General features: G+C 42.2%; 1 protein-coding gene across 3 annotated transcripts; it reads left to right on the plus strand.

Annotated features, from left to right (window-relative positions):
- The first annotated feature begins 2,169 nt into the window (after positions 1 to 2,169).
- Positions 2,170 to 52,953, plus strand: LOC124139810. Of its 3 annotated transcripts, none has more exons than XM_046507143.2 (2): positions 2,170 to 2,397; positions 49,582 to 52,953. In XM_046507143.2, the coding sequence occupies exons 1-2, from the start codon at positions 2,181 to 2,183 to the stop codon at positions 51,306 to 51,308; spliced, it is 1,944 nt and encodes a 647-aa protein (XP_046363099.1). In that variant the 5' UTR covers positions 2,170 to 2,180; the 3' UTR covers positions 51,309 to 52,953. The 3 variants fall into 3 exon arrangements, with proteins under 3 accessions (XP_046363099.1, XP_046363100.1, XP_046363101.1); XM_046507144.1 differs by lacking the exon at positions 2,170 to 2,397 and adding an exon at positions 31,947 to 32,101; XM_046507145.2 differs by lacking the exon at positions 2,170 to 2,397 and adding an exon at positions 36,745 to 36,984.
- The last annotated feature ends 19,136 nt before the right edge of the window (positions 52,954 to 72,089 follow it).

Here is a 72,089-nt window from a genome sequence, read left to right on the forward strand (position 1 = left end):
ATAATGTGGGAGGAATGCGCGAATTAATGCAGGTCTTAGACGTTTTATCTTTGGTGTAACCCACGAGCACGTGTGTCGTGCTGACAAACCTAGACACAGAATCGGGCTGAACAAGGACTCGAGCCCACGATCATAAATTTCTGGCGTTCTCAAGGGCCGTAACACCGCACAGCGAATTGCAGCCCACTAGACGACTGTGCCACCCGTGCCCCTAACCTACGTGAAGGTCACACTCCTATCTATATGTGCGTTCGATTATTACGATTTTGTCAACAGAGGATACCACATGTTCTGAAAACCAGGGTTCATTAGTTCACCAGACTATGAGTGCTAATCAAGGACAACTAAAAACCTTATAATACAACCTTAGATATATCACAAAATGGCTGACAGGAGAAGGAGACACACAACAGGCATGTGTATTGCTATGACGCAACTTTGTGTTTCTGTGATTGACAAAGGTGTCATTGTTCCTTGCCTATTCAGTTAACAGAAAACGAGCATCGAGCGGTGATGATGATGATCATCAAAGTTATTGATTTTGCATTATTGATTATTTATCTCCACGATCGAACGTTAAATTTCCCTTTCGCATATGAGAATACTATAACGGTACCCCACGCGTGGCCAAATGACGATCTCTCTTTAGAGAGAAGTGAGAAGTGGTTTGATTGCGAATATGTCATTAATCAGGTGCTATTTGCACATGTACGCTCTTTTATTCTAAGCGTGTAGGTAGTGCCAGTTCATAACACGACTAGCCTTTTAACAGGACATGCACACCAGGGGTGTATTGTACACATGTAGATATGTATTATTTTGCACATTATTTCCAGAGAGATATTCTGTTCTGTTTCTCCTGCCCCCATGAACTTCGTTCTGAGAAGATGGACAGATTCACTTCAACCATTCCAACCGGGTACCGGTGAATGGAATCATATAACTTCATGGTTTAAGTACAATCATATTTACAGATGTATCAGTGTACAGGCATGCGACACAATCATTTCACATTAACGAATGTTTCAACTCTTTTTGTCATTGTGTTATTTGGATGCAGCAATATTGTTTGTCTAAGGCGACTTTAGGTACAAAATTGTATACATATGTAGCTCACCTGAATATTTCTGGAAAGTTTGCAGCATCATATCGTAAATGTCCTCATAAATGGTAATCAAGAATAGGAAAATGATGGAAAAGAAGTTTCGATACACTAAAAGTGCTCTGTTGTGACTCTAAAACGTACCCATATAATTCCCAATTCTCAAATTATTTTCGCATTACTGTGCAAGTAATGCGAAAATAATTTGAGAATTGGGAATTATATGGGTACGTTTTAGAGTTACCATTCATGAGATCATACCCTCTGGTATTTTGAAAGGACTGGTCTGGACACATCATACCCTCAAGAACACAACAATTCACTTGATTTTCATTTGTTGGAGACATGTGCCAACAGTAAATGTCCAAATCGTTCTAACTTCGATAATATATAATCTTTCAATTAAATATAATTGGTTACTGGTTGGTAACCTTTTGGTGGAAGACAAGACGGTAGACGGAAAGCTATACTTTTAGATTTAATCTACATGCAAGAGTTTAGTGAGTTTGGTTTAACTCAGCTTTGTAAAGAACTTCAGTTTGTCACGGCGTAACGGCCTAACTTGGGGGAGGGTGGGGTGGTTGTGGCACATTATAGACGTTCAGCATTTAGATGAACTAAGGTATGACTTTATACTGTATACGATTATATATTATATACACTGTGGTCACAGTAAAGAAATTGTTCAGTAATATTTTACGACCAGTGTAGGTACAGAAAATATATTGGGCATCCTTAACATGTGAAGAGCTCTATTTTCATCTGGCAATTTATTTATTGTACATGTATCTTAAAAGTTGAGTGCGTATATACAATGTATTCGATAGTTTTTTACGGGTCAGATTATAAGAACGTTACCCCAGGCTATGCCACAGAAATATGACAGATTGCTAAGTATGCTCGAGAAAATTTACACATTTATGAGCAGGGTCAAGGTATGGATTTGATTCATTACTGGAAATATGGCTTTCGTGAGGAGAGTGTTAGAAAACAGACAAAACATTTGGAGAATAGGCCCACGTCTGTAGGCGACTCCCGCATAACTGTCCTCCCTTGGTCTATTCGAAGAGCGCCCTCAATGCGTTATTTAACGGTTAATTTCCTGATCCTCCTGGGTAGGGTAGTTGAGGTCTCTCTGACACTGAGTGTCTGGGTGAAGATGAGTGTCGTTACTGGACCTGTGGACAGGTCTGTTCGAGCTGGCAGACGCCTGTCATCTCTTAGTGAAGACGACAGAAGGCTTTCAACTGTGGACGAAGACAGTGTTGAGAGAGACTTGAAGCCACATACAAAGGGTAAGTTGTACTTTTACACTGGCTAACAGTACAATGTGACATTCTGTAAGGCGGGGGAAAAGGCTCATCTATGATTGGGGCACTCGTCTTGGTATGTCATGTATTTGTCTGTTAACCCGTCTGCAAATGTACCCATCTACGTAGGTCTATCTGTGAATCTATCAATACGTGTCTTTCAGTTTACCCACCCGTGTACACGTCTTCATCCGTGTACCCGTCTAAATGAATCAGTCACGACAGCTACCTGTCAGTACGTATATGTCAGTGTACCCATCTATTGTAAACCCATTGTGTACCCATCTAGAGTGTATATCAGCGTAACCATCTATATGTGTGTCAGCGTACCCATCTATACGTATGTGTCAGTGTACCCATCTATACGTATGTGTTAGTGTACCCATCTATAGTGTATGTCAGTGTACCCATCTATAGTGTATGTAAGTGTACCATCTAAATGTGTGTGTCAGCGTACCCATCTATTGTATATGTCAGTGTACCCATCTACACGTGTGTGTCAGTGTACCCATCTATACGTGTGTGTCAGGGTACCCACCTATACGTGTGTGTCACTGTACCCATCTATACGTGTGTGTCACTGTACCCATCAACGGAGTATGTCAGTGTATCCATCTATACGTGTGTGTCAGTGTACCCATCTATACGTGTGTGTCAGTGTACCCATCTATACGTGTGTGTCACTGTACCCATATATACGTGTATGTCAGTGTACACATCTGTAGTGTATGTCAGTGTGCCCATCTGTAGTGTATGTCAGTGTACTCATCTATAGTGTATGTCAGTGTACTATCAATATGTGTGTGACAGCGTACCAGCTATAGTGTATGTCAGTGTACCCATCTATTGTATATGTCAGTGTACCCACCTATAGTGTATATCAGCGTAACCATCTATATGTGTATGTCAGTGTACCCATCTACACGTGTGTGTCAGTGTACCAATCTACACGTGTGTGTCAGTGTACCCATCTACACGTGTGTGTCAGTGTACCAATCTACACGTGTGTGTAAGTGTACCCATCTACACGTGTGTGTCAGTGTACTCATCTACACGTGTGTGTCAGTGTGCCCATCTACACGTGTGTGTCAGTGTACCCATCTATAGTGTATGTAAGTGTACCATCTAAATGTGTGTGTCAGCGTACCCATCTATTGTATATGTCAGTGTACCCATCTATAGTGTATATCAGCGTAACCATCTATAGTGTATGTCAGTGTACTCATCTGTAGTGTATGTCAGTGTGCCCATCTATAGTGTATGTCAGTGTACACATCTGTAGTGTATGTCAGTGTACACATCTGTAGTGTATGTCAGTGTGCCCATCTGTAGTGTATGTCAGTTTACTCATCTATAGTGTGTGTCAGTGTGCCCATCTATAGTGTATGTCAGTGTACACATCTGTAGTGTATGTCAGTGTGCCCATCTGTAGTGTATGTCAGTGTACTCATCTGTAGTGTATGTCAGTGTGCCCATCTGTAGTGTATGTCAGTGTACTCATCTATAGTGTGTGTCAGTGTGCCCATCTTAAGTGTGTGTCAGTGTACACATCTATAGTGTATCTCAGTGTACTCATCTATAGTGTGTGTCAGTGTACCCATCTGTAGTGTATGTCAGTGTACTCATCTGTAGTGTATGTCAGTGTGCCCATCTAAAGTGTATGTCAGTGTACTCATCTATAGTGTATGTCAGTGTACACATCTATAGTGTATGTCAGTGTACACATCTATAGTGTATGTCAGTGTACACATCTATAGTGTGTGTCAGTGTGCCCATCTAAAGTGTATGTCAGTGATCCGAGTAGTACACTACTTACTGCAGTAAACAGTAAGCCAGATGCGCCACGGCGATCATGAGAAATGGAATTTGATGCTCGTGGTGTGTAAGAACCAGATTACTGCCCTCATGTCCGTCAGATACCATCTATCTTACAGCTATCTGACAGATCTGCTTATGTAGTAATCTCTATGTCAGTGTACTCACCTGTGTCTAACACTGTACACGTCTACCTGTGTCTAACACTGTACTCCTCTACCTGTGTCTATCACTGTGTTCGTCTACCTGTGTCTAACACTGTACACGTCTACCTGTCTCTAACACTGAACTCATCTACCTGTGCCTAAACACTGTACATGTCTACCTGTGTCGAACACTGTACTCGTCTACGTGTGTCGAACACTGTACTCGTCTACCTGTGTCGAACACTGTACTCCTCTATCTGTGTCTAACACTGTACACGTGTGCCTGTCTCTAACAGTGTACATGTCTACCTGTGTCGAACACTGTAGTCGTCTACCTGTGTCTAACACCGTACTCCTCTACCTGTCTCTAACACTGAACTCATCTACCTGTGTCTAAACACTGTACATGTCTACCTGTGTCGAACACTGTACTCGTCTACGTGTGTCGAACACTGTACTCGTCTACCTGTGTCTAACACTGTACTCCTCTATCTGTGTCTTACACTGTACACGTGTGCCTGTCTCTAACAGTGTACATGTCTACCTGTGTCTAACGCTGTATTCGTCTACCTGTGTCTAACACACTACTCGTCTACATGTGTCGAACACTGTACTCGTCTACATGTGTCTAACACTGTACAATATACCTGTCTCTAACACTGAACTCGTCTACATGTGTCGAAAACTGTACTCGTCTACCTGTGTCGAAAACTGTACTCGTCTACCTGTGTCTAACACTGTATTCGTCTACCTGTGTCTAACACTGTACTCCTCTACCTGTGTCTAACACTGTACTCCTCTACCTTTGTCTAACACTGTACTCCTCTACCTGTGTCTAACACTGTATTCGTCTACCTGTGTCTAATACTGTATTCGTCTACCTGTGTCTAACACTGTATTCGTCTACCTGTGTCTAACACTGTACTTGTCTACCTGTGTTTATCATTGCAACCGTCTATATGTGTATATCGCTGCAGCCGTCTATATGTGTCTATCGCTGCAGCCGTCTTTTGTGTCTATAGGTGTGCCCATCAACATGTCTACAACAGATTATTTGTATTTGTCAGTGTGTATATCCATATACCTGTCTACATGTAAATGTCACTGCATCTATGTGTACTGTTGTCGGTAGCGTCAAGCACAGGTGTTACGGGGAGACGTGAGTGCGTCCATTCAATGATCGCCGCACTGTACGGCTATTCACTAAATCCATATGTAGACGTCTCTAACATGCCTGTTACTTTTCGTTTTAGGGGTGATTTTGATTGTTTTAAGATATTCAAATAGTTATTAGTTTTTAGTTATTGTAAAGCACGATACGAGTACGTATTACAAAGACTAATCCGCTTCTTATGACGACTTGAATGCAGAATTTGTGATGACAGAGATACACTGTTTGTTTGTTTGTTTGTTTGTTTGTCCTCACCCACGGTGAGGTAACAAGGGCTGGTGTGTCTACTGTGCACAAAAATATATATCTGTGACAACACTTGATAGTCATCGACAATTCTAGAACCAAAGCCCATTATCTCATCCACCGACCACTGCCCATAACCTGCCACTCTCAGTTACCAACCACTTCCCATTACCCGCAACTCTCAGTTACCAACCACTGCCCGTTACCCGCTACTCTGTCACCAACCACTGCCCGTTACCCACCACTCTCAGTTACCAACCACTGCCCGTTACCCACCACTCTCAGTTACCAACCACTTCCCATTACCCGCAACTCTCAGTTACCAACCACTGCCCGTTACCCGCCACTATCAGTTACCAACCACTGCCCGTTACCCACCACTCTCAGTTACCAACCACTGCCCGTTACCCACCACTATCAGTTACCAACCACTGCCCGTTACCCGCCACTCTCGGTTACCAACCACTGCCCGTTACCCGCCACTCTCAGTTACCAACCACTTCCCATTACCCGCCACTCTCAGTTACCAACCACTGCCCGTTACCCGCCACTCTCAGTTACCAACCACTGCCCGTTACCTACCACTCTCAGTTACCAACCACTGCCCGTTACCCGCCGCTCTTAGTTACCAACCACTGCCCATTACCCGCCACTCTCAGTTACCAACCACTGCCCGTTACACGCCGCTCTTAGTTACCAACCACTGCCCGTTACCCGCCACTCTCAGTTACCAACCACTGCTCGTTACCCGCCGCTCTCAGTTACCAACCACTGCCCGTTACCCGCCACTCTCAGTTACCAACCACTGCCCGTTACCCGCCACTCTTAGTTACCAACCACTGCCCGTTACCCGCCACTCTCAGTTACCAACCACTGCCCGTTACCCGCCATCTTTAAGAATACATGAAGTTGGAGTCATGTGCATGTCGAAATGTGAATATACCCAAATTCAAATACGTCCAAGACTGAATGTGCTGTGCGGAAATACGATACTTTTGACTTCCTTGTACCTCGTCAACTACTATTTTCATGTCTAAAAAGCCCTTTGTGTCGTTTTACATAGGTAATCTACTGCTTGGTAACGTGGGAACTGTGTTGACGGAAGTGTATATGATTGAGTGGGTTTAAAATCATTGGTACTCTTTGCAACACGTGATGATAATATTCACAGCAAGCGATAAAGTATTAATACTTGTACAGTATTAATTGTGACATGTCTATTTCATCACCCCCTGTGTTTTTCAACGGAAGGTGCGTCGATACCTATATTTACCTTCCTATACGTGCACTATAAGTGTTGCTTGCTTTCAGAAGCATGTCCAGTGACCCGTGCCCATTCTATATTAAACCTACTGGTGGAATGTGCCCACACCCTGTTAGCTGACAAGTCAATGTTATCAAATGGCGTGTTTCGAGTGATTTCATGTCCTGCTTCACCTGCCATGTTTCTTTTGTGCATGAACGTTTTCGCCATACCCTGAATATCCGCATGGGCAAGCACAACAGTATCCACAAGAGAGGACCTAGTCGTGCGGTTTCCATAACGTTATTAACATGTCCCTGGACCAGGTGTTTTGATTACTGATTGACAGACAAAGTCGTCAAAGTCGCCGCTTTTCGCTGTGCAGAGTTGCGTTCCTCGGGCACGCCAGAAACCTATGATTGTGGGTTCGATTCCTGGTTCGCTGTGATTATGTTTGAGGTTTGTCAGAACCATACCCGAGGTAAACGCCTCAGACCTCCATAACTTCAGGCTTTCCTCCACATGAAGCTGACACGCCGTGTGTAACTGGAATACTGTTCAAAGCGGCGTTAAACTCAACTCACTCACTCAGACTTCCTGCATGTGTTTTTGCACTAAGTAAACAGCTCGATGTCCATAGTAATTCATTTGACACACCACGAACACATTGACGTGGGTAATAATCTGATTATTACAAAACTATCTTATTGATGACCGATGTGTTAGCTTCATTCAATGTTATATTGCGATTTTGATATGTTAGTTTAAGCATAAAACTGGCGACAGTATTTAGGGGGCATGTCTACTTCCATTTCTTGACTGAAGGTAACCACCTTATTCAAATACAGATGTGGTTGAGAGTATACGTTATATATGGGTAGTAAGTGTTTGGGTGAGTTGAGGTACTCCTACTTGGGCATGCATTCGCCAGATAAACAAACCTCGGCATGCAAGCTTTATGTCAAAGTCCCGGACGCAACATGTGCAGTTTAGATCAATAAACATCTCGATAAGAGTCGGTAAAACTCTTTCCTCTCTATTGGTATCAAGTTTTAGATGATATAAGATGTGTTTAATGTTCACTTCATGAGCTGTGGAATATTGTCTGTTATCAAATAAATTCCAGGAACGAATCGTCTACAAATTAAACTGGATATATTATAGTACAATAATAAATTATTAATGTGTTTGGGAACGTGTTCCATTCAGAGACCAGTCATCATGCTCTTGCGTAGGCAGTGTATGTTGGAAATCTTAAGTGGACACTTGACTCTCTATATTCCTGCTGCGATCCATTTGCAAATAACATTCGGCACACAACGTCCTATGCTAGTGAGCGTTTCCTGGCTGATACAACTCAGACAGGCACTTCATGTTATGTACTTCACTGAACCAAACTTTGCAAAATTAAGCATAAGTAGTAGTAGTAGTAGTAGTAGTAGTAGTAGTAGTAGTAGTAGCAGTAGTAGTAGTAGTAGTAGTAGTAGTAGTAGTAAAACTTTAAAATAGAGTTGCCATGGGTTTACTTCGAAGTCGAGTAGTGTGATTTCAATGCATGATTCATCACAGGTACAAAGACTTTGTCCTGATTACCCATGATGACCCTGAAATTGTGCATCCCCGTCATTGCGTGCTTACAAATAAGCGGCTGCGTGCAGTTGGAATGCGTGGACCCTTGTTGCTAGGTGTAACTCCATACAGTCACGGTGGGGTCAGTACCAACACACTAGCAACATCAGGGACCGACCACGTTCTGGACGTCCACGGATAACGTCAGCATAATCATATCCGGGTTCACCTGCGGAATCGGTTTCAGACTCAGGCCTGCCTATGAAACCTGACTGACTGCAACAAAAAATTGTCACATGTCCACAATACACAGCGATTCGGCAGCAGAAAACAATGAAAGCGTAACAAAATCTAAGAAACAGCATAATAAATCTGAGAGCACGCTGTCGAAAACATGGAAACGGCAGCACTAAAACACACAGACCGCAACTGTCTACCGTAGGCATGCGCAGAACAAGAGGGGAAGTTGACCGTCATGTCACGAGGATCAACAACGAGTAAATTTACATCTCACGGCGCTAATATAATGATACACATCTAGAATATTCTATTGGCGCTGTAAGATGTATTAAATGCCAATTCGCTAGGCCTGCCGTTTCACCAGAACTATCGCTCATCGAACATGTGTAGTATGAAATGAAACGTCGTTTACGCCGATCTTGTGTCTTCAATGTGGCGCAGCTGTTAACTCTGTGTCACTGCAAATGGTAGACATACCCGATACTGATTTGTGACCTGACAATCGACCCTACGCTACTTTCAGGCTGAGATGAATGTACACAGGATATGTGTTGAATTCATGCTTTATGGACATCAATGTATCGCTATGTTGCCAAATCGTCCTTTGTTTGTGTTTATTATTTCCCATGATAGTCAATGATGCACAGAAACGTTTCCCTGCTCATTTAGAAACGAAACATAGCTGATACATGTATGCATGTATGTTATAGTTACATTGTGTAGTTGACCAGTATACAGGCATAAGGAGGACGCTGCAGTTAGTAGCTTCAGTACATTGCTGTATGTGTGTTTGGTACTTGAATACTGCTAGATGTCCTGCGTGAGGCACATTCAGTATGTAGCCTGTTCCATGCTATAAGCACTGGTTTCATCGCCCTTCTACCCGTGACACAGAGGCAAAGTAGGCAAGCTACTCAGGCCAGCACGTGACGGCTGATGCAGTGTGCCATTGCAGATGCAGGGGACTCAGTACACAGGCTTTTGAAGTATTCCATGGATGCTTTCATTTCGACTTTAACCTTTATTCAACTGTGTTATGGGTGACATGCATTGTTCGTGTCACGAATAAAGAGATAAACATGTGAATAACAATTTATTATCTTCACATACCACGTGACATATTCCCCTGACGTATCTTCCTCTATGTCGCGAGGTATGCCCGGCCTCTATCAACAATGGGTATCCTTGTGAGCATGTTCGTCGCTCTTTGTGTTGTTATTGATTCGAATTTTTAACTTACTATCTTCCCAGCCACTTTTGTGAAAACGAGCATATATGGAAGCTCTTTACACTGTCGCATGTAGCAGTTATAGGAAATATGTCAGATGTTGAGATCTGAAACTGATGAGGGGAACTATACTGGTATAATCGTGAGGAGTTGACTGATGAGTTGTTCGCCCCAGTGTGCTGTTTTCTTCAAATTGACAGTACCTTGGACAACTTGACATGTTTGTACTAACAACTGCTGGAGGCATGTTATTTTCCAGTACTAAGATTGTGGATGGTGGACATAAATAAATTTTGATGTACACTGACGAACAAGAGAAACGTTACCAAACTGAAATTTGGACACGCTGGGTTTGAAAAAAAACACAGCTCCTAATTTTGCTTGCCTTCATTTGCTTGAAAAAAATAACTCAGCCTCAATAATAAGTCACGACCGCAATATGGCCTTTCTTATCAATACAGAGTATTTCGTGAGCAAAGCCAAAATCTTTGACAGAGACATCCCCATGCGAGACAATGTGTTTATGAATAATCATTCAAATCTTCCATTCCAAAAGGCCATATCTGGCAAGCCACTGAATGCACCGCTTACCCTTTCTTGGACAAAAAATACTAACAACATAAATGTATACTTAAATAAAAATAGTTTATTGCAGTAACCTAACCCGACGAGCAAAGAAATCCGTTATCAACCAACTTTGTTTGTTCCTAAAAACAGAACAGGACCAATGTCAAGCTAGATTCTTGTATTATCCAAGGACATGACTTATCAACATCATTACAAGTTATGCCCTTGCAATCAAGTTGGCCTATTGTGTACCATATTGTAGTTTATGATGCATCAATTGTGAGGTTGAAGGGTTTGTTTTGGGCAGGATATGCAAGGATGGGGTCTTCTTTAAAGGCTTGCTTTAGATTTTCGATTGCCTGTTGGCAATTGTTGGGCCATTCGAAAGACGCATCCTTTTCAGAAGGCTGTATAGATGGGAGGCGATGCCAGAAAAGTTTGCTACAAATTTGCGGTATAGGAGGCCAAACCTGAGGAATGACGAAATGAGGTAATTAAAATGTGAATCTATTCAAAATCATCATTGGGTGTAATGAAGGCCGACCTGTGTTTTGTATCTGGATAGAGTGGCATTTGCCAAACGCCACAAGCAGAATCAAGGACACACAAAAAATTGACATGACTGTCGCCTATATGGCATCAACGACATCTTCCACACTTGGTAGAGGGGAAAATACAGGCTAGGTAACCTTTCTGGAACATTCTTTCCTAATGGCTGCGTTTTGTTAATAAAAAAATAAAAAAGGGAGTCTAATGGGTCAGTAGTTGCCTGTTTCTATTTTGTGATGATGTAAGTGAGTGTGTCAAAAACTGATCTGTGTGATTGGAGAAATGCATTGTAACCATTTCTAAAAAGCCTTTGAGGACAAAAGCTCCACGACGTTCAGGGCCTTTGCTGTAGTGCAAACCACTTCAATAGGTTTCTTTAGAACTTCATTTATCCAAAATATCTATATTTTGATAATATGTTTCCAAAGTGCACAGAAATCTTCTTTTTGTGTTTTATGTATACAGCAAACATTAAGCGTATCCCCTCTGAGCATAGGACCCATCCGGGCAGGATACTTAAAGGGGCACTGATCTAACGCATTTCCCCGGACTGGTTGTTGCCTTTGTTATTGTTTTTCCCCCGTGAGTACCCGGATGATACGCAACGCAACTGAGCGTGACCAGAGACTGGGCTACCGTCTGCAAGGACAGCTAAATTAACTTGGAGGCTGGAGGCAATATTTGTTTTACGCATTTTTGCATAAACACTGATTGGTTAACTGTGATCTATAAAAATTTCGACAAAGGGCGCATGTTAATTAATTTCTCCAGCCTAAACAAACAGACAAAAAGAACGACGGAGCTCATCGGATGTCGTCATTTGGAAATACCCGAGATGGTTATAGTTTAATACTAACAAAAGTATCCTTGCAGTGAAAGCATTTTCGGATTTCCGATTGCGTCGATTATACGATTACTACTCCCTTGTTGTCATCAGAGACCATCCACGTTTTCTCGTATAACCCTACACTTGTGTATTTGTCGTCATTCACTTGATGCTCAGTTAATGAATTTATTACAGGTACAATTAGTGGCAGCACCACTTAGATTACCTGACAAAGGTTCCCATTTGGCATTTATTGTGTCTGGGGTAATTATTCAATCTAAATCCAGGTTTGAAGTGAGATGAAATGTGTGTTATGTAATATGCACGTGGCATCCCAGCAAGAGATGAATGATCAGTTGATTTACTTCTTTTTTTTGTAAATCAACGGATCGTTCCTAGCCATCAAAGGATTAACAGAAAATACGTTGATTGATTAATCACTGTTTTCTTGCACAGTGGATATGTCAAAAGTGAGTGTTTACATGTCTAGGTTTACTAAAACAAAGGGAATACACTCACATCATGGCGTGAAGTGCCGATGTAAAAACAACATACTTTGTTCAAAGGGTTAACTGATAATACGTTGATTGATTGCTCATTGTTATCTATCACTCAATGGATTTTTTAGGAACCGTGGACGTTATGAAAATAGTTGTCACGTGGGCTTTCTCAGCCGACCCTTGAGACTTGACACCTATGTGAAACACCTGAAACAATCTAAGTGATCAGTTGAGAAACGAACACGAAACGATATATATCTTTTAAAATATTTGATTGTTACAGAGACACGTGACATCGAATAAGTTTCTTTGTACAGCTGCAGACGAGTAGGATATTGTTCCTTTGTGTGCATGGATATTCACGGATACATTCCTCGAACAAGGAAGCTGCCTAAAATTTATACACATAAATTTGGTAGGTTGTAATTATGGTATTTGCATTTTGTTTTCATTCATTTGAACCGATTAGTTCTTGTTCCTCTACATCTTGGTTGGGAAATTCTTCAATGCGCGATAGACGTTGTTTTCACAAGTATCCTTTGTAAGCGTGTATATATTACCGTCAATTTGTAAAATCTGATTCTCTCAGGCAATTTATAAAATGTGTAAATATTTCAGGCATTTTGACTGAAAAATCTGTCCAGATTGACTAAAATTGATTAAGACGATCCAACGGTCCTAAAAACACCACAACAGATTATTATGTAGGATGAGAAGCCAAACAACATAGACATGTACTTTTCAACGTAACATTTTCAGTCTCTTGGTGATGACATTAAACATCAAAATGTTTGGAATTCGTTATCATAATAATACAGATGGAAATGTTTTTCAGTCACTTTGTAAAATAACTGAATATTTAGACGTTTAATAAATTTGTTACACATTTTGACAGTAAAAAAATATACACACTATAAAAAAGCAATGCTCAGGTGAAATATTTACTTTGTGTTGCAAGTCGAAATAGTGTAAACAAAAATCGCAAAATTACCAAGCAAGTGACTTATCAAAACTTCGTCACCATTACCGATGCTACCCACAAAGATACCTACATTTCCTTATTATCTCGAAAACTGTATTTAATTTTGTTGATCAATGTGACCATACGCCCTTATTAATACCCATTGATTAATGCGCTTACGAATAGCGCAGCAGAGGTCGCGAACAAGTCTAGATTTCAGCTATACATCCGGGTATTCACTGGGAAAAAACAATAACAAAGGCAACAACCAGTCCCGGGGAATTGCGTTAGATCAGTGCCCTTTTAATTAACTCCTCCTGACGTCGGCGGATCTTACGTATGGTCTTTTATTATATAAAAATGCTTTATTACACTGCTAATTTCATTGTTCTGTTTTAAAATCACCTACATCTGTACAGTTATTATATTTTAGTGAACAGTGAGAAAGTTTTAACATTCTTTCCATATGTTTAATTTGAAATGTGCTTTTAGAAAGCTGCACACGTAGCCTCCATCGGAGTTATTTATGTACACCTTATTTCAAACACTATGAAATTGTAGACATCAAATTTTCCACCCCTTAGATAGCTTGAAATAACACAATGTTTGGTAGTGTGAACAGCAGCTCAACTTACTGTTACCTCATGGTCATAATGGACTACTCCAATTAATGAAAATTAAAGCCGGGGCTGAAGAAAAAGAAAAAAGGTTATGTGTTTTGAAGGATTCTATTGGTATTTTTACCATGTGCTTGATGCATATTTATAAAAAGACATTAATCCATAAATACAACGTACAAGAAGCACAAAGTTTGTGATCAAGACAGTCACATGTAACAAGCTATTATTTAAAAGTGTACATATCTGAACACATAATCCAAGCATATTCACACATGAAGAAAGACTAAGATTAAGTTGTCGCCTGAAGTAGGTTGTTTCTTGAGAAAGGGAATTACATAATCTGGGATCATAGGTAACAAACTATCACTTACAAGTGCACACATCTGCACATAAACTGTGATCACAGTCCACCGCTCTGAATAGAGCGTTCTTATTAGGACTGTTCCATTACAGCTGTTGGTCTTGTCATTAATCCCCCACCTCACTGTCTGAGACCTGGGTGTCTAACTAATGGGTGTTTAACTAATGAGATATAACCGACCAAACTCAACAACAGATTCATCAACACAAAATACATAGCTGAAGATCTCTTCATCATCTCAGAGTTACAAGGCCTTAATAAGACTTTCAAAATGGTTATGGTACACGGGTGGACGACATTTTCCAAATTTGATGCGTCAGTGACCTAAATTATGTCTGATTTAATTCCCTATTTTGAATTGTACCATATTGCCTGTGAACAATTGACCTCCCTTTTGCTGTGTTTGTGGCAGGTGCCACCGGTGGGACAGGATACCTTTAGCGAACACCCGGTATCATCACTATTGATAATGATTCATATGCTTATGATTATGTAGTGGAAATCGTACTAAGGACTATGCTTTTAGCAGAGATTTCTTATGATTAAGGAAATGAAGAGGCACGTGTTATAGAATAAGCGTGAAGTATTTCGAGTTGCTAGCTTAGTGGAATAGTATTGTCATAAGACTGCATTACCTTGTACTGGGGGAATCTGTTTTGTTGTCTGAGAAGCTTTGTCTACGTGTTCATTATCCAAGAATATTACACGTTCAGCTCTACTAATGGTTCAAAAACCAAACTGAAGTTCGTCAGGGAAACGTCCGTTGTTAATAACAATGTGTATATTCAGTTCATAAATATTTATTCAAATATTATCCCCCGCGATCAACGCCCAATTAATTCCTCAATAGTTACTCTTAACATTCACCTTTATCATTATCTGTGGGAGAGAGTATTTCCTATTATAGAAAAAAGTATTTTCTTTTCATCCTGAATCCTACGATTTTTACAAATTTCAAGATGATATTTCATATTATTTTCCTCAGAGTTATAATGTTGTTATTGAGACATGGTCTGGTCTTGGGATTTCACATTGTCTCTTTGGAAACTGTAGGGAAAACTAGGCGCACGTGGTTTCGGATAACTGAAGTTCACATACTTCGTCCTACTGTGCATCTGTACATCTGTGCCAGGCAGCTGCACTTGTCGGCCTGGGTGCCTAGTGGGTACCAAAGGTTGCATCTGTTCATAATAAATCTTAATTATAAACACCCAATTTAGATTCCAGATGTTGTATTCTAATAAATCTGGTTATCACAGCTCATTGCTTCATTAACAGTTACGGGCGTTTCCATGACGCGTTTTCGTAAATGAAAACGTCTTGATAGATATCATGATACAATGTGCCTGTACTCCGCGTGGACATAAAGCGCCGTCTCTCAGCATGTTCAGCGTTGTTCCGCCTTCCACCCACAGGTAACAGAAGTGGCAGTGCATAATGACGGCCTTCTTACTAATTACATGCCAGACAGTGAACAACTCGTCGACTTTGTTGAAAGATCAAAATGTGAATCTTATTTATTCACAAGAATTGAACGGGACTTGGATACACGTTCTTCACACTTAGATTGCCCTCTCCCTGGTATTTACACATTTGTAAATTATATATATATAACGCTGTAGAAGCAATATATAATGTTTGATAGGAAGAGAGGGGGACAAGGGTTGTTTGAAGGAGGGCATAAATGCACTGGATGAACAGTTCTTTAGTCCTTTAGTGATGCAATGTAGTGTTGCACTGCATTAAACACAGCTTCAGTATCTGTAACAACGTGATCTGCATTGCTGTACGACACTACGTTTATATCAACAGGTATGTCACGAACAATATCTCATTAAGGTGTTAAACATAATTTCACGTTGCTGACTAAATTATGTACATTCCATGAGATAATGATTTGAACACGCTCAGTTTGGGTGTTCTGTTGTACCATTTCTATATAAATCATAATTCATTTGCCTGCAGATGTATCTCAGTCTTGTATGAAATATATAATAGTTCCTTTTTCCATATGCGAAGTACAACAGTGATGTGAGGTGGTGCTTTTGTATTGAATATTTAAAACGTGAAATCGTACAATTCCCAACGTATCGTGTTGTTGGTTAAGGGTTGTTATGTTATGTTATTCAATTCATCCTGCATTTGCCGGTAAACAGTTATGAGAGCATAATACGTGGATATATAGTTCAGTTGGTACAACCTTTCAAGCCTCAAGTAACTAAATGCGAGTTTTCTCTTCTGCTTCATTTGGTCAGAGTTTACTTGTAAAGTGCCTTCATGACGATTATATTATATATGTGTGGCGTTGTCACTCAACACAACTATATCTTTGCAAATCATTAGCGGAAACGAACATTTTAAATACCATTGTTATTCTGGTTTCGTGTTGCGCTTATTACAGTAATGCTCTCTTAAGCAAACTACCTGAGGCTACCTGAAACCAACTGACTATTCATTGAGTTGAATCGAAGGTGAACTGTCAAAATATTAACAGTTAATGTAACATTTTCTTTACGGAATTTTGAGGACATGTTATCACGTGATTCTAGTAAGAATGTACTATTTTACTAAAATATCTTCCAAAATAATTTATAAATCGGAACATACAGCCAACTAACTGTGCACGATAACATGACGCATACCCTCCTGCAAATACCTACATATGGTATATAATCAGCCTCTCTCTTCCATTGAAATACATGTAACATGTGCGAAAAGAGAATCTAATGGCTCGTGAATGCATCATGTCACGTGAAACAGTATGTGTGTTGATGTACCCATCATGTCACGTGAAACAGTATGTGTGTTGATGTACCATCATGTCACGTGAAACAGTATGTGTGTTGATGTACCCATCATGTCACGTGAAACAGTATGTGTGTTGATGTACCATCATGTCACGTGAAACAGTATGTGTGTTCATTTACCCATCATGTCACGTGAAACAGTATGTGCGTTCATGTACCATCATGTCACGTGAAACAGTATGTGTGTTGATGTACCATCATGTCACGTGAAACAGTATGTGTGTTGATGTACCCATCATGTCACGTGAAACAGTATGTGTGTTGATGTACCATCATGTCACGTGAAACAGTATGTGTGTTCATTTACCCATCATGTCACGTGAAACAGTATGTGCGTTCATGTACCATCATGTCACGTGAAACAGTATGTGTGTTGATGTACCATCATGTCACGTGAAACAGTATGTGTGTTGATGCACGTGAAACAGTATGTGTGTTCTTGTACCCATCATGTCACGTGAAACGGTATGTGTGTTGATGCACGTGAAACAGTATGTGTGTTCTTGTACCCATCATGTCACGTGAAACAGAATGTGTGTTGATGCACGTGAAACAGTATGTGTGTTCTTGTACCCATCATGTCACGTGAAACAGTATGTGTGTTGATGTACCATCATGTCACGTGAAACAGTATGTGTGTTCATGTACCATCATGTCACGTGAAACAGTATGTGTATAAATGCACGTGAAACAGTAAGTGTGTTGATGTACCCATCATGTCACGTGAAACAGTATATGTGTTCATGTACCATCATGTCACGTGAAACAGTATGTGTGTTGATGTTACTATCATGTCACGTGAAACAGTATGTGTGTTGATGTTACTATCATGTCACGTGAAACAGTATGTGTGTTGATGTACCATCATGTCACGTGAAACAGTATGTGTGTTGATGTTACTATCATGTCACGTGAAACAGTATGTGTGTTGATGTACCATCATGTCACGTGAAACAGTATGTGTGTCGATGTACGTGACAGCATGTTTGTTGATGTACCCAAATGTGAAACAAGCTATGTGGTAATGCTCCCAACCCACTGCAACCCCCAATCAGTATGTGCATCAATAAACCCATCTGATAATGTGGAACAGTTTATGTATAAATGAACCTACCAGTTAATGTGAAACATTACTTGCGCTAAAAAAAAGAAAAAAAAGAGAGAAATAATCTACGTGTTAATGAACCACCAGGTTACGTAAAACAGTCTATGTTTTAATGAAAGCATCATGTCACGTGAAACAGTATGTCTGTCAATAAACCTACCAAGTAATGTGAAACAGAATGTGTGTCAATGAACGCATCATGTCATATGTGGAACGTTATGCGGGTTGGTCGCGTGAAACTATGAAAGTGTCCTGGCTTATTTCTTGAGTACATTAAGATATGGCCTGGTACTTACTGAAATCTACCCTGTATTCTTTTATGTTGACTCGTTTTTCATTACCTAAATTCAAAACAGAAAGTTGGGCTTATTATATTTTGTATTATCTTTTGCATTTTGGTATGCATTTATTCATATAAGCTCGATCATTAATCGGATTTCCTTATTGTTGCGAGATGAGTCCCGATGTCTTTCAATACCAACTCCCGGTCTGTGTCCGCCGGGCGTCATTTGTTGTGCAGTCAGGGTACATACACAAAGAGTTTTCACTTTATTCATATTTTAGTAACATTTTTATAACGGATATAGTTTTCACATTGTTTTGGTTCGAAAATGAATTGAACCACACATTTCAACACAACAATAGGAAACTCATAAAACTGGAATTAAGCACGTAAAACTTGTGAGATGTCTGGCAGGTCATGTTAATCGCGACGGTGTCTGTTAAAGGATTTAGACTGGGTCACACGTTAGTAATTTTTTTAGGAAATTACGAATAGCGAAACTACTATATACACGTTGCAGTTATAAATCAAGAGCATAATAAAGACCTCTTGTTCGTAAATATGTATGCTACGTTATACAGAAGTCCCTGTTACGATATCTGTACAGGTAAAATTCACGTAGCGCTATTCGGCAGGTAAATGTCCCAGAAACGTTATCTGTTCAGGTAAATGTCCTTGCAACGTTATCTGTCCAGGTAAATGTCCCTGTAAAGCTATCAGAACAGGTAAATGTCCCTTTAACATTATCTGTCCAGGTAAATGTCCCTTTAACGTTATCTGTCCAGGTAAATGTCCCTGTAACGTTATCTGTCCAGGTAAATGTCCTCGAACGATTTCTGTACAGGTCAATGTCCATGTGCTGTTTTCTGTCCAGGTAAATGGCCCTGTAACGTTATCTGTCCAGGTAAATGTCCCTGTAACGTTATCTGTCCAGGTAAATGTCCCTGTAACGTTATCTGTCCAGGTAAATGTTCTTGTAACGTTATCTGTCCAGGTAAACGTCCCTGCAACGTTATCTGTCCAGGTAAATGTCCCTGCAATGATACATATCCACGCATGTTACCTGTTTTAAGCAAATGCATCTCTTCTGTTACCTATCCAGGTAAACATCTCTGTAGTGTATTCTGTTTAGCGACAGAAGCGGGTCACACGCATACATTTTTCATTAGAGATAATATTGTGCATATTTTCGCCTTTCTAATGACAATGTATTTCTGTTCATCCAACATTATAGCTTCAATGTACTTATCACTGATAATGAAAATTCTTATATATAAGGAAAGTATACCAATAACAGTTATCTGACAGTAAACAAGATATGGGTATACTCGCGCGTGAGTGTGTGTGCGCGCGCTCTAAAGTCGTCGATAACTTGACAGCCGTTGACAGGCTTGTCCAAAAGAGGGAATATAATAGTTGTTGGTATGGAAATTATCAGCCAGCAGAGAAAAGATAACTGTCTAGCATGTGGTTCATATTGCAAACCCATCTCTTTATTGCAACAATATTCAACGGCCGAGGTTCCAACCCACCGCACAATCTTTCAGTGACAGTGTGATCCTTATGTACTTCAATACAGCATTCACATACTCTATGAGTCGGATTATAGGTGAACTGTGAGGATCAAGTACATGTTTTGCATTATTTATCGATTTGAAGCCAAGGACCATTCGAGACTTGGGAGTATAGGAAGCCGCCCTTTGCATATAAAACAGCGTGGCATGTATTGTGAACTCTAACACTACATATAGAATTATCTGTGTGGTTAGGTGTCGGCTGAGTGAAACCGTGCTGGTTGGTGAATGTCGGTTGAGTGAGACAGTGTTGGTTGGTAGTGTCGGTTGAGTGAGACAGTGTTGGTTGGTAGTGTCGGTTGAGTGAGACAGTGTTGGTTGGTAGTGTCGGTTGAGTGAGACAGTGTTGGATGTTAGTGTCGGTTGAGTGAGACAGTGTTGGTTCGAAGTGTCGGTTGAGTGAGACAGTGTTGGTTTGAAGTGTCGATTTTGTGAGACAGTGTTTGTTTTGAAGTGTCGGTTGTTTGAGAAAGCGTTGGTTGGTGAATGTCGGTTGAGTGAGACAGTGTTGGTTGGTAGTGTCGGTTGAGTGAGACAGTGTTGGTTCGAAGTGTTGGTTGAGTGAGACAGTGTTGGTTTGAAGTGTCGGTTGTGTGAGACAGTGTTGGTTTGAATTGTCGGTTGAGTGAGACAGTGTTGGTTGGTAGTGTCGGTTGAGTGAGACAGTGTTGGTTCGAAGTGTTGGTTGAGTGAGACAGTGTTGGTTTGATGTGTCGGTTGTGTGAGACAGTGTTGGTTTGAAGTGTTTGTTGAGTGAGACAGTGTTAGTTGGTGAATGTCGGATGAGTGAGACAGTTTTGGTAGGTGAATGTCGGTTTTGTGAGACAGTGTTGGTTTGAAGTGTCGGTTGTGTGAGATAGCGTTGGTTGGTGAATGTCGGTTGTGTGAGACACTGTTGTTTAGGGAATGACGGTTGTGTGAGACAGTGTTGGTTGGTGAATGTCGGTTGTGTGAGACAGTGTTGGTTTGAAGTGTCGGTTGTGTGAGATAGCGTTGGTTGGTGAATGTCGGTTGTGTGAGACACTGTTGTTTAGGGAATGACGGTTGTGTGAGACAGTGTTGGTTGGTGAATGTCGGTTGTGTGAGACAGTGTTGGTTTGAAGTGTCGGTTGTGTGAGACAGTGTTGGTTGGTAGTGTCGGTTGAGTGAGACAGTGTTGGTTGGTAGTGTCGGCTGTGTGAGAGAGTGTTGGTTTGAAGTGTCGGTTGTGTGAGACAGTGTTGGTTGGTGAATGTCGGTTGAGTGAGACAGTGTTGGTTGGTAGTGTCGTTTGTGTGAGACAGTGTTGGTTGGTGAATGTCGGTTGAGTGACACAGTGTTGGTTTAAAGTGTCGGTTGCGTGAGAAAGTGTTGGTTGTTAAATGTCGATTGTGTGAGACAGTGTTGGTTGGTGAATGTCGGTTGAGTGAGACAGTGTTGGTGGGTAGTGTTTGTTGTGTGAGACAGTGTTGGTTTGAAGTGTCGGCTCTGTGAAACAGTGTTGGTTTGAAGTGTCGGTTGTGTGAGACAGTGTTGGTTGGTAGTGTCGGTTGAGTGAGACAGTGTTGGTTGGTAGTGTCGGCTGTGTGAAAGAGTGTTGGTTTGAAGTGTCGGTTGTGTGAGACAGAGTTGGTTTGAAGTGTCGGTTGAGTGAGACAGTGTTGGTTTGACGTCTCGGCTGTGTGAGACAGTGCTGGTTGGTGAATGTCGGTTGAGTGAGACAGTGTAGGTTTGAAGTGTCGGTTGAGTGAGAAAGTGTTGGTTTGAAGTGTCGGCTGTGTGAGACAGTGTTGGTTTGAAGTGTCGGCTGTGTGAGACAGTGTTGGTTTGAAGTGTCGGCAGTGTGAGACAGTGTTGGTTGGTAGTGTCGGTTGAGTGAGACAGTGTTGGTTGGTAGTTTCGGTTGAGTGAGACAGTGTTGGTTGGTAGTGTCGGTTGACTGAGACAGTGTTGGTTTGAAGTGTTTGTTTTGTGAGACAGTGTTGGTTGGTAGTGTCGGTTGAGTGAGACAGTGTTGGTTGGTAGTGTCGGCTGTGTGAGACAGTGTTGGTTTGAAGTGTCGGTTGAGTGAGACAGTGTTGGTTGGTAGTGTCGGTTGTGTGAGACAGTGTTGGTTTGAAGTGTCGGCTGTGTGAGACAGTGTTGGTTTGAAGTATTTTTGTGTGAGACAGTGTTGGTTCGAAGTGTCGGTTGAGTGAGACAGTGTGGGTTTGAAGTTTCGGTTGTGTGAGACCGTGTTGGTTGATAGTGTCGGTTGAGTGAGACAGTGTTGGTTGGTAGTGTCGGCAGTGTGAGACAGTGTTGGTTGGTAGTGTTGGTTGAGTGAGACAGTGTTGGTCTGAAGTGTCGGCTGTGTGAGACAGTGTTGGTTTGAAGTGTTTGTTGTGTGATACAGTGTTGGTTGGTAGTGTCGGTAAAGTGAGACAGTGTTGGTCTGAAGTGTCGGCTGTGTGAGACAGTGTTGGTTTGAAGTGTCGGTTGAGTGAGACAGTGTTGGTTTGAAGTGTCGGTTGAGTGAGAAAGTGTTGGTTTGAAGTGTCGGCTGTGTGAGACAGTGTTGGTTTGAAGTGTCGGTTGAGTGGGACAGTGTTGGTTTGAAGTGTTTGTTGTGTGAGAAAGTGTTGGTTTGAAGTGTCGGTTGAGTGAGACAGTGTTGGTTGGTAGTGTCGGTTGAGTGAGACAGTGTTGGTTTGGAGTGTCGGTTGTGTAAGTCAGTGTTGGTTGGTAGTGTCGGTTGAGTGAAACAGTGTTGGTTGGTAGTGTTGGTTGAGTGAGACAGTGTTGGTTTGAAGTGTCGGCTGTGTGAGACAGTGTTGGTTTGAAGTGTCGGTTAGGTGAGACAGTGTTGATTTGAAGTGTCGGCTGTGTGAGACAGTGTTGGTTGGTAGTGTCGGTTGAGTGAGACAGTGTTGGTTTGAAGTGTCGGCTGTGTGAGACAGTGTTGGTTTGAAGTGTTTGTTGTGTGAGACAGTGTTGGTTTGAATTGTCGGTTGAGTGAGACAGTATTGGTTTGAAGTGTCGGCTGTGTGAGACAGTGTTGGTTGGTAGTGTCGGTTGAGTGAGACAGTGTTGTTTTGAAGTGTCGGCTGTGTGAGAGAGCGTTGGTTTGAAGTGTTTGTTGTGTGAGAAAGTGTTGGTTGGTGAATGTTGGTTGAGTGAGACAGTGTTGGTTGGTAGTGTCGGTTTGTCAGACATCGTTGGTTTGAAGTATCAGCCAAGGGAGACAGTGTTGGTTGGTGAATGTCAGCAGCACATTCTCAGCACCATGGTACAGAGGGAGTCAGATCAGGATGCCTTGTGGTTCTAATCTTCACGCCCACTTGTATCAGTCAACAATGTAGTACCCAACATGTCCTCACACACAGGGCCACATCGAGTCCTGTCGAAACCTTATCAACTGAAACATGACTGAAAGAAAGGACTGTTGCACAGTTTCCACAAGAGGACGCCGCTGAAGCAACAATGCAGTCCGTGCTGTAATGACTAGACTAGTGTCATCTCCTCTTAGCTGTCTCGTGCACACGCGCACAATGGAATATACTGTACCTCCTCCAACACAGACGCAAACGTTTTATAAAAACAATTATATTGACATCAGCTAAACAGTAACTATTGTGTTGTTCCAACGTCTATTACAAAGGTTTACATTCCTATATGTTAGGCGTGTCTCCACATGTGACGTTGTTAGCAATGTGGTACTTTACTTTATGTTTCTGAAGTAAAAGATCCTGATGCAGTAATTAGGTTAGCAATACAATCGGTATTGATGGGGCGGGGGCATGACCCGGCACCTGACACTATTGACACGAAGCAAAATTATATTTATGTTATTCACATGGTTTTAGGTTAATAACATTACAACTTTTCTGTAATATGCAAATTATGCTGTGGAGTTCAAAATTGTTATTCTGAGACTGATACTTTTGAGGCCAGCTCCAATGTCGTAAAAGTCATGCGTGTGAACAAGTTCGAGTCGTTAATGTACTTTCAGTACTGCTGATTCTTGGCCCGAAGATTTTTTTATGGAATCGCGCCAATTTGTTTCATGATGGTCGGACATCTAAGAATGCATCCACACACCAAAGATTATATTCTGAGCCTCTTACTTTTGAGGCTAGCTCCCATTGCGTAAAAGCTGTGCATGTGAAAAAGTACAAGTTGTCTTCCTCTCTCTCTGAATGGTCTACATAAGTTTCAACATAGAAAGGGCGGGTACATACCTTAAGTGCGTCTTTTGAGGACATCACGAACAAATCAATTTGTCAGACAGTTTATGATTTCACGTCAGTGTATGGAAAATGAAAAAGTTCTTTATTCGAATATGTGGTCCCTTTCCAAGTGACGCCACTGTCAGAGAGCCTTTTGTCACACGATACCGGTCATTGTGCCACGCCGACAATGACAACGGGCTTCCGAGACCTTTTGTATTGGATGTGCAAGTGCCCTAAAGTATATTTCAGTACAACCATTAGCACCAATATAGATTACTTTCACAACAAATGAAAGCTGAAGGCGACAGAACTATCTTGTTTCTGGTGACGCCAATCACGCATGTCAGTTCCGGAAGACGGTAGGTCAAGGTACATAAAGTATATAAAAGTGTTTATAAACCTTGTGTTCAGCTGGATAATCTTTCCTGATTGATAACTAGCAAAAACTCCGTTCCATGTAGCATCCAGAACCGACTGTTTGTACCCTCCCCTGTGTGTATCATACCAACTGTATGTACCTTCTCCTATGTATCACACCGACTGTATGTACCCTCCTCTGTGTGTATCACACCCACTGTATATACCCTCCCCTGTGTGTATCACACCGACTGTATATACCCTCCCCTGTGTGTATCACACCGACTGTATATACCCTCCCCTGTGTGTATCACACCCACTGTATATACCCTCCCCTGTGTGTATCACACCCACTGTATATACCCTCCCCTGTGTGTATCACACCGACTGTATGTACCCTCCTCTGTGTGTATCACACCCACTGTATATACCCTCCCCTGTGTGTATCACACCGACTGTATATACCCTCCCCTGTGTGTATCACACCGACTGTATATACCCTCCCCTGTGTGTATCACACCGACTGTGTGTACCTTCCCCTGTGTGTATCACACCGACTGTGTGAACCCTCCCCTGTCTGTATCACACCGACTGTCTGTGCCATCCCCTGTGTGTATCACACCGACTGTATGTACCCTCCTCTGTGTGTATCACACCGACTGTATGTACCTTCCCCTGTGTGTATCACACAGACTGTATGTACCTTCACGTGTGTCTATCACACCGACTGTATGTACCTTCCCCTGTGTGTATCACACCGACTGTATGTACCCTCCCCTGTGTCTATCACATCGACTGTATGTTCCTTCTCCTATGTATCACACTGACTGTGTGTACATTCCCCTGTGTGTATCACACCGACTGTATGTACCTTTCCCTGTGTGTATCACACCGACTGTATGTACCTTCCCCTACGTGTATCACACCGACTGTATATACCTTCCCCTACGTGTATCACACCGACTGTATGTACCCTCCCCTGTGTGTATCACATCGACTGTATGTTCCTTCTCCTATGTATCACACCGACTGTATGTACCTTCCCCTGTGTGTATAACACCGACTGTATGAACCCTCCCCTGTGTGTATCACATCGACTGTATGTTCCTTCTCCTATGTATCACACCGACTGTATGTACCCTCCTCTGTGTGTATCACACCCACTGTATATACCCTCCCATGTGTGTATCACACCGACTGTATATACCCTCCCCTGTGTGTATCACACCGACTGTATATACCCTCCACTGTGTGTATCACACCCACTGTATATACCCTCCCCTGTGTATATCACACCGACTGTATATACCCTCCCCTGTGTGTATCACACCGACTGTATATACCCTCCCCTGTGTCTATCACACCGACTGTATATACCCTCCCCTGTGTCTATCACACCGACTGTGTGTACCCTCCCCTGTGTGTATCACACCGACTGTATGTACCTTCCCCTGTGTGTATAACACCGACTGTATGAACCCTCCCCTGTGTGTATCACATCGACTGTATGTTCCTTCTCCTATGTATCACACCGACTGTATGTACCCTCCTCTGTGTGTATCACACCCACTGTATATACCCTCCCCTGTGTGTATCACACCGACTGTATATACCCTCCCCTGTGTGTATCACACCGACTGTATATACCCTCCCCTGTGTGTATCACACCCACTGTATATACCCTCCCCTGTGTGTATCACACCGACTGTATATACCCTCCCCTGTGTGTATCACACCGACTGTATATACCCTCCCCTGTGTCTATCACACCGACTGTATATACCCTCCCCTGTGTCTATCACACCGACTGTATGTACCCTCCCCTGTGTGTATCACACCGACTGTGTGTACCTTTCTCTGTGTCTACACACCAACTGTGTGTACCTTCCCCTGTGTGTATCACACCGACTGTATGTACCCCCTCTGTGTGTATCACACCGGCTGTATGTACCTTCCCCTCTGCGTATCACACCGACTGTATGTATCCTCCTTTGTGTGTATCACACCGACTGTATGTACCTTCCCCTGTGTGTATCACGCCGACTGTATGTACCCCCCTCTGTGTGTATCACACCGGCTGTATGTACCTTCCCCTACGTGTATCACACCCACTGTATATACCTTCCCCTACGTGTATCACACCGACTGTATGTACCTTCCCCTGTGTATATCACACCGACCGTTGGGAACCTTCCCCTACGTGTATCACACCGACTGTATGTACATTCCCCTGTGTATATCACAACGACTGTATGTACCCTCCCCTGTGTGTATCACACCGACTGTATATACCCTCCCCTGTGTCTATCACACCGACTGTATATACCCTCCCCTGTGTCTATCACACCGACTGTGTGTACCCTCCCCTGTGTGTATCACACCGACTGTATGTACCTTCCCCTGTGTGTATAACACCGACTGTATGAACCCTCCCCTGTGTGTATCACATCGACTGTATGTTCCTTCTCCTATGTATCACACCGACTGTATGTACCCTCCTCTGTGTGTATCACACCCACTGTATATACCCTCCCCTGTGTGTATCACACCGACTGTATATACCCTCCCCTGTGTGTATCACACCCACTGTATATACCCTCCCCTGTGTGTATCACACCGACTGTATATACCCTCCACTGTGTGTATCACACCGACTGAATATACCCTCCCCTGTCTCTATCACACCGACTGTATATACCCTCCCTTGTGTCTATCACACCGACTGTGTGTACCCTCCCCTGTGTGTATCACACCGACTGTGTGTACCTTCCACTGTGTTCATCACACCAACTGTATGTACCTTCCCCTGTGTGTATCACACCGACTGTATGTACCCTCCTCTGTGTGTATCACACCGACTGTATGTACCCTCCTCTGTGTGTATCACACCGACTGTATGTACCTTCCTCTGTGTGTATCACACCGAATGTATGTACCTTCCCCTGTGTGTATCACACCGACTTTAAGTACCTTCACCTGTGTGTATCACACCGACTGTATGTACCTTCACCTGTGTGTATCACACCGACTGTATGTACCCTCCCCTGTGTCTATCACATTGACTGTATGTAACTTCCCCTGTGTATCACACTGACTGTGTGTACCCTCCCCTGTGTCTATTACATCGACTGTATGTACCTTCTCCTATGTATCACACCGACTGTATGTACCCTCCCCTGTGTGTATCACATCGACTGTATGTTCCTTCTCCTATGTATCACACTGACTGTGTGTACCTTCCCCTGTGTGTATCACACCGACTGTATGTACCTTCCCCTGTGTTTATCACACCGACTGTATGTACCTTCCCCTACGTGTATCACACCGACTGTATATACCTTCCCCTACGTGTATCACACCGACTGTATGTACCTTCCCCTGTGTGTATCACACCGACTGTATGTACCCTCCCCTCTGTGTATCACATCGACTGTATGTTCCTTCTCCTATGTATCACTCTGACTGTGTGTACCTTTCCCTGTGTGTATCCCACCGACTGTATGTACCTTCCCCTGTGCGTATCACACCGAATGTATGTACCTTCCCGTACGTGTATCACACCGACTGTATATACCCTCCCCTACGTGTATCACAGCGACTGTATGTACATTCGCCTGTGTGTATCACACCCACTGTATGTATCCTCCTCTGTGTGTATCACACCGACTGTATCTACATTCTCCTATGTATCACATCGACTGTATGTATCCTCCCCTGTGTGTATCATACCAACTGTATGTACCTTCTCCTATGTATCACACCAACTGTATGTACCCTACTCTGTGTGTATCACACCGATTGTATGCGCCTTCTCTTATGTATCACACCGACTGTATGTACCCTCCTCTGTGTGTATCACACCGACTGTATGTACCTTCTCCTGTGTGAATCACACCGACTGTATGAACCCTCCCCTGTGTGTATCATACCAACTGTATGTACCTTCTCCTATGTATCACACCGACTGTATGTACCCTCCTCTGTGTGTATCACACCGACTGTGTGTACCCTCCCCTGTGTGTATCACACCGAACGTATGTACCTTCCCCTGTGAGTATCACACCGACTGTATGTACCTTCCCCTATGTGTATCACACCGACTGTAAGTACCTTCACCTGTGTGTATCACACCGACTGTGTGTACCTTCCACTGTGTTCATCACACCAACTGTATGTACCTTCCCCTGTGTGTATCACACCGACTGTATGTACCCCCCTCTGTGTGTATCAAACGGCTGTATGTACCTTCCCCTACGTGTATCACACCCGCTGTATATACCTTCCCCTACGTGTATCACACCGACTGTATGTACCTTCCCCTGTGTATATCACACCGACCGTTGGGAACCTTCCCCTACGTGTATCACACCGACGGTATGTACCTTCCCCTGTGTATATCACAACGACTGTATGTACCCTCCCCTGTGTATATCACACCGACTGCATGTACCCTCCCCTGTGTATATCACACCGACTGTATGTACCTTCCCCTGTGTATATCACACCCACTGTATGTACCATCCCCATGTGTGTATCACACCGACTGTACGTACCCTCCCCTGTGAATATAACACCGACTGTATGTACTTTCCCCTACGTGTATCACACCGACTGTATGTACCCTCCCCTTTGTGTATAACACCGACTGTATGTACATGTACCCTCCCCTGTGTGTATCACACCGACTGTATGTACCCTCCCCTGTGTTTATCACACCAACTGTATGTACCTTCTCCTATGTATCACGCCGACTGTATGTACCCTCCCCTGTGTGTATCACACCGACTGTATGTACCCTCCCCTGTGTGTATCACACCGACTGTATGTACCCTCCTAGAGTCGGTGTGTTCTACACACAGTGCAGGGTAAATAGAGTCGATGTCTTCTACACACAGTGCAGGGTACATAGAGTTTGTGTGTTATACACACAGTGCAGGGTAAATAGAGTCGGTGTGTTATACACACAGTGCAGGGTACATAGAGTCGATGTGTTCTACACACAGTGCAGGGTACATAGAGTCGGTGTGTTCTACACACAGTGCAGGGTACATAGAGTCGGTGTGTTCTACACACAGTGCAGGGTACATAGAGTCGGTGTGTTATACACACAGTGCAGGGTACATAGAGTCGATGTGTTCTACACACAGTGCAGGGTACATAGAGTCGGTGTGTTCTACACACAGTGCAGGGTAAATAGAGTCGGTGTGTTCTACACACAGTGCAGGGTACATAGAGTCGGTGTGTTCTACACACAGTGCAGGGTACATAGAGTCGGTGTGTTATACACACAGTGCAGGGTACATAGAGTCGATGTGTTCTACACACAGTGCAGGGTACATAGAGTCGGTGTGTTCTACACACAGTGCAGGGTACATAGAGTCGGTGTGTTCTACACACAGTGCAGGGTACATAGAGTCGGTGTGTTCTACACACAGTGCAGGGTACATAGAGTCGGTGTGTTCTACACACAGTGCAGGGTACATAGAGTCGGTGTGTTCTACACACAGTGCAGGGTTAATAGAGTCGGTGTGTTATACACACAGTGCAGGGTACATAGAGTCGGTGTGTTCTACACACAGTGCAGGGTACATAGAGTCGGTGTGTTCTACACACAGTGCAGGGTTAATAGAGTCGGTGTGTTATACACACAGTGCAGGGTACATAGAGTCGGTGTATTCTACACACAGTGCAGGGTAAATAGAGTCGGTGTGTTCTACACACAGTGCAGGGTAAATAGAGTCGGTGTGTTCTACACACAGTGCAGGGTAAATAGAGTCGGTGTGTTCTACACACAGTGCTGGGTTAATAGAGTCGGTGTGTTCTACACACACTGCAGGGTACATAGAGTCGGTGTGTTATACACACAGTGCAGGGTAAATAGAGTCGGTGTGTTCTACACACAGTGCAGGGTAAATAGAGTCGGTGTGTTCTACACACAGTGCTGGGTTAATAGAGTCGGTGTGTTATACACACAGTGCAGGGTACATAGAGTCGGTGTGTTATACACACAGTGCAGGGTACATAGAGTCGGTGTGTTCTACACACAGTACAGGGTAAATAGAGTCGGTGTGTTATACACACAGTGCAGGGTACATAGAGTCGGTGTGTTCTACACACAGTGCAGGGTAAATAGAGTCGATGTCTTCTACAAACAGTGCAGGGTACATAGAGTCGATGTGTTCTACACACAGTGCAGGGTAAATAGAGTCGGTGTGTTATACAGACAATACAGGGTAAATAGAGTCAGTGTGTTATACACACAGTGCAGGGTACATAGAGTCGGTGTGTTCTACACACAGTGCAGGGTAAATAGAGTCGGTGTGTTATACACACAGTGCAGGGTACATAGAGTCGGTGTGTTCTACACACAGTACAGGGTAAATAGAGTCGGTGTGTTATACACACAGTGCAGGGTACATAGAGTCGGTGTGTTCTACACACAGTGCAGGGTAAATAGAGTCGATGTCTTCTACAAACAGTGCAGGGTACATAGAGTCGATGTGTTCTACACACAGTGCAGGGTACATAGAGTCGGTGTGTTATACACAGTGCAGGGTAAATAGAGTCGGTGTGTTATACACACAGTGCAGGGTACATAGAGTCGGTGTGTTATACACACAGTGCAGGGTACATAGAGTCGGTGTGTTCTACACACAGTGCAAGGTACATAGAGTCGGTGTGTTCTACACACAGTGCAGGGTAAATAGAGTCGGTGTGTTATACACACAGTGCAGGGTACATAGAGTCGGTGTGTTATACACACAGTGCAGGGTAAATAGAGTCGGTGTGTTCTACACACAGTGCAGGGTAAATAGAGTCGGTGTGTTATACACACAGTGCAGGGTACATAGAGTCGGTGTGTTCTACACACAGTGCAGGGTAAATAGAGTCGGTGTGTTATACACACAGTGCAGGGTAAATAGAGTCGGTGTGTTATACACACAGTGCAGGGTAAATAGAGTCGGTGTGTTATACAGACAATACAGGGTAAATAGAGTCAGTGTGCGTGTGTGGCATGACGTTGGGTTCATTCGCGGATTTTTTTTCCATCCTTAGACATCTAAGGGCCATTTCGATTACTGTTAGTGGTAATGATAGTTTATGTTCTTCTGCCAAGCTTGTCATTCGCAGCTCTAGTCATTCAACAAACTTTAGCACAGTTACACACATTTGTGATTGAAAAAAGGGAGGGGCACGACGGGTCGATTTGATGACTGTGTCGCTCTTAACAATCACAGCGGCTGCCGTTGGTAGGCAGGGTTGTAGTTGGCTCGGGAGATGTATTATCTCCTGCAGTGTTTGCTGTGGCTGCGGGGAAAATCTCTAAAGCGGTGAGTACTTCGCGTGACTATTCTCATCTTATAAAACGTCATTTAGACCTCGGATCTGTCTTCACGATATGATATCACCGTACGGCAATAGGTTCCAAGCAAGAAGTAACTGTAATATGCAATGATAACGGACAATCTCGAGCGTCAGGTGTCGACCCCATGCGAGTGTGCTGAATGTTTCTGCTTGCTCGTGGACGCACAGTGTGAGTAGATGTACAGACAATGGACAGAACTGTACAAACATTCTTACAATATCGACTAACAAATTAGCTTCATGAATGTTTCCCATGTGTTCACTACATTAGAGATAAGGCGTCGTTGTGGTCCGCGTCACTGTTCCGCGAGTCTCATCACTGTTCTCATCTTCATGTCATGTCACGAACGACTGCAAGTAAACGAGTTAGACCTAGAGATAAACATGGATTTCTTAGTGTCTTTATTCCAGAATATGGACGCTTATTTCGGTGTGATAATGAGACTGTCGATTCAAACCATTACCAACTAATAGTAACGTTTAAACGAATTTCGTATTAAAATCCTTTCAGTGATATGGTTATGTTGCTTCGTCTAAATTGCTGTGATGTTTGATGTTCAAAACAGAAAATCGTGTCAGAGATATTGAAGTCAACATCGATCAATATCCTCATTTACTAAGTGTGCACTCCCCGGGTGTATTGTTTGTGTAAGGCAGCCCCATACGACCATACGACGCTTGATACAGGTACATGGGACAGTCATTATCTACAGTCCTCTCTCTGCCTAGTCTCACGGTGTGTGCAGTCGTCTCGGCGACCACCCAGGCGTGTCCCTCACTGACACAAGGCGATATGGTCGGTTGAACACTATAATGGTCATCATAAGTTACGTTAAACAGGTTATGACCGAGAAAATCGACGAATATAAAACTTTCAAACAAATAAGATATTTGTTCCAATATTTTGATATGCTTCATGGTCTTCTCTCAGCACATCCGGGCATCACTTTACAAGCTAATGGGCATCACAGCTCCCCCTATCAGTGTATATGTAGATATTTTACACGAGGACAGAATATACAGAACTGGAGTGGCGATTTGTGAAACCATAAATCTATTTGTGACAGTTGTTTTATTGTAACATTTCGAGACATACTACAGCTGACGGTGTGTGAGTTTATATATTCATTAACCTGTTAAGCCACCTGTGTATTCGGCCTACACAGCCATGAGACACACTCATGAGACAGGGTGAATGTAGGTGCAAACTGAGTATAAGTGACCCGCATCTGGTGGCAGAGCTACCCGGCCGTTATCTGCCTTGGGACGGCTTCGTTCTCACTCAGTCAAGTGTGCAACATCCGAGCTATACACGTTAACTACTCTCAGCATTATTTGAGTGCGTTTCGACCCAGCTACCTGAAAGACATCCATCGTATCAACCCATCGCCACCGTTAGAACTACTGACACTTGTAACAGATGCTGTGAAGCATACGGATCACGTCCATAGCTGGGTAGCGCCGAGCACGACACCTCTCTTTGTCAGCGGGGGGAATTATGGTCTCCTTTTTCAAAATGATTAGTTTTCAGGGCAAAATAGTTACTCGACTCGTAAGTATGGCATTCATGACGGTCCTGGAATTTGGCACTATACCAGCATTAAAACTGACCCCTGCATAACGTCATGGGGGTTAAAGTAAGGGCAAGGTTCGCGGTTATACAATGCAAGACAACATGTGTTAGATTTAAACTGGTCACCATTCAGATATATGCGTTACATATCCTAACAAAATATATGTGAATTGATATGGGAAGTCTAATTTTCACATTGTGCAACTATATTATTTCCTTTTTCGTCTAAAACTGAACATCGTTACTTGTTTTGATTCTGAAAGTTTATTTTCCAATCAAACAATCTTCTTTTACTGAATCTGAAACAATTTTAACACTGTAACGGGAAAGACATTTGCCGCCTCTGCCATAGGATAATTTTATTATTGTGCCAAAGGTTTGTAAGGTTGCACACTTTATAGCTGTTTTTTTAAAAGCATATAAGAACATAAAGTTGTTATTTTAAGAGACTGGGTTATATCTTTTTGTCAATCTTCAATTTCTGTCATTTTTTATAATGACTCGTCTGGCGTCATATTGACTGACATAGTAAGATAGCAGACACTGCTTTAAATATATTCAATGATGTCAAAGTAAATTAAGGTTTAGCTCTCAAACATCGAAATTTGAGAACGATTACGTTTATACGGCCCAATAACATTAGCCTTTGTGTTTACGTCCTATTTGAAAACACACATCTGAAGTCTGGAATGGTTTCTCTATAGAATACAATAATAGACTAGAAAAGGTACAGTTAGAAGCAGCACGGGATGCTACAGGTGTTCCCAACTTAGTTATAAATGTATTCAAACTGAAATGAGACCAGTAATAAACCACTGACTGGGTTCGGAAAACAAATATTTTACAGACAAGACTCGCGTACGCATGTAGTAATCTTAAAGCTTCCTTATTCAAGGCAATCCTATTGAAAATCATATCTATCATTGTGAAAAGTCTTTTACATTACTTCCTCGAATGTCATAATTACATTATATCCCGTAGATTACTATAACATGTGGCATACACATTGATCCAAACTCAGGTGACAGTGTCTATAATTAATTTTAAAGTTGTACATAATTGTATTGTGTCGACTAAAAGATTTAAGTAATTCATGCCTTTGTCTCTATGTTTGTTGTACATACTACTGCTTGTATGTATCATATTGATATACTAGTATTGAGCATTCTGTACTGTTGGTTGCATGTATTGATATACCAGTATTGAGCATTCTGTACTGTTGGTTGCATGCATTGATATACCAGTATTGAGCATTCTGTACTGTTGTTGCATGCATTAATATACCGGTATTGAGCATGCTTTACTGTTGTTGCATGCATTGATATACCAGTATTGAGCATGCTTTACTGTTGTTGCATGCATTGATATACCAGTATTGAGCATGCTTTACTGTTGTTGCATGCATTGATATACCAGTATTGAGCATTCTGTACTGTTGGTTGCATGCATTGATATACTAGTATTGAGCATTCTGTACTGTTGGTTGCATGCATTGATATACCAGTATTGAGCATGCTTTACTGTTGTTGCATGCATTGATATACCAGTATTGAGCATTATGTACTGTGTTGCATGCATTGCTATACCAGTTTTGATCATTCTGTACTGTTGTTGCATGCATTGCTATACCAGTATTGAACATTCTGTACTGTTGGTTGCATGCATTGCTATACAAGTATTGAACATTCTGTACTATTGGTTGCATGCATTGCTATACCAGTATTGATCATTCTGTACTGTTGGTTGCATGCATTGCTATACAAGTATTGAACATTCTGTACTGTTTGTTGCATGCATTGCTATACCAGTATTGATCATTCTGTACTGTTGTTGCGTGCATTGCTATACCAGTATTGAGCATTCTGTACTGTTGGTTGCATGCATTGCTATACAAGTATTGAACATTCTGTACTGTTGGTTGCATGCATTGATATACCAGTATTGATCATTCTGTACTGTTGGTTGCATGCATTGATATACCAGTTTTGACCATTCTGTACTGTTGGTTGCATGTATTGCTATACCAGTTTTGATCATTCTGTACTGTTGGTTGCATGCATTGATATACCAGTTTTGATCATTCTGTACTGTTGGTTGCATGTATTGATATACCAGTTTTGATCATTCTGTACTGTTGGTTGCATGTATTGATATACCAGTTTTGATCATTCTGTACTGTTGGTTGCATGCATTGCTATACCAGTATTGATCATTCTGTACTGTTGGTTGCATGTATTGATATACCAGTTTTGATCATTCTGTACTGTTGGTTGCATGTATTGATATATCAGTTTTGATCATTCTGTACTGTTGGTTGCATGCATTGCTATACCAATATTGATCATTCTGTACTGTTGGTTGCATGTATTGATATACCAGTTTTGATCATTCTGTACTGTTGGTTGCATGCATTGATATACCAGTTTTGATCATTCTGTACTGTTGGTTGCATGCATTGATATACCAGTTTTGGTCATTCCGTACTGTTGAAAAGGGAAGAATCCAGTTAGCGTATTGGGCTATTTTCCAATCTTGTTGATAGTCAATAAAATATGTTTTAATCAAAATACTAAAACAAGCCAGTCGTTATAGAGATGACATCATATTCCGTATGAACAGTTTTTCACCTATCAATAATATGGTGAAGGCGCGGTTAACTTATTTTCGCTGTTCTTATGTCGACGGTATAAAGTGTTGTTCCACTATTCCCACGAGTGTATGCATCGTCAGGTACGCCTTCCCACACTGGACACCCATGTTGGTCCAGGCGTGCTGGCATATGCAAGTGGGATTTGTGTTTCTTGGAAATCACAATTTCACGATATGAAAGGTTTTTTAAGATCAACAATTTTGTGCAAATAAGCTTCCTAATGATGTAGCGTGAGCTGTGATTTAACCCGACAGAAAGACACGCCTGTTGTCTGACCCCACACTGTGCCCCGTTGTCTTCGTTACCTTTCCGGCGGCCAGGGCAAGGTGTGATTGGCTGGCGTGGGGTATCACTTTGATCAAAGAAGGGGATAATGAAGCAATGATCCTAGTTATATCACTTTGAATAGATTTGTCTTTTAACATTACACAGTAATGAGATAGTGGCTTGCTGGCCAAGCTGTTTGTCACTAGTCTTAACAAAGTCAAGCGTCGTGAATGATGCTTTGTGTGGATCATTGACATTGACGGACGTAGCTTTGTTATTGGGAATGCCGGAGACACTGGGATAGACTCGGGTGGCCTCAACTCGACACTTGGGTCAGCTGGAGGAGGGAGAAACTATCTGTAAGTACTGACACTGGGGTAGCGACAAGCAATATCACATCTCACATGGACGAGGTTTCATAGATATTCGTAAGCACGCAAAGAGGTCAGAAAGCCAGGGAATCAGTAGTCATACACAGCTTGTGAAGGAGAGGTGCTGGCATGATGTGTAGAATGATAGTACATGTATTACGTTTCTAAGGAAATAATCGCATACAAGTAATGTTACTATGATCGCATTCAAGTAAATCGTCACTTTGATCGCATACAAGTAGCATCGTCACTATGATCACATACAAGTAACATTGTTACTATATTATGATCGCATACAAACAGCATTGTTTCTATGATCGCATACAAACAACATTGTTACCCTAATATGATCGCATACAAGTAACATTGTTACTATAATATGATAGCGTACAAACAACATTGTTACCATAAATGATCGCATATAAGTAACACTTACTATATTATGATCGCATACAAACAACATTGTTACCGTAATATGATCGCATACAAGTAACATTGTTACTGTAATATGATCGCATACAAACAACATTGTTGCTATGATCGCATACAAGTAACATTGTTACTATGATATGATCGCATACAAACAACATTGTTGCTATGATCGCATACAAGTAACATTGTTACTATGATCGCATACAAAGAACATTGTTACCATAATATGATGGCATACAAGTAACATTGTTACTATGATATGATTGCATACAAACAACCTTGTTGCTATATCGCATACAAGTAACATTGTTACTATGATATGATCGCATACAAACAAGATTGTTGCTATGATCGCATACAAGTAACATTGTTGCTATAGTATGATAGCATACAAACAACATTCTTACTATGATTAGTTACTATCTGAATTGAGATTGCTTTCACGAAATTAGCGTTTCAATCCTAGTTGTAGCTGTTTGTTAATCTCTGTATTTATATAATTTCTTTTCCTGATATATGCTTCGGATGTTTTGAGTTTATATTTGCTAAAAATATATCCCGTGGACCATTTCAAACACTGTTTTCACTTGATACTTGTCGTTTCCATTCGTCAAACGCGCCGCAATTAAATGTGCACTAGGTGTCCGTGAAGATCCGGGTTAGAATATGTCACGGCTTCGACAACCCATTGCCGTTAAAGGCGACTATGCTTGTCGTAAGAGGCGACTAACGGGATCGGGTGGTCAGACATGTTGACTTGGTTGATGCATGTCATCGTATCCATATTGCAAAGATCGATGCTCATGATGCCAATCACTGGATTATCCAGACTCGATTATATACAGACGCTGTCATATAGGTGGAATATTGCTGCATGCGGCATTCAACAAACTAAAAAACAAACAAAATCAATGTGTACAGTTGCTCCCTGAGGGGTGCCTAAACCTGTGTATGTGATTGTGTTCCTTGTAGTATCAGCATCACACCAGTGCTGGTGGGTTTCACCAGAGTGGTAAACTTCAAAGACCACGCCGCATTCTCCCACATCAAGTGATATAACTGTACCACAAAGCGGCGGTAAAACCAAAATAGAAACAACAGGAACCTCGTTATAATAGCTTCACTGAAAGTTTGACAGTTTGACATTATCCTCAACCCTGCTCCTCTGTTGGACTAATTGAATTTACAAGCATAACTACAGTTTACAACATACACTTGTTGACATGCATCCTACGGAAAACTGTACTTAGGGGCCCTGGTAAGAACAGTTCCACGGCGAATCCTTGCAGGTGAAGAAAGGCAGTTGGGTCGTAAGGGGTGCCAGGCTCCGTGGGTGGCGAGGGCGTGAAGCGTTGCTTATGCTTTCAGTCACTGGTTTGTCTGTTCCAGGACGCAACAGTGCAGTTTGCATAATGCTGACTGCCAAATTCACCCTTATTATCTACAAATATATGTTGTATACCACGCTAAAGGCCATCATGTTGCATAACAGACAGAAGCGTGTAGACAGGGTTGTAGTTACATGTGTATCTCTAGGGAGCGTGGACAGGGAGGTAGTTACATGTGTATCTCTATGGAGTGTGGACAGGGAGGTAGTTACATGTGTATCTCTATGGAGTGTGGACAGGGAGGTAGTTACATGTGTATCTCTAGGGAGTGTGGACATGAAGATAGTTACATGTGTATCTCTATGGAGTGTGGACAGGGAGGTAGTTACATGTGTATCTCTAGGGAGTGTGGACAGGGAGGTAGTTACATGTGTATCTCTAGGGAGTGTGGACATGAAGATAGTTACATGTGTATCTCTAGGGAGTGTGGACAGTGTGGTAGTTACATGGGTATCTCTATGGAGAGTGGACAGGGTGGTAGTTACATGTGTATCTCTATGGAGTGTGGACAGGGAGGTAGTTACATGTGTATCTCTTGGGAGTGTGGACAGGGAGGTAGTTACATGTGTATCTCTATGGAGTGTGGACAGGGAGGTAGTTACATGTGTATCTCTAGGGAGTGTGGACAGGGTGGTAGTTACATGTGTATCTCTATGGAGTGTGGACAGGGTGGTAGTTACATGTGTATCTCTATGGAGTGTGGACAGGGAGGTAGTTACATGTGTATCTCTAGGGAGTGTGGACAGGGTGGTAGTTACATGTGTATCTCTAGGGAGTGTGGACAGGGAGGTAGTTACATGGGTATCTCTATGGAGTGTGGACAGGGTGGTAGTTACATGTGTATCTCTATGGAGTGTGGACAGGGAGGTAGTTACATGTGCATCTCTAGGGAGTGTGGACAGGGAGGTAGTTACATGTGTATCTCTATGGAGTGTGGACAGGGAGGTAGTTACATGTGTATCTCTAGGGAGTGTGGACAGTGTGGTAGTTACATGTGTATCTCTATGGAGTGTGGACAGGGTGGTAGTTACATGTGTATCTCTATGGAGTGTGGACAGGGAGGTAGTTACATGTGTATCACTATGGAGTGTGGACAGGGTGGTAGTTACATGTGTATCTCTAGGGAGTGTGGACATGATGATAGTTACATGTGTATCTCTAGGGAGTGTGGACAGTGTGGTAGTTACATGTGTATCACTATGGAGTGTGGACAGGGTGGTAGTTACATGTGTATCTCTAGGGAGTGTGGACATGAAGATAGTTACATGTGTATCTCTATGGAGTGTGGACAGGGAGGTAGTTACATGTGTATCTCTAGGGAGTGTGGACAGGGAGGTAGTTACATGTGTATCACTATGGAGTGTGGACAGGGTGGTAGTTACATGTGTATCTCTATGGAGTGTGGACAGGGAGGTAGTTACATGTGTATCTCTATGGAGTGTGGACAGGGTGGTAGTTACATGTGTATCACTATGGAGTGTGGACAGGGTGGTAGTTACATGTGTATCTCTAGGGAGTGTGGACATGATGATAGTTACATGTGTATCTCTATGGAGTGTGGACAGGGTGGTAGTTACATGTGTATCTCTAGGGAGTGTGGACAGTGTGGTAGGTACATGTGTATCACTATGGAGTGTGGACAGGGTGGTAGTTACATGTGTATCTCTATGGAGTGTGGACAGGGAGGTAGTTACATGTGTATCACTATGGAGTGTGGACAGGGTGGTAGTTACATGTGTATCTCTAGGGAGTGTGGACATGATGATAGTTACATGTGTATCTCTAGGGAGTGTGGACAGTGTGGTAGTTACATGTGTATCACTATGGAGTGTGGACAGGGTGGTAGTTACATGTGTATCTCTAGGGAGTGTGGACAGTGTGGTAGTTACATGTGTATCACTATGGAGTGTGGACAGGGTGGTAGTTACATGTGTATCTCTATGGAGTGTGGACAGGGAGGTAGTTACATGTGTATCTCTATGGAGTGTGGACAGGGAGGTAGTTACATGTGTATCTCTAGGGAGTGTGGACATGAAGATAGTTACATGTGTATCACTATGGAGTGTGGACAGGGTGGTAGTTACATGTGTATCTCTAGGGAGTGTGGACATGATGATAGTTACATGTGTATCTCTAGGGAGTGTGGACAGTGTGGTAGTTACATGTGTATCACTATGGAGTGTGGACAGGGTGGTAGTTACATGTGTATCTCTATGGAGTGTGGACATGATGATAGTTACATGTGTATCTCTAGGGAGTGTGGACATGAAGATAGTTACATGTGTATCACTATGGAGTGTGGACAGGGTGGTAGTTACATGTGTATCTCTAGGGAGTGTGGACATGATGATAGTTACATGTGTATCTCTAGGGAGTGTGGACAGTGTGGTAGTTACATGTGTATCACTATGGAGTGTGGACAGGGTGGTAGTTACATGTGTATCTCTATGGAGTGTGGACATGATGATAGTTACATGTGTATCTCTAGGGAGTGTGGACAGTGTGGTAGTTACATGTGTATCACTATGGAGTGTGGACAGGGAGGTAGTTACATGTGTATCTCTATGGAGTGTGGACAGGGAGGTAGTTACATGTGTATCTCTAGGGAGTGTGGACATGATGATAGTTACATGTGTATCTCTAGGGAGTGTGGACAGTGTGGTAGTTACATGTGTATCACTATGGAGTGTGGACAGGGTGGTAGTTACATGTGTATCACTATGGAGTGTGGACAGGGAGGTAGTTACATGTGTATCTCTAGGGAGTGTGGACAGGGAGGTAGTTACATGTGTATCTCTAGGGAGTGTGGACATGATGATAGTTACATGTGTATCTCTAGGGAGTGTGGACAGTGTGGTAGTTACATGTGTATCTCTATGGAGTGTGGACATGATGATAGTTACATGTGTATCTCTAGGGAGTGTGGACAGTGTGGTAGTTACATGTGTATCACTATAGAGTGTGGACAGGGAGGTAGTTACATGTGTATCTCTAGGGAGTGTGGACAGGGAGGTAGTTACATGTGTATCTCTAGGGAGTGTGGACATGAAGATAGTTACATGTGTATCACTAGGGAGTGTGGACATGAAGATAGTTACATGTGTATCTCTATAGAGTGTGGACAGGGTGGTAGTTACATGTGTATCACTAGGGAGTGTGGACATGAAGATAGTTACATGTGTATCTCTATGGAGTGTGGACAGGGTGGTAGTTACATGTGTATCACTAGGGAGTGTGGACATGAAGATAGTTACATGTGTATCACTAGGGAGTGTGGACAGGGAGGTAGTTACATGTGTATCACTATGGAGTGTGGACAGGGTGGTAGTTACATGTGTATCTCTATGGAGTGTGGACATGATGATAGTTACATGTGTATCTCTAGGGAGTGTGGACAGTGTGGTAGTTACATGTGTATCACTATGGAGTGTGGACAGGGAGGTAGTTACATGTGTATCTCTATGGAGTGTGGACAGGGAGGTAGTTACATGTGTATCTCTAGGGAGTGTGGACATGATGATAGTTACATGTGTATCTCTAGGGAGTGTGGACAGTGTGGTAGTTACATGTGTATCACTATGGAGTGTGGACAGGGTGGTAGTTACATGTGTATCACTATGGAGTGTGGACAGGGAGGTAGTTACATGTGTATCTCTAGGGAGTGTGGACAGGGAGGTAGTTACATGTGTATCTCTAGGGAGTGTGGACATGATGATAGTTACATGTGTATCTCTAGGGAGTGTGGACAGTGTGGTAGTTACATGTGTATCTCTATGGAGTGTGGACATGATGATAGTTACATGTGTATCTCTAGGGAGTGTGGACAGTGTGGTAGTTACATGTGTATCACTATAGAGTGTGGACAGGGAGGTAGTTACATGTGTATCTCTAGGGAGTGTGGACAGGGAGGTAGTTACATGTGTATCTCTAGGGAGTGTGGACATGAAGATAGTTACATGTGTATCACTAGGGAGTGTGGACATGAAGATAGTTACATGTGTATCTCTATAGAGTGTGGACAGGGTGGTAGTTACATGTGTATCACTAGGGAGTGTGGACATGAAGATAGTTACATGTGTATCTCTATGGAGTGTGGACAGGGTGGTAGTTACATGTGTATCACTAGGGAGTGTGGACATGAAGATAGTTACATGTGTATCACTAGGGAGTGTGGACAGGGAGGTAGTTACATGTGTATCACTATGGAGTGTGGACAGGGTGGTAGTTACATGTGTATCTCTATGGAGTGTGGACATGATGATAGTTACATGTGTATCTCTAGGGAGTGTGGACAGTGTGGTAGTTACATGTGTATCACTATAGAGTGTGGACAGTGTGGTAGTTACATGTGTATCACTATGGAGTGTGGACAGGGAGGTAGTTACATGTGTATCACTATTGAGTGTGGACAGGGTGGTAGTTACATGTGTATCTCTAGGGAGTGTGGACAGGGAGGTAGTTACATGTGTATCTCTATGGAGTGTGGACAGGGTGGTAGTTACATGTGTATCTCTAGGGAGTGTGGACAGTGTGGTAGTTACATGTGTATCACTATGGAGTGTGGACAGGGTGGTAGTTACATGGGTATCTCTATGGAGTGTGGACAGGGAGGTAGTTACATGTGTATCACTATGGAGTGTGGACAGGGTGGTAGTTACATGTGTATCTCTAGGGAGTGTGGACAGGGAGGTAGTTACATGTGTATCTCTATGGAGTGTGGACAGGGTGGTAGTTACATGTGTATCTCTAGGGAGTGTGGACAGGGAGGTAGTTACATGTGTATCTCTATGGAGTGTGGACAGGGTGGTAGTTACATGTGTATCTCTAGGGAGTGTGGACAGGGAGGTAGTTACATGTGTATCACTAGGGAGTGTGGACATGATGATAGTTACATGTGTATCTCTAGGGAGTGTGGACATGATGATAGTTACATGTGTATCTCTAGGGAGTGTGGACAGGGAGGTAGTTACATGTGTATCTCTATGGAGTGTGGACAGGGTGGTAGTTACATGTGTATCTCTATAGAGTGTGGACAGGGAGGTAGTTACATGTGTATCACTATGGAGTGTGGACAGGGAGGTAGTTACATGTGTATCTCTAGGGAGTGTGGACAGTGTGGTAGTTACATGGGTATCTCTATGGAGTGTGGACAGGGTGGTAGTTACATGTGTATCTCTATAGAGTGTGGACAGGGAGGTAGTTACATGTGTATCACTATGGAGTGTGGACAGGGTGGTAGTTACATGGGTATCTCTATAGAGTGTGGACAGGGAGGTAGTTACATGTGTATCTCTAGGGAGTGTGGACATGATGATAGTTACATGTGTATCTCTAGGGAGTGTGGACATGAAGATAGTTACATGTGTATCTCTAGGGAGTGCGGACAGGGAGGTAGTTACATGTGTATCTCTAGGGAGTGTGGACAGGGTGGTAGTTACATGTGTATCTCTAGGGAGTGTGGACAGGGTGGTAGTTACATGTGTATCTCTAGGGAGTTCGGACAGGGAGGTAGTTACATGTGTATCTCTAGGGAGTGTGGACATGATGATAGTTACATGTGTATCTCTAGGGAGTGTGGACATGAAGATAGTTACATGTGTATCTCTAGGGAGTGTGGACAGGGAGGTAGTTACATGTGTATCTCTATGGAGTGTGGACAGGGAGCTAGTTACATGTGTATCTCTATGGAGTGTGGACAGGGAGGTAGTTACATGTGCATATCTTGGGGGATGTGGACAGGGTGGTAGTTACATGTGTATCTCCAGGGAGTGTGGACAGGGAGGTAGTTACATGTGCATATCTTGGGAGTGTGGACAGGGTGGTAGTTACATGTGTATCTCTATGGAGTGTAGAGAGGAAGGTAGTTACATCTGTATCTCTTTGGAGTGTGGACAGGGAGGTAGTTACATGTGTATCTCTATGGAGTGTATACAGGGAGCTAGTTACATGGGTATCTCTATGGATTGTAGACAGGGAGCTAGTTACATGGGTATGTCTTGGGGGATGTGGACAGGGAGCTAGTTACATGGGTATCTCTATGGAGTGTAGACAGGGAGCTAGTTACATGGGTATGTCTTGGGGGTTGTGGACAGGGAGGTAGTTACATGGGTATCTCTTGGGGGTTGTGGACAGGGAGGTAGTTACATGGGTATCTCTATGGAGTGTAGACAGGGAGGTAGTTACATGGGTATCTCTATGGAGTGTGGACAGGGTGGTAGTTACATGTGTATCTCTATGGAGTGTGGACAGGGAGGTAGTTACATGTGTATCTCTATGGAGTGTGGACAGGGAGGTAGTTACAGGTGTATCTCTATAGAGTGTGGACAGGGAGGTAGTTACATGTGTATCTCTATGGAGTGTGGACAGGGAGGTAGTTACAGGTGTATCTCTATAGAGTGTGGACAGGGAGGTAGTTACATGTGTATCTCCAGGGAGTGTGGACAGGGAGGTAGTTACATGTGCATATCTTGGGAGTGTGGACAGGGTGGTAGTTACATGTGTATCTCTATGGAGTGTAGAGAGGAAGGTAGTTACATCTGTATCTCTTTGGAGTGTGGACAGGGAGGTAGTTACATGTGTATCTCTATGGAGTGTATACAGGGAGCTAGTTACATGGGTATCTCTATGGATTGTAGACAGGGAGGTAGTTACATGGGTATGTCTTGGGGGATGTGGACAGGGAGCTAGTTACATGGGTATCTCTATGGAGTGTAGACAGGGAGCTAGTTACATGGGTATGTCTTGGGGGTTGTGGACAGGGAGGTAGTTACATGGGTATCTCTTGGGGGTTGTGGACAGGGAGGTAGTTACATGGGTATCTCTATGGAGTGTAGACAGGGAGGTAGTTACATGGGTATCTCTATGGAGTGTGGACAGGGTGGTAGTTACATGTGTATCTCTATGGAGTGTGGACAGGGAGGTAGTTACATGTGTATCTCTATGGAGTGTGGACAGGGAGGTAGTTACAGGTGTATCTCTATAGAGTGTGGACAGGGAGGTAGTTACATGTGTATCTCTAGGGAGTGTGGACATGATGATAGTTACATGTGTATCTCTAGGGAGTGTGGACATGAAGATGGTTACATGTGTATCTCTAGGGAGTGTGGACAGGGTGGTAGTTACATGTGTATCTCTAGGGAGTGTGGACAGGGTGGTAGTTACATGTGTATCTCTAGGGAGTGTGGACATGATGATAGTTACATGTGTATCTCTAGGGAGTGTGGACAGGGAGGTAGTTACATGTGTATCTCTAGGGAGTGTGGACATGATGATAGTTACATGTGTATCTCTAGGGAGTGTGGACATGAAGATAGTTACATGTGTATCTCTAGGGAGTGTGGACAGGGAGGTAGTTACATGTGTATCTCTATGGAGTGTGGACAGGGAGGTAGTTACATGTGTATCTCTATGGAGTGTGGACAGGGAGGTAGTTACATGTGCATATCTTGGGGGATGTGGACAGGGTGGTAGTTACATGTGTATCTCCAGGGAGTGTGGACAGGGAGGTAGTTACATGTGCATATCTTGGGAGTGTGGACAGGGTGGTAGTTACATGTGTATCTCTAGGGAGTGTAGACAGGAAGGTAGTTACATCTGTATCTCTTTGGAGTGTGGACAGGGAGGTAGTTACATGTGTATCTCTAGGGGATGTGGACAGGGAGGTAGTTACATGTGTATCTATGGGGTGTAGACAGGGAGGTAGTTACATGTGTAGCTCTGTGGAGTGTGGACAGGGAGGTAGTTACAAGTGTATCTCTAGGGGATGTGGACAGGGAGGTAGTTACATGTGCATCTCTTGGGAGTGTGGACAGGGTGGTAGCTACGTGTGTATCTCTAGGGAGTGTGGACCAGGAGGTAGTTACATGTGTATCTCTAGGGAGTGTGGACCAGGAGGTAGTTACATGTATCTCTATTGGGTTAGGACAGGGAGGTAGTTACATGTGTATCTCTATGGAGAGTAGACAGGGAGGTTGTTACATGGGTATCTCTATGGATTGTAGACAGGGAGGTAGTTACATGGGTATCTCTTTGGGGATGTGGACAGGGAGGTAGTTACATGGGTATCTCTATGGATTGTAGACAGGGAGGTAGTTACATGGGTATCTCTTTGGGGATGTGGACAGGGAGGTAGTTACATGGGTATCTCTATGGAGTGTATACAGGGAGGTAGTTACAAGGGTATCTCTTGGGGGACATGTGTTTTCCATATCTTGTCCTTGCGTCACGTTATATTCACTAAGGTGTACTTTTATTTCTGTCAACATACGAAAGTTGTCCCCCAACACCAGAGACCGGTGATTCTGGGATCGACTCGTCGTGATTATGTTTCTAGGTTTGACAGCACCATACCCGTGCTCGTTGGTTTCACCAAAAGTGGTAAACGTCTGTGACCTGCATTACTTCCGGCGTTCCTCTGACATTAACTGACACGTTGTGATATAACCGGAATATCGTTCAAAGCGGCGTTAAACCCAACTCCCCCGCCGTGATATTGCTGGAATATTGCTAAAAGCGGCGTAAAACCATACTCACTCACTCACTAAACCCAACTCACTCTTCAAATGCTAAGTTTGCTTCTTTACTGTTTCCAGGTTGGTATTTCTGTTTACAATATATCAATCTATGTACAGATTTAGACGAATTTCTGTTCTGTTGGTCGTGTCAGTAGAATGATGGCATTGTTCGTAGACGGCATGTGTGACAGACAGCCTTGATAGACATAGCAGGGTTGTGCACTCACCTGTCACAGGGAATACACCCGGCTATCACATGTTGAGAGGGGTGTCTTATTCATTACCTTCATTTTTTATGTTAAATGGTATTTCTACCAGACAATGCACTGAGCAGATCAGGGCCGAGAAACACCCTTTTCTGTTTATAACGAGCATTAGGGCAAAATAAATTAATTCTACTATCTGTAATATTATGTTGCAAAGATTTCAAATTGCCTGTACAGTTGAGACGTCCCTATTGGACGTGTTGAGTGTAAGATGGCTTTCTACAAGGTTGCCAGACACTTGAACCCAGGTGTAGGTATATCATAATTCCTATAGATCACCGAGGGGCACATATTCAAGGCTGATTCCAGTTGTAAATCACTGACAATGCCGGTGCTGTATATGTTCTGACACGTTTATTCCACGCGTATCGCGGGAACAAGTACCGGTACCCCATTTAGACCAGTGATATCTGCTCATTTGTCTATTTTGATGTTTGTTTTTATATCCCCAGCTCTCAACTCGTGGCAACACTACCCACGCGGTCCTGATCTGTATGCATAATACAGTTAAAGGGACAAATGACAAAAACATTTACCTCTATGCTGAACAGGCACTGCTTCTGCACACACGGGGACGGGTAGTCATCCATGGCCAGACGGGGTAGACCTAATCTGACAATAATATGCTATTTAGTCCTTTATAATAACTTTCTACATACAGCTTGCAAAACACAATCATCTAAAGGTTATAATATAAAGTGTTTACCACACTGGAAGATTCCGACCCGGTCACACGGACGCGACTCAAGTACGCCAATATATGACGGTCTATAGATGAACCTTGCCTCAATCGCTGATTGCCCATAAACACACCTGGGCAGACCGCATTGTGTTCCCGATGCGTGGGGTGAATGCACGTGGTTTCTGTTAAGGAGGTCATTGTAACATTAACCATCCCTAGGGACCATATTTGTACTGCCTCTGCTATATGTAGTATAGATGCATGGAGGAAGCTTGAAGTTTGAGGCAAATAAAAACCTGTCTCGTGAAAGTACCCAAACCTCTGGATATATCCATTTACACCTACCCCCATCCTTAGTTGTAGCAGTTCTGTATATGCCGTCATATAAATAGCTGTTATGTTGCCGGTTGCAGCGTCAAACAACCTGTATTTGCTCATATCTGTTCCCATATTTTTGTGCACAAACTATGTGAATATATTTGGCTCTGCCTCAGATAGATATGTATACATTTACCCCGTCTTTATAGATAATATATGTGAATACACGTGGCTCTGCCTCAGATAGATATGTATACATTTACCCCGTCTTTATAGATAATATATGTGAATACATGAAGCTCTGTCTCAGATAGATATGTGTACATTTACCCCGTATTTATAGATAATATATGTGAATACATGAAGCTCTGTCTCAGATATATATGTATGCATTTAACCCTGTCTCCATAGGTTATATATGTGAATACATGTAGCTCTGTCTCAGATAGATATGTATGCATTTAACCCTGTCTCCATAGGTTATATATGTGAATACATGAAGCTCTGTCTCAGATATATATGTATGCATTTAACCCTGTCTCCATAGGTTATATATGTGAATACATGTAGCTCTGACTCAGATAGATATGTGATATATATATTTAACCCTGTCTCTACATATATGTGAATACATGTACTCCTGCCTCAGATAGATATGTATGCTTTTAACCCTGTCTCTAGGTATTAATGTAGGTCTGCCTCATATATATATGCATACATTGACCCCGTCCCTACATATATGTGAATACATGTAGCTCTGCCTCAGATAGATATGTATACACTTAGCCCGTCTCTACACATATGTAAATATTTATTTCTCTAATCATCTGTTTATATTTGCCCCTGTGTATGTGTGTATGATCCTTGTTTCTTTAAAAAAAGAACACGTATGCATGTCTGCCTGCCCCTTGAGTGATCTTCACAAGTATATGTATCATTAATATGTTACATGAGAGGTAAATTCTCCATTTTGTTTTATTTTGCAGGTACAACGAAGATGCGTCTGTGTCGAGTGTTCTACAGAGCCAGGTCACGTAGTAAGAGACGGCGATGTGCATTGTGGATAGGGACATTCCTTGGTGCCTTCTGTCTCATCTACTTCAACGTCATGGGCATGAACACAATCAACCAAGATCAGCCATTGTTTTTGGCCAAAGACGTCCATCCACGAAAACCCATGGCCTTTAAACCCCCCGAACCACCAAAGAAAGATGACGAGCTAGACTTTGACCATGACCTTATGCCAGACTTGGTACCCGCCATCTTGCATTATGTTTGGTGTGGCAGACGTCATTTCGAGTACCGCCACTACCTAGCGATCAGGAGCGCTGATCGCGCAGTGAGGCCAGACAAAGTGTTTTTCCATTATGAACAGCTTCCCGTGGTGGACCAGGAAGGGTACTATCAGTGGTTTAATGACACCTTGCAGGAAATAGATCATCTACTTCCACGGCCTCTCAACTACTCAGTGTGTCCCAGAACTGGAACTGCAGAGAGATACATCCTCGTACTGGATATACTAGATAAGTTCGGGGGCATCTATATACCAGAAGATTCCATTTGGATTGACTTCCCTGTACATCTCCGGACGAGTCCACTAGTTGCAGGAGTAGTAGCTACAAGTCCAACTGAATATGCTGATGGAATTATCATAGGTAAGAAGGGTGGGTTCAAACCCCCGACTACCCCCGAGGAGCTTCTTGTAGTGCTGAGTCTGGGCATACACGAACATGGCGGAATCAAACCTTGTGTTTCAGAAGAAGGATATGTCACAGATGTCGTCGGGGACAAGATATGTGTTCGGGTAGAAAGGAATATATTCCCTAAAGACATATGGGAAGAAAAATCCAAATTCGCCATGTTGTCAAGAGTTGTATCATACGGTGGAGTAAACATCAAACACTTCTTCAGTATGAAAAATCCAATTCCCAAAATCGGCCATTACGTCTGTGTTGATTGCAACATCAAGTTCACTGGATATCTGAGCATGTTGAGTGCAATCTACGTGGCCGGACTGAGCAAAGTGTACATTCATGGCGTGGAGAAGCCCACGGGCAAGTGGTGGGTCAAGCTCAAGGAAGACCCCCGCTTCATATACGTGTACAGAGAATACCCAGAATCAGCATATGACAAGGCTGTCATGACGCCAAAACTAGCTGTGGGGATTATGAAAGTGGCCATTCTTCTCAAATATGGTGGTGTATATGTAGATTTTTCGGCTCTCTGGACACAGAAGATTCCAGACACGTATTTTGGTTATGACGCAATGGCTTCCCCTGACTGGCATCTTTACGGGCATTGGCCAGATTCCATTAACCACGGGGTTCTCATTGCTAAAAGAAACTCAAAATATTTACAAAATCTAAGAACAATTTTGCAAAAACACAAGAGCAATAATTATTGGTATAACGATCATTACCTCTCATATAAGATTGTGGAGAAAAACCCTGCTTTGGTTTGGTTGAATAGACGTTTGCAAGTGAAGTGTTTGAACCATAACTGCCATCCTACGTGGCAGCCAAACTACCAGTCGGGGTTGATGCAGAATAAGCCGGGAGCCCCCTTCAGTTGGAAGAATGACACTCTCACTCTTCACTGGACTGATACATTCCCTGAACTGGACCTTGACATGGTCAAATACACGAGTGGAATCGTCATAGACGTCAGTCGCTATATATTCGAGTCAGCAGGAATAGCCCTCTCGAAGGCGTGACATTTAAATGCACACACCTTGGTGAGATGAACAGATATGTGAGGGTCCTTGTAGAAAGTAGCAGAAATATATTCAATTTTATTGCCGTTTATAAAAGCTATCGTGCTTCTATCGTGATTTTTATAACACCAACACAATTCATGAAAAAATGACGTGTTATTGTGAAGAGGCATGGGTCGTACACACGATTGCATATACTGCAGGTCTCCCTTCATCGACACACGTCATGCCTGAACTGTGCCTGGGAATATTTAACACCTCGTGCCAGACTCGACTACGACATGATTGGTGACGTCAGACTGGATCCCGGTACATTCTGGCGACACGTGATTTGTTGGGGGAAACTGACCTGAATATGAAATAGATAAGTGTCTACATCTTTACCCAATGTAATGTCTAATCCTATTACGTAAAGCTAGATTTCTATGTTGGGTATCAATGTGCTGCATGTTGGCGTTTGCAGTGTTTGTGCTATGTGACACATAATGATAGTCGTACATGTGTGAAGAACCAGACATTCAAATTGTTATGTGTTAAAGCAGAGCACATCATACATTCATCAGTATCCACACCCTGGTAACGTTTTAGCGCTACACAAATCGGGGATGAGTATTTTTGCATGACAATTACAAACTCCCCTATAGCCGAATGCATCGAAAAAATTATCTTTTAGGCTGTTGAAAAAATATTGTCTGCCCCATTCCAGGTTGCTTTTAACTTTTTAAGTCTTTGGTGAACACTCTGATTTCCCTCTTCCAAAATGGTACGGACATGACATCAATTCATCTGATAGATTAAGGAAACCGAACCATTTTGATTGCACTGCCGGTGTGTGTCGGCAGTGCGAGCGACCGACTGTTGGTCAGATATTCAAAGCGCGGCGCTAATGTGATTTTTCAAATTTTATTGTATGTATCCTGCGTACTAACAACATGGCGCTTGAATTACCATAAGTTGAAGAATCTTTTCCAAAAGGATCTTGAACATCGGTGGTGTTATGTTTCCAAACACAACTGCAGACGCATGTTGTTATTGCGTATGCATAAACGTGTCAACAATGCCAATATTTGGGTATATATCAATATTCATGCGCAACCAAATTTGCAACCGGTTCCAGTTTGGTCTGTCAACGAACGAAAGTTATGTATTTACACTTAAATAATATATTTAGATCGGTCAGATACCAACTTAGAACCAAATCCAAATCGTTTCATGTTTTTAATCAATGTGGTGAAGTAATTTGATGCACTTCGCGATGTGAGACCCGTTTTAGTACAATATAGATCTTGATTATCGATCAGATCGTCTTGACTAGACGCCGCCATTTTGATTGAAGCAAATGCAAGTAATATAATAGGTGGTATCTGAATGGTCGGTAGGAGAGACAGAGAAGGGACATAACTCGTAATAGCCACTGGTGGCGCTTCCGTCGACCCTGGAAATTCCAGCCACGTGGGTGTAAACTAGACTTTCATAGTCAGATAATTCCCTTGCCTCGGGAAGATGCTCCGTGGAACGCGTTTTATGATTGTGATGCAAGTTTCTATTTCATGGTTGTGAATTGTATAATTGAGCGTGTATTGTTTTTATAACAGTATTTTTTTATATGTGATTCTGTCAATTTGAATAAAAGAAATGTCTGTTACATATTGCTTCTGTTTATATGTCTGATAAATGCTGCAGAATATCTATCGTCTTGCTAATGACATATTCAAAGAATTCAATGCAAAGTCAACTAGCTAAGAATGACAGCAACACTGATAACGGTTCAATGCTGCCACTTAAACAAGGACGAATTCAGCAGGTTTTACCGTGAATCCAGGCACATTTCGAAACTCCGTAAATATAACTTGTCCCGTACTGTCAGAGATTTCTACAACTGCAGCCATGCAGCTTGCCTTTTCACCTCACACAGAAAGCCTGCACATGTCAGCCGTTACACATCCGGGTCCTTCTCGTCATCACACACATCCCTGATGACTTGCAACCGGTGTTTTGTGCAAATTAAGTGCAAACCAGATTACATTAAGTCTATATATTAAGTCTTTAAATCTGTGTAAATTCTCAAATTGGAAAAAGTAAATCAGTCAGTCATGTGTCGGTAGAAACTGCGCACATGGCTTTTCCCCGTTAGGTTTGTTCATATCGTTTAAAGGGCAAGTTCACACGGAAATGAACCAATTTTTCTTGTACTTTTTCCACATTAAAAGTGTTAACATAGAAGTGTCATAGACAAAAATATAAAAACATCATATTTAATTAACATATTTTTTGCATTAAAACGATTTATATTTTTCACATTTACCAAGTGTTCTATTTCCATAACAAAAACACCATGGCTTATGCCCCTTGCAATATGACGTCATTGGTGCCAATTGATAAACATTATGACGTCATCATGCTTTGTTAGAGCCGCTTCACGTGGTGTAGGTACAGTTTTGTGATTCTAGCGTCTCAGATGCCAGCCAGAATTGTGTTATGCTGAGTCACCACTACGCCGGAGTGTGTCGTAGACCATGTTGTTTTACGGCAAACTGGTCCTTGATATCTTTTGCGTTGAGAATAGACAGGGACCTAGTTGAATTGGCACCAATTACGTCATAATCTAAGGGGGATAACTCAGGCCTATTTCGCTCGTAAAACGAAGGCCTCATAACGACATATCATTTTAACACTATTGTGAGCTTCCTACTTTCACTGTGAAAAAAAATGAGCGTATATTTTCAAACACAGATACTAACTAATTCTAAAATTGCGTTTTGTTTAGAAAAAGAAAGAAAGTGATTTTTGCGTGTACACTTCCCCTTTAAGGGGTTCGGCTGTTTCCACCGCGCATCTGGTTACCCGCAATAGAAAAGTAAACAATTTAACATCGAGAATGTAGCTCTATATTCATTTCGTCACACAGTATAAATGTGTTCAAGACACTCTGCTGTCAGTTAGACGTAGGCGTGGAGACTATAACCCTTTGTATTATTACAAACAACATTAACCATGACGTCACTTGGATCCTGAATTAAACAGCATTATATATAGGTGATATAGATGTAAAGCAATAAACAATTTTCTCGAGAAAGATTGCGCGTTCCCAGCATATCCACCCCGTGGTCTCTAAGTCACGTTTCTGTGTTTGTTATGGATCATAGATCCTCGCTTGTAATTGATTTTTATATTTACATTTGACATATAATTTACTATTATATTATTATTTTTAAAATTCTATGCTCCGTTAAAAACCGCTCGACCCTTTATCAGCCGAGTCGATCTGTTCACAAGGGCTGGGACGGTTGTTATGTGTAGGAGAAACCATGTCTAGTAATCTCGAGGAGACATGGTTTGTCCAACTTATAAACCGACTCATCGCATAGACAACGTTTTTAATGAAATAACTGTAATAAAAACTCTCAACTGTATAACCTGTATCGGAGATGAAATATCGCCTGCAGTCGTGAACTCGGTTCAATGAAACCGGTGACCTCAGCACGTGGGTTTCGCAACGGTGCGAAATCTGCACGTGCGTCTCGTAGGCTGTGACTATCACACGTTTTGCTTTGACTGACGCTCATTCATTGTACAGCCTGTTGCTGGCGTACGGATCTTGAAAAGGACATTCTAAAAAGCAGTGCCGCTTATCGACACCTCTGTAGCCTTGTGGTACACTCAATGGGCTGCAGATATGAAGGTTGCGAGTTCGATCCTCGGGAATATAAAGAAAACATTTGTCATTTGATTTTACATTTCATTACATGTTACAATCTGAACGGAAGTTATAATGATTGTAAGCCCTCCTGCGAGGTGTTACAATCGTTGTAATACCTCAGAAGAGGTGTTACCACAATTTCAAAAACTCCATCGAGTTACACAAACAGCCAGAAGGTTTATAATGAAGGCGGTGGGCCGAGGTGATATTGACACAAGCGGGGGCGATGGTTATTGCCGGTCCTGTCAGTGCGCTATGTGGCCGGGTTGGGCTGCAGACAAGATGAGGGCGGTAGTTCAGGTACCCCAACCACTCCACGGTGTAGCCGAGTTTATCTGTACACAACGTGGGAAGCTGGCCCTACCACACCGCGGTGTGGCTGAGTTGATCTGTACACAACATGGGAAGATGGCCCTACCACTCCGGTGTGGCCTAGTTGATCTGTACACAAGAGGTGGGGATGATGGCCCTAACCACACCGCGGTGTGGCTGAGTTGATCTGTACACAACATGGGAAGATGGCCCTACCACTCCGGTGTGGCTGAGTTGATCTGTACACAAGAGGTGGGGATGATGGCCCTACCACTCCGGTGTGGCCAAGTTGATCTGTACACAAGAGGTGGGGGATGATGGCCCTACCACTCCGGTGTGGCCAAGTTGATCTGTACACAACATGGGAAACTGGCCCTGTCACTCCGCTGTGTGGCCAAGTTGATCTGTACACAAGAGGTGGGGATGATGGCCCTACCACTCTGCGGTGTGGCCGACTTGATCTGTACACAACATGGGAAGCTGGCCCTACCACTCCTTGGTGTGGCCGAGTTGATCTGTATACAACATGGGACGCTGGCCTTACCTCTCCACGGTGTGGCCAAGTTCATCTCTACACAAGAGTTGGGGAAGCTGGCCCTACCACTCTGTGGTGTAGCCGAGTTGATCTGTACACAAAAGGTGTGGACGCTGACCGAGTTTAGCCATGTACACAACATGGGAAGCTGGTCCTGCCGCTCTGCGGTGTGGCCGAGTTGATCGGTACACAAGATGGAAAGCTGACTATACCACTCTGTGGTGTGGTCGAGTTGATCTGTACACAACATTCGAAACTGGCCCTGCCACTCCACGGTGTGGCCGAGTTGATCTGTACACAACATGGGAAGCTGGTCCTTCCACTCTGCGTTGTGGCTGAATTGATCGGTACACAAGATTGGACGCTGGCCTTTCCTCTCCACGGTGTGGCCAAGTTCATCTCTACACAAGAGTTGGGGAAGCTGGCCCTACCACTCTGTAGTGTAGCCGAGTTGATCTGTACACAAAAGGTGTGGACGCTGACCGAGTTTAGCCATGTACACAACATGGGAAGCTGGTCCTGCCACTCTGCGGTGTGGCCGAGTTGATCGGTACACAAGATGGGAAGCTGACTATACCACTCCTCGGTGTGATCAAGTTGATCTGTACAGAAGAGGTGGGGAAGCTGGCCCTACCACTCCGCCGAGTTGATCTGTACACAACATTGGAAACTGGCCCTGCCTCTCCTCGGTGTGGCCGAGTTTATCTGTACACAACGTGGGAAGCTGGCCCTACCACTCCGCTGTGGCTGAGTTGATCTGTACACAAAAATTGGGGACGCTGACCCTACCACTCCACAGTGTAGCCGAGTTTATCTGTACACAACGTGGGAAGCTGGCCCTACCACTCTACGGTGTGGCCGAGTTGATCTGTACACAAAATGGGAAGATGGCCCTGGCACTCCGCCGTGTGGCCGAGGTGATCTGTACACATTGGACGTTGACGCTACCATTCAACGGTAGGGCCAAGTTGATCTGTACACAAGAGGTGGGGAAGCTGGCCTGGTGGGGATGCTGGCCCTACCACTCCGCGGTGTGGCCGAGTTTATCTGTACACAAGAGGTGGGGAAGCTGGCCTGGTGGGGATGCTGGCCCTACCACTCCGCTGTGTGGCCGAGTTCATCTGTACACAAGAGGTTTAATCGGCTTGCCCCGCCATGACCTTATATTTCTAGAGGATATTCGATGTGTCTCGTGAAATATCACGTTTCTCTCATCAAGTGAAACACAAATTCTCCCTCTAACACACAGGGACGGTTCACCACCCCTTGTATTTGCGACTAAAAAAGTAGTTTCGTGTTTGCAAAATCTTAAAAACATATATATCAACAAAAGTAACAAAAATTATTTCGGGACACGAAAATTCTGTATCATACGTATAGATGTGAATATATACAAAATTAAATTTAACATAAAATATACTTAAAAACTTCCAAACCGCTGTTCGAAACGAAATAAGACACGCTGATCAAGTAACAAAAATAGCGTTTTGCGAAACAAACAGTCTCGACTGACGAGTTTACAGTGTATAACGGAACATTTTCAAGAGAACAACAAACAGCTTGGTGCGATATTAACTCCATAAATGGCCATCTGTCATTATTTTGCCTTGTCAATGTGGAACTAACGTTTAAAGGAAGTCGACAGTCTGTGTACGGGCTAGACACATGGGATAAAGGGAGACAATTTGAGGGGAGGTCACTCTTGTTTGACAATGTTATCTTTTCTCACTTTCTCAGCTTCGGAAAGCTCAGTCTTTCACACTTAAAGATATAATAGATATATATACATGGCAGTCACATAGTAGGCTACTAGTTCCACTGCAACAACATCTTCACAGAGCAACCATCTCGGTCATTATTCATGTCGTTCAGATATATGAAACGACAAATGGACAAATTGTCGCACAGTACCTTTATCGGTGTGCCGAAGTTTGCTATATCTGACAAAATCTCGGACAATACTTAGCAGTGTATTATTTTTTTTAAATCGATTTAATATTTGCAATAAAATTCACACCCTCAGACAGGAAATTTGAAATTTTACATCTTAGAGTAGAATTATAGTCTGAGGTGAACCCAGTGCTGCGCGGTACTGCACAATGTTCACTTTTCAGATCTTATGAAAATGTGCGTCAGAAAAATAACTCGGCATCATAACACCTTCCTGTTGCACCATGCATGAACAATTAATTGGTTTACTATAGATCATTCCTTGTTAAGCGTTAAATGAGTTAAATGAGTGATCATTGAGTGTCTAAATACATGTAGTCATTGGACGGATGTTGGATCACACGAGTATACTATTTATCAAAATGAGCCTCTTTTCCGGTGACGATGTCATAACAAGCTGAGTGAACGAGGAATGGCGTAATACATTGAGCACCTCGGCATGCATTTATCATATAAACGGCGGCACAAGCCGATTAAACTCGAAAAAGTGTTTTACGAATTGCAGCGCCATCTGGCGTTCTTTATTGTCAACGTTGTCCTTCAGCTGTTTGGTGTCCTGTATGTGCACCGACGTTCTTCAGTACATCATTGTTATTTCTTTACATACGACGTCTTTTGTTTGCGAGTTGTTCATTGGTTTGGTTTTGTATTTTGAATTCATTATTTGTATGTAAACAATCACCTTTATTTGTAACATTCACTCTTTATTCGTAACATTTGACTATTATTGCGTACTTTTTGTCCTTTATTTCAACTTTGTATTTTTTTACCGAAGGGCCGCCCATAGGTAGGTCTACACGAGAAATAATAGCAGAAGACTATCTCTTCCCTCTTCCCTCAACTTCCATCGATGAAGATTCAATCAAGGAGATTGAAAAACCTATACTGTCAGATAGACGTATTACCACTGCTAAATTTGAGGAAGACACGGGTCTAATCCATGGAACTATTGAAACTATTATTCATGAACATTTACAGACGATATAAGATATCTGCTCGTTGTATGCCAAAGTTTTTAAATTTTGATCTTTAGGATAAAAGAACTGACATTGCCAGAGAAAATGTAATTCTAATTGAGGATTTCGTCAAATTCAAAAAGAAATTGGCAAGGTGTGATGAAACATGGGTCTACCACTATGATCCCGAGTCAAAACGTCAATCTATGGAATGGCACCATTGGACGTCTCCGGCACCAAAGAAATTCCAGGCTGTGAAAGTTATGGCCGCTGTATTCTGGGATACAAAGGGTGTGATCCTTGTTTATTACTTAGTTCAAAAGAAGATTACCGGTGCCTACTTTGATGATGTGCTTCACAGCTTGAAAGATTCTATCAAAGAAAAGCGGGGAGAAAAGCTGACTGCTGGAGTTCTACTATTTCATGACAATGCCTCTTCTAACCCCTCTCGACTTGCAAAGGCTTTTGTGTGACAATGTGGGTTCGAAGAACTTCCTCTCCCTCTAAGTGATTGACCTGGCACCAAGTGATTTCCACCGGTTTCCTAAACTGAAAGAACAACTTCGTGGAAAGCGCTATGATGACAACGATGACCTCAAAGCTGACGTGAATGGGTATTTGAGGGTGGCTTCAGAAAAATTCTTCCTTACTGGAAGTACAAACCTCACTATCGATATGAGGAGTGTATTGAAAAGGAGGGAGAATTGTTGGTTTCCTTTGTTAGGCTTAGAACGTTTTGACCAGCCCTCCTATCCTTCTTAATAGCAGACATTCGTAAGATGTTATTTACTGACTCGGTGATTGCCGATGCATTAATTGCGTCTTAGAATACATGAAGTGCTCCATATTCAACGGGACTGGTGGAATCAGGTTCGTGAAGCTGGCTTCGACAGCAAGACCCCTATCCTACAATCCGGGTGATTTCCTACGTACGGATTGCTAGCGTCACCCACCTGTTTCTTCTCCTTGGGCGTGTATGCAGAGATGGGCGAACAATTCACGTTTTCGCCACGATTAACCCCCTTCTTGACTGGTGGGATGCGATAAGAAATTGCTACTGAGCGCTCTCATTCCCAAGCGACGCCTTATCCTTGGACGACTTGTCCGTCTTTGAAGATCTGTTAGATCTTGTCTTCCTAGTATATTCCTTTTACAGACGAAGCTGGTGAGTTTGTATACCAGGCAAACAATATTCCTTGAATGTCAATATAAGAGGGCTAATTACAACGACACATCTGGACTCCAAGGTACTCCAAGGTACACAACACCTATGTACACCTGTGTACACTCTGTATCCATAAAATTGTGTCTACTTTGTCACCTATGTACACTATAAACTTATATACTAACATGTTCTACAACAATCATGTTCTACAAACGTGTTCTATAGGGGAGAGGTCTGAAAAAAACGCCGGCCATGGCAGTAGATCTATGTAATGTTGCCTCAAAAGTCACAAAAGTTACAACACTTGCAATGTGTGGGCGGCCATTATCCTGCTGCAAGGTGATGTTAAGTCCCTGCATTTGCACAAAGGGTTGAACATGATCTCGAACGATTTCGTCCCGGTAGCGTACACCTTTCAAATTGCCATGACCAATGATGAGTTGTGTTATCCCATGAGTTGCGATACCAACCCATACCATTATGAGATTCCGGGGTGGAATACATGTAGGTCTTCACCAACCAATGCTTGCCGTAAAAGGTGACTATGCTTGTCGTAAAAAGCGACTAACGGGATCGAGTTGTAAGGCTCGCTGACTTGGTTGATGCATGTCGTCGATCCCAATTGCGTTGATCGATGCTCATGATATCAATCACTGGATTGTCTGTTCCATACTCGAATATTTAAAGACCGCCGACATATAGCTGGAATATTACTGAGTGCGGCGTTAAACAACAAAAATACCAAACCAGACCAACCATACCATTATAGTTCCACCCACAAACTGACGACGTTGGGTAACGCAAGAGTCTCTGAAACGTTCTCCTTGACGCCAGTAGACCATTGCAAGACCACCAGAGCTGTCCAGATGAAACCTGGACTCAAGATATGCGTGCTTGACGGGAATGTGGAAGCAAAACTGGGCGTATCACTGGACGTCGGGGCCGGAAAGGTGTTTTGCCCTGCTGTAGATAACGTCCCCAAAGAGATAATATTGTGTGTTTCGGTGAACATAACAATGACTGGCAACTTCGTTTGCGCCATTCCCGTTTTCAGCGTATCCACGTTAGCGTTATACAGTTAAACAACAGTGTTTTTCCGAAGTTTAAGAATTGACGTCTTTCCGTCTCGTGCATGCTCAGAGGGTGTTGGCTGGATAATACTATCTACCCCAAGACTGTTAGATAGCTGGCAGAGCAGAATGCAGAATTTATGGCTATGATGTAATAGAAGTTAGTTATATATTCATAGGAGTCATGTATTTTACGCGGGCTTCTTTTAATTCTATGAATGCACGCTTGAGTTACTCAGTCCTTGTCGCGTCTCGGTACGTCTTTGATGTTCGGATAAAAAAGAAGTTACATATTTCCAAATAAAAAAACAATACCATCTAATACATTAATTATAGGGCGAGGGCGAGGGCGAGGGCGAGGACGAGCGAGTCGGGTCGAGTGGGTCGTGGTTACTCACGTGGCATAATGCTTAATGACAAAACGTATCTAGTGTAAATCCATGGTTACCCTGCACGTCACAAATGTTTCCTTCTGACTATTCACGCATTCCTTCCAACTTTGAATATGTTTCAATAAAGGTAAAGCTTCAGTATACGTCAGTGCATGTATGGCCGTATCGTGTATCTAAATACTTTTTTGCCAGGGCTCCGGTCAAACAAATCCCAATCGAACATTTTGTACCCATCTCTTGATACTTACAGCGGGTAGCCGGATAGGGTCAGATAATAGGGGGTTGGGAACCCGGGTAGTAAATTTGGACTCGTCCCAGTCCTCATTTATTTCCTGTTGCATGCAGTCACTCAGCTTACTACACTGTGTAGTAAAGAAACCACGGTGGTTTGAATCAATAATTATCAATTTATAGTATATTTCTTTTACCCCATGGGAAAACATGAACAACTGAAAACTCCACCACAGCACCAAACTTGCTATCGCTGTTGCGAACTTGCTTCGTCACAATTGCGTATGACGTCATAGACACCCCATGTCATTGCGGACGTCGTGTGCATGTACAAGGGAAGTCCTGGCGTATCTTAGACAAAGGGATTTTCAATTTTCATCCACAAGCACAGTGAGCCCTACAAACTGGAAGATCTACTCGTGTTTTTTGTCATTAACTAAGGTCTGTAAGGTAGGCGTCTTCGGCAACGTATACATGTATATTATGCATACGACTACTACTGCCAACCCGTGAAGATCCGGGGTTGAATAGGTCTTCAGCAACCCACGCTTGCTATAAAAGGCGACTATGCCTGTCGTAAGAGGCGACTAACGGGATCGGTGACTTGGTTGATACATGTCATATCCCAATTGCATAGATCGATGCTCATGATGTCAATCGCTGGATTGTCTGGTCCAGACTCGATTATATACAGACCGTCGTCATATATAACTGGAAGATTGCTGAGTGCGGCGTTGAACAAGAAACAAACAAACTACAACTTCCACTACTAGCTGCTGCTGCTACTACTACGTCATGGAAAATGATAAATCCCAAAATTCTTTGGAATAGGCCCGTATACAGCCTCAAACGCATCCAGGCCAACAAACTTTATCTTGTCCTTTTTGATAAATCCAATAAAATCATTTATATTATTGAATTTTCTGTCCCTTTGACAGTAATGTGATTGACAAGATTCAGGAAAAACATGGCAAATATGCGACCTCGCTTTCGAAATGACATCCTCGGTGTCATTCTCGGTGCCTTAGGTTTGGTACTTCCCAATCTGTTGACTGACATTCGTACAGTACCCGGATTTGCTACCAGGAATACAGCCCCTCTGACAATCTAGGCAATGCAGAAGGCTGCAGTGTTGGGGAGTCTCCACATTCACGACACAGTTCTGGGTGGGTTTGAGTAGGCAGCGCTTCCTGGGACAAGTCCCATACGCTGTCTAGACTGCGTAGATGTTGAGCCTAAACAGCCTGACTGTGCCATGATCACCCAAACCCCCTTTGCTGCATTTATTTTATTTCAATCTGTACATAATAATACTATATTATAATATATATTAAATGTCGCATAACAAGTGACTTTTGATGTCCGGATTGTGTATGTATGGCACCAGACCAAATGTACCCTTGGTACAAAAGGATTTATCGAGAACTAGGCCAAGAAAGTGTTTTATCAATTTATAATATACAGTTCTATCTATATATTGTGGTCAAAATAAATAGGGGGTCACTGGTGGCACAGTCGTCTGTGGTCCCAAATCGCTTTGCAGAGTTTCTTCCCTTGGACATGCCAGACACCTGATTGTGCAAAACCAGTACATGACTCATCATGACAGTGCGGTCCATTCACAATATCTTGTGGTTTGCCTGCAGAGTCGCTTCGGGGATTTACTGGTGTTGAAAGCTGCGGCGAGCCTAAAAACAAAATCAAATTCTAAATGTCAGCAACATTTCTAAACTTTCATAGAATAGTTTTTCGTTTTGTTTGTTGTTTAACTCAGAAATATTCCAGCTATATGACAGCGGTCTGCATCAAGTCCTGACTACAAATTCAGTGATTGGCATCATGAGGATCAATCTATGCAATTGAGATACAGTGACATGCATAAACCAAGTCTGTGAGCCTGACCAACCAATCCCATTAGTTGCCTCTAAGACAAGCATGGGTTGCTGAAGACCACTTCTAATCCGGGTCTTGACCAGGCTACCCACACTGTCACTGACAGGAAGATATATATCCTCATGACCCCTATTTTCAAGTGAAGTCATGAATTTTCAACATTCTAAGATTTTGGTTGTTTATGCATCTGAGTCCCTTCAGATTCAATTAAGAACTACATCTAATTAAATTGTCTGGTGTATAAAGTATATTGAATTCCCCAATAATGTTACTATCAAAATTGTTTTTCTTTAGTTCAGGGGTGTTGTATGTACTATTCTTTCAAACAATCATGAATTCAGCTCATTTCTATTTGTTTCTATCTCCAAAATCTTTGTTCAGGTTAAAATGGTTATGGTAGCCTACTTGAAGTGCACGGTTATTTTATGGCAGGTTGACCAGTGTTTCTGTCCAGTGTGATATATTACATTGTTACTTTTCTTCTGAAACAAGCCCATTACATTTGTGAATGCTTTTTAAAAAAAATAGATTTGATGCATTTGGGAAGAGGTATGGCCTATGTTGTGTAGCTTGATAGTCGCAATCATGTTTGACATTTTGTCCCGCATTCAACCAGTCAGTAGGTGATGCAGTCAGGGCATGGTGTGGGAATGATGCTTACTGGTGTTGCATGTTCAACTGTAGGAACTTTAGGCTCTAGTGTCGGTTACTTTGCAAGTCTTCCACAGCTCTGTTGAGGGTTTGGCTGCATGCACCTGCAGCTGACCCTCCGTTCAGTACTCTGCCCTATGTCTGACTGAAGAGCAAAGGCCTACTGCTTGGAATTGAGTGCTACAGAAAGTCATGCTACAATACCCACCACAATACCAAATATACATATGATCCACATCATCAGACCAGTTGAACACAGTGGCATAGTGTGGTGTCAGTCTGTCAGACACAGTAAAGAAGATAGTTATAAGCAGGTCCTTCTATGTTGAGATAACAAGTTGAAGTTAACAAGTAGCAAAAGTAATGATCTTCAGAAAGGTTGACAGAGGTAGTTAATAACTGCTAAAGAACTCTCTGTTTCTAATGTTGATCATGGCAATACAAGCAGTCCCTCATTGTGAAGTGTACAGTGAGTCAAGGAGTGCAGTGCATGGTTGCAGTACATGGGTGTTGGAAACTATCACACTACTATCCATAGGTCAAGTAATATTTGGTTTATATATCATCATAAAAACTAGTAACTAATATGAATGTTCTATCCACCATGATTTTTCCAATTGTATTTCAGTCAAAATGAGAAGAGCAAAGCTGCAACCAAGGAAGCTAAACAAAGTGACTGGCACAAGTCCTGGTGATGGGGAAACAGATTACAGGAGCACCCCTCCAAGTCACCCTGTACTGCCACCCATAAGGGACCCTGTCTTACTGGCCCCAACCCCTCCTGCTGGGAAACCAGTGAGGCCACAATTCCCTCGCCGCACAAGACCCAAAACAGGCAAGAAAAGGGTGCCATTTTTTTCTGAACATGATGTTATTGATGTACAGAGGAAGGTTTTACAAGTTTGAAATGCTTTAAAGTTACTAAGTGTTTCATAAAGGTTATTCAATCATGGCTCCTTTGTTTGAAAGCAGTGATTATCTACTAATAACCGATCCACTGATAAATATATTTATCATATTATGGGTAGGTTTCTCGGCAGGATAAAGCCAACGGATAAAAACGATATCCGCTGGGGTCATACGCGGATAGAGATGCAAATATCAAAGGTCAAGTAGGGACTACTTTCAATGTTTATAAACAAACATGGCGTCGCCCTTGTCATTCGGCGATCGAGTCAGAATTAACCATCGGGAATCTTGATAAACTACAGAGATAATTGCTATCATTATCAAAAGAACAGTCTAATATACTGAAAATCAGTGTCTAACAGTGACGTAGCGAAGGCATTTTATAAGTTTTGGCAACTTTGGAGAAACAATTGTGCGAGGGCACTAGGCCTAGCCAAGCGGGATCAGTAGCCATATCTGTGCTTGTAGACCTCTGCGGCTTGAAACCTTCTCCACAAATTAATATAGTTGGATTTGGCCGAAATATGTTTGAATTGTTACCTTGTTTCGTTTTGTCGCTGTGTGTACATCTGACTACACTGCTTAACGTTATGACAGGACAGACCGACTGTCAACAACGTCTGACTGTGGCCGTGACGTCTCGTAGACTAGGTTTAGAGTAGCTTCCCTTTGACAAAGGGCAGTTACTCTAGCGGACAGACCGATGGATTGCCGCGAAAGGCAATTAAAAACAATTGTTGTTTTGCGTATATGTTGCTTCGCCACTGTATAAGAAACAGATTTCAGTTGGAACTATATTGGCTACTGTCACTGTCCGACTGACACATCCCTTACCCTGTGACGTAATAAATATTAATACGCGCATTCCAGGAAAACTCGCAATGTTTCGGTAATGTTAATAAGAGAGGGAAAGCGATTTTGAAGCACAGAACTAAAGAATGACATTATATGATAAAGAGGTTATCACGCTTGTGTTTTGGGGGATGGTAAATATCCTGTATTAGGAATAAACACTATGTATTTAGCTCGCCAAGTGTATTAGGAATAAATACAATGTTTATTCCTAATGCAGGATATTTACCATCCCCAAACACACTCGCGTGATAACCTCTATGTATCCACTTGGCTCTGTTAACTTATTAAGTTTTGTTTGGTAAGAACAATTCTTTTCAAAACTGGCGGACCATGCTGGTAAAATCTACTTCGATAAAATGCAATATGTTCCATATGATAGGATCCAGTTAATGGTCTCCAAAATCTATGTGTTCAAAATAATGTAGTTCAACTTATGTAAGTCAATTAAATACTGTATAAGCTGTCTTAATCAGAAAAAAAGGTCAGCAAAATGATTTCTCACTATTTTGACACAGACTGAACAAAATATGATGTCATCATTAGGAGAAAACTACCAAAGTAAAGTACTTTCAATCTTGCATTTTCAAAGAAGTATTACTTTACACAGGCAAATGTGCATTTTGAGAGAATAGGTCAAAATACTGCAAAAAAATATTAAGCTTTATCATTTAATGGGTAGGTTTCTCGGCATGATAAAGCCAACTTGGCTTGTCACTCGAAACATGAAATATCCTGTTTATTAACTACTTTTTGAGAAGTTTTCTACCGAAAAATTTCATTACAAATGTGAAACCCAGTCTGGTTCCCTGGGTATGCTGCGCTGGCGCTACAGTGACCCAGGCAATGACTGCACAATGGCCGCCTCCACTAGGCGGACACGCCATGTATTTACTATAGAAAAACTCTAGAACGGGTGGTTAAAATTTGTTCTTAGCATTTTTCATGAATGCTCTTGAAATGAATATGTCACGAGAATAACGTCCGTTGTTATTTTTAGTGAAGGAAAACATTATTTAAGCTGTTTCGAGACTCGAAAGTGGTCGTCACATCAGTGAAATGTAAACAATGACACACACACCATTTTCAACAGTGTTATTAGCGTTTATATTTCGTGTCAGCTCACTGTTATCACGAAATAGTATACATAATACATGGAATTAAACGACCACGTCAATGAAATACCATTGGCATCTTTATTTTAGCAAATTTGATGAAGTAAATGTCGCCGATTATGCCCAGTTTTCTCCCATTGCAAAGTGGTTTGTTTAGCGGAGCTAGCGCCCAGTATAATAACTAGAAAAAACAAACACTTTTGATCCGTAATAATGGTATTTAATGATAGGGTCTGTCATTGGTTCTGACATTTGGCCTCTGAATTTTATTTACATGAAAAGCCATTTGTTTGGTATTTGTTTTCTTATTACACAATGAAATTATTCATAAATAGATCAAATAATTTTGGAAAAATAATTGATTAATTCTAATCTAGTGTTTTTTAACTATGTGTGTGCTAGTAAAAATGTTGGGTGTGAATGGCATAATAAAAAAGAATATATTCATTATATTGAATTAATTTGACACAGTGGCATACACATCCATGTGTATTCTCCTTTTCACAGGATGAAAAAAATAAAAATGTAACAGTAGTCATGGTGTGGCAATTAATCAACTGAAGACACTTAAGCATGAGGTTATAGAAAACTTTTATTATAAATTACACCATTGGCAGGTTTTCTAGCTGATATGGAAAAATCACTATGCTATGAAATTCTACTAGATACAAATGCTATGTTTGAGATCCAGACACCCAAATAGTTTGTCCTGAAAGAGGCCACTGATTTTGTCAAGAAAACCACAGGAAACTATGTGTGAAACACACACTTTCAAGGGCTTTAGTTTATCAAAGACATATTTGGTAAAAAGCTAAGCAGTTGTTACAATTTAATAATGTACCCATCTGTCTATTGTCATAAACATGATATTGGGGTGGAGAGTGGGGGTTGTCACCAAGTTATGATGATACATATTATATATTATCAAAATTCAATTAATGCTTTCTTAGGAACACACATGCAAGTAACAAATAACCATAACTTTCAAGCAAATTAAAAATAATTGTAATTTAACATGTATCTACTGACCAATCTACATTGTTTTCTACAATCAGACATCTGAGAAAATTCCATCTTGTTTTCTTTTTACTGCAAATTGAACAATCTAAAAAACATGCAAAGCTGATGAACATGATGTCCAGAATAAAAGCAAAAACATATATTAACATAATCTGTTTTGGAACTTGTTAGTATGTAATTTACAATGCAAAATTGGTCAACAAGTTCAGTATAAATTCTCCTGAATTCAAGGCAAAATCACTGATTGTGTGTTGATCCAGGTATGGAAGCAGTACTGTTAAAGCATAAGATTGTGAAGCAATGCATAATTTTATCCACTGGCTGAATAAATGATGACTTCAAATTACATATATGTGATTAATTACTTCTGTCAGATCTACATGATTATCATGCTCTGAATGATGTCAGTATATGCTTTGATACTGGCTTTAAGCCCAAAAAACTATGGTACTCATAGTCAAGACAGGTTCCACTGGTACTGATAATCATCAGCCCTAGTTAAACAGTTCACAAATAAATAGTGGAAAGTACACATGTCTCCAGATTTCCAGATCCTCAAATATTACAATTTCTGTGCACTTTTAATGTTATGTATTACCATCATGATCATACTAGGTTTTTTTCCTTTGCTTGAACAATAATGTAGCTTAACTTCTTTTATTGAGTAGTTTATTGGTAGATAATTTCGTACACAGATATTTCATCTAACATGATGATTATAATCATAACTATTTTTCAATAATAATGGTATGCACACTTCTTTATGTTGTTCTGTACAGGATTCCCCAATGGCTATATTGCATCATATAGAATTCTCATGGATGTGTATGCCACTGTACCAAATTTATTATATTCTTTATTATTATCCCATTCAGACCCAACATTTTAACAAGCACACACATAGATCTAGTTCAGAAACACTACAGTCCGTTTGACTCCAAATGAGAACGATGAATTGCAAAATAACTCGAAATCCAGAAAAGTGTATGAAACATCAATACGATACTTGACCATGAATACCCTGTACCCAACAAAATCTGAATTTTGTTTATTTTAAGACCCATGACGGATGAAGTTCTTTAAGAAACTATCATGTAATTTTGTATAGAAATGTGTACATGACACGTAGGTGGGACAAACCGTGGAAGGAACAGCGCAAGCACGGTCTGCACTTGCTACACAGTGACCGTGTTCATTCAATGACGAGATGCGCTGCTCAGCAGATGTTAAACAGTTGATGTTGAATGTGTATGATTTCTTTAGAAGTGAAGCAGAAAGAGCAAAGCCTTTTTATGCAATTAATAAATTCTTGAAACGAGCTTCAAAAGCTCTTGGTATGTCCCCTCGAACTTTAAAATGTTGTTAGTCGACGAGATACAAATAGTCAGGCCAAGGAGGTAGGGAACATGTCAAAACCACGCAAGGTTGATAAATTAGACAGTTTTCAAAGGGATCAAGTCAGACGTGCAATTGTTAAAAAAAAGAATTTTGAAGAAACACCTTGAAACTGACCATGATTTACGTGTTACAAAGTACAAACTATGGCAGCTGTTGCATACATTTGGTTACAAATACAAAAAGATAACTGGAGAAAATAGGGCTGTGTTGTGTGAACGGTCTGACATTGTTCGTCTCCGAAATCATTACCTTCGTACCATCAAGCAGAAACGTGAAGAAGGATATGAGCCCGTCTTCTTAGATGAGACATGGGTAAATGCGTCACACACAGCCAGCAGTCAGTGGGTACCCAGTGGTGACTGTAAGGAGTGGTAGAAAGTTACCAATGGGAAAGAGTGAAAGACTCATAGTTCTCCATGCTGGTTCTGCTAGTCAGGGTTTTCTCCCAGACTGTGACCTCGTCTTTAGAGCCAAGGCCAAAGACAACAGGGACTACCACACAGAAATGAACGGCAATGTATTTCTGGAGTGGGTGAAAGATAAATTAGTCCCTGCTTTGCCTACCAAGTCTCTCATTGTCATGGACAATGCACCGTATCATAGTGTGCAGGATCCAGAAAGCAAGACTCCAACCTCTAATAACCGTAAAGGAGACATGGTTACTTGGCTGCAACGGAGGAACATTACCTTTCCTTCTCGAGCAATGAAACCACAGCTCTATGAAATCATCAAAACTATGAAACCTGACCCTGTGTATAAAGTTGACAGTTACATCAAGGGTCAGGGTCACGCTGTCTTACGACTGCGACCTGCGAGTTGGTATGGGGCATCGTCAAGGGTGACGTTGGACAATCGAACACAACGTTCAAATTACGAGACGTTGAACAACTCGTAAAGGAATCCCTTGGTCAGGTAACAGTAGAAACATGGAGGCGTTGTGTGGCCGCAGTTGTTGACGAGATAGAGCCATGTTATTGGTCACGAGTTGGACTACGGCCAGCAACAGTCCAACCTATAATAGTGGCAGTCGGTTCAGGCACCAGCAGTTCCGACGACGAGATCTATGGCATGAGCGAGTCAGATTGCGACTGAAATTATCATGAGACGGCCCCTCTAACGCTCTGTCATTTCCCCTACCACAGAACGTGCAGTGCATGCGTGCTTGCGCTGTGCCTTCCACGGTTTGTCCCACCTACGTGTCATGTACACATTTCTATACAAAATTACATGATAGTTTCTTAAAGAACTTCATCCGTCATGGGTCTTAAAATAAACAAAATTCAGATTTTGTTGGGTACAGGGTATTCATGGTCAAGTATCGTATTGATGTTTCATACACTTTTCTGGATTTATTTTGCAATTCATCGTTCTCATTTGGAGTCAAACGGACTGTAGATTGAAATTAATCCAATATATGTTTCCACTATTACCGGTATTAGATATATTTATGATTAATTTCATTGTGTAAAAAGAAAACAAATGCCAAATAAATGGCTTTTCATGTGAATAAATTCAGAGGCCAAATATCAGAATCAATCAATGGCAGACCCTATCATTAAACAACATTATTACGGAAACTGGGCATTCAATAATTCCGCTAAACCACCATTTTACAATGGGAGAAAATGGGGTATAATCGGCGACATTTACTTAATCAAATTTGCTAAAATAAAGATGCCAATGGTATTTCATTGACGTGGTCGTTTAATTTCATGTATTATGTATACGATTTTGTTATAACAGTGAGCTGACACGAAATATTAACGCACATATCACTGTTGAAAATAGGGTATGTGTCATTGTTTACATTTCACCGATGTGACCACCACTTCCGAGTCCCGAAACAGCTTAAATAATGTTTTCCTTCACTAAAAATAACAACGGACGTTATTCTTGTGACATACACTTTGCAAAAGCATTCATGAAAATGCTAAGAACAAATTTTAACCACCCGTTCTAGAGTTTTTCTATAGTAAATACTTGGCGTGTCCGCCATGTTTATTCGTCTAGTGGAGGCGGACATTGTGCAGTCATTGCCTGGGTCATTGTAGTGCCAGCGCAGCATACCCAGGGAACCAGGCTGCCGCTGTTGGAAGCGAAAGAATATACATTGGTCAAGTAACAAAAATGGTGCTTTGCAAAACGAAGAGTCTCGATTGACGAGTTAAATGAGATATTTACAGTTATAACGAAATATTTTCGAGAGAATAATAAACGGAAAGAAGTGATATGAACTCCATAAATGACCAGCTGTCATTACTTTGCCCTGTCAATGTGGAACTAACGTAAATAAGTTGTGAACGGGCCAGACACTTACGATAAAGGGAGACAATTTAAGGGGAGGTAACTCTTGTGTGGCAATAGTTCTGTCAAAGTTTTATGTTCACTGCAATGAAAATATGACCCATCTCAACTTCAGAAAACTGAAGTATGAAATAAAAAACGACATCAGTTGGGGTGGTATGCAACTATAGATGCAAATACCAAAGGTCAAGTAGGGACTACTCTCAGTGTTTACAAAGTAACATGGCATCGCACTTGTCATTCAGCGATCGATTCAGAATTATCCATCGGGAATCTGGAGAAACTACTGGGGTAATTGCTATTACATTGTATTATGAAAATCAGTGTC

The sequence above is a fragment of the Haliotis rufescens genome, unplaced genomic scaffold (assembly GCF_023055435.1).
Source record: "Haliotis rufescens isolate VD_foot unplaced genomic scaffold, xgHalRufe1.0.p SCAF_7, whole genome shotgun sequence".
Taxonomy (NCBI): Eukaryota; Metazoa; Mollusca; class Gastropoda; order Lepetellida; family Haliotidae; genus Haliotis; species Haliotis rufescens.

Coding starts and splice junctions, on each gene's coding strand:
- LOC124139810 (XM_046507143.2), top strand. CDS start 2,181: ATGCGTTATTTAACGGTTAATTTCCTGATCCTCCTGGGTAGGGTAGTT. Junction 2,398..49,581: donor CTTGAAGCCACATACAAAGG/GTAAGTTGTACT, acceptor TTTATTTTGCAG/GTACAACGAAGATGCGTCTG.